This window comes from Vigna radiata, chromosome 5, assembly GCF_000741045.1.
Source record: "Vigna radiata var. radiata cultivar VC1973A chromosome 5, Vradiata_ver6, whole genome shotgun sequence".
NCBI lineage: Eukaryota > Viridiplantae > Streptophyta > Magnoliopsida > Fabales > Fabaceae > Vigna > Vigna radiata.
In genome coordinates this window covers 33,018,640-33,088,134 of record NC_028355.1, presented here as the reverse complement: position 1 = coordinate 33,088,134, position 69,495 = coordinate 33,018,640, and the positions used below count along the sequence as shown (strand labels likewise).

General features: G+C 32.5%; 8 protein-coding genes and 1 pseudogene across 17 annotated transcripts; 6 read left to right on the top strand and 3 right to left on the bottom strand.

The window, feature by feature from the left end:
• Positions 1-2,073: 2,073 nt before the first annotated feature.
• On the top strand, positions 2,074-10,720 carry LOC106760708 (E3 ubiquitin protein ligase RIN2). Of its 3 annotated transcripts, none has more exons than XM_014644115.2 (13): positions 2,074-2,222; positions 2,785-3,231; positions 3,780-3,857; positions 4,490-4,576; positions 4,688-4,809; positions 6,300-6,396; positions 6,491-6,593; positions 6,909-7,066; positions 7,170-7,307; positions 7,398-7,465; positions 7,551-7,781; positions 8,398-8,776; positions 10,248-10,720. In XM_014644115.2, exons 2-13 carry the CDS (start codon positions 2,992-2,994, stop codon positions 10,302-10,304), a joined length of 1,758 nt encoding a protein of 585 aa, XP_014499601.1. In that variant the 5' UTR covers positions 2,074-2,222; positions 2,785-2,991; the 3' UTR covers positions 10,305-10,720. The 3 variants fall into 3 exon arrangements, with proteins under 3 accessions (XP_014499601.1, XP_014499603.1, XP_014499602.1); XM_014644117.2 differs by having other exon boundaries at positions 2,084-2,167; XM_014644116.2 differs by having other exon boundaries at positions 2,088-2,217.
• LOC106760730 (probable cellulose synthase A catalytic subunit 5 [UDP-forming]) lies at positions 9,344-19,182 on the bottom strand. 8 transcript variants are annotated; one of them, XM_022781508.1, is made up of 15 exons: positions 18,865-19,182; positions 18,231-18,426; positions 18,013-18,125; positions 17,067-17,338; positions 16,570-16,836; positions 16,044-16,389; positions 15,823-15,960; positions 15,436-15,561; positions 15,107-15,310; positions 14,733-15,018; positions 14,298-14,494; positions 13,473-13,823; positions 12,139-12,514; positions 11,288-11,325; positions 9,345-9,482 (listed from the first exon to the last, which is right to left on the bottom strand). In XM_022781508.1, exons 1-14 carry the CDS (start codon positions 18,937-18,939, stop codon positions 11,297-11,299), a joined length of 2,976 nt encoding a protein of 991 aa, XP_022637229.1. In that variant the 5' UTR covers positions 18,940-19,182; the 3' UTR covers positions 9,345-9,482; positions 11,288-11,296. The 8 variants fall into 8 exon arrangements, with proteins under 8 accessions (XP_022637228.1, XP_022637229.1, XP_022637227.1 ...); XM_022781507.1 differs by lacking the exon at positions 11,288-11,325 and having other exon boundaries at positions 9,344-9,482; XM_022781509.1 differs by lacking the exons at positions 9,345-9,482; positions 11,288-11,325 and adding an exon at positions 13,068-13,169 and having other exon boundaries at positions 12,382-12,514.
• Positions 19,183-24,532: 5,350 nt separating this feature from the next.
• On the top strand, positions 24,533-30,181 carry LOC106760712 (8-amino-7-oxononanoate synthase). Its single transcript, XM_014644121.2, has 11 exons — positions 24,533-24,925; positions 25,741-25,883; positions 26,020-26,127; positions 26,346-26,584; positions 26,681-26,722; positions 27,523-27,610; positions 27,857-27,990; positions 28,108-28,196; positions 29,067-29,217; positions 29,450-29,518; positions 29,799-30,181. The coding sequence occupies exons 1-11, from the start codon at positions 24,682-24,684 to the stop codon at positions 29,923-29,925; spliced, it is 1,434 nt and encodes a 477-aa protein (XP_014499607.1). The 5' UTR covers positions 24,533-24,681; the 3' UTR covers positions 29,926-30,181.
• Positions 30,182-31,323: 1,142 nt separating this feature from the next.
• On the top strand, positions 31,324-37,658 carry LOC106760636 (protein GAMETE EXPRESSED 3). Its single transcript, XM_022780352.1, has 9 exons — positions 31,324-31,757; positions 32,264-32,593; positions 33,272-33,518; positions 34,523-34,807; positions 34,910-34,996; positions 35,367-35,402; positions 36,386-36,445; positions 36,524-36,666; positions 37,132-37,658. Exons 1-9 carry the CDS (start codon positions 31,521-31,523, stop codon positions 37,543-37,545), a joined length of 1,839 nt encoding a protein of 612 aa, XP_022636073.1. The 5' UTR covers positions 31,324-31,520; the 3' UTR covers positions 37,546-37,658.
• A 479-nt stretch (positions 37,659-38,137) lies between these two features.
• On the top strand, positions 38,138-44,577 carry LOC106760715 (histone acetyltransferase of the MYST family 1). Its single transcript, XM_014644125.2, has 9 exons — positions 38,138-38,462; positions 39,703-39,791; positions 40,213-40,275; positions 41,490-41,699; positions 42,307-42,375; positions 42,881-43,042; positions 43,615-43,708; positions 43,813-43,955; positions 44,031-44,577. Exons 1-9 carry the CDS (start codon positions 38,225-38,227, stop codon positions 44,232-44,234), a joined length of 1,272 nt encoding a protein of 423 aa, XP_014499611.1. The 5' UTR covers positions 38,138-38,224; the 3' UTR covers positions 44,235-44,577.
• Positions 44,578-45,624: 1,047 nt separating this feature from the next.
• On the top strand, positions 45,625-48,035 carry LOC106760726 (60S ribosomal protein L11). Its single transcript, XM_014644135.2, has 5 exons — positions 45,625-45,772; positions 45,872-45,979; positions 46,080-46,122; positions 46,621-46,816; positions 47,644-48,035. Exons 1-5 carry the CDS (start codon positions 45,770-45,772, stop codon positions 47,837-47,839), a joined length of 546 nt encoding a protein of 181 aa, XP_014499621.1. The 5' UTR covers positions 45,625-45,769; the 3' UTR covers positions 47,840-48,035.
• A 412-nt stretch (positions 48,036-48,447) lies between these two features.
• On the top strand, positions 48,448-50,820 carry LOC106760716 (inactive protein RESTRICTED TEV MOVEMENT 2). Its single transcript, XM_014644126.2, has 2 exons — positions 48,448-49,147; positions 49,646-50,820. The coding sequence occupies exons 1-2, from the start codon at positions 49,003-49,005 to the stop codon at positions 50,623-50,625; spliced, it is 1,125 nt and encodes a 374-aa protein (XP_014499612.1). The 5' UTR covers positions 48,448-49,002; the 3' UTR covers positions 50,626-50,820.
• A 1,665-nt stretch (positions 50,821-52,485) lies between these two features.
• LOC106760634 lies at positions 52,486-56,095 on the bottom strand (annotated as a pseudogene).
• Positions 56,096-60,532: 4,437 nt separating this feature from the next.
• LOC106760704 (phospholipid-transporting ATPase 1) lies at positions 60,533-66,051 on the bottom strand. Its single transcript, XM_014644109.2, has 7 exons — positions 64,049-66,051; positions 63,644-63,950; positions 62,511-63,213; positions 62,304-62,427; positions 61,952-62,171; positions 61,168-61,626; positions 60,533-61,008 (listed from the first exon to the last, which is right to left on the bottom strand). Exons 1-7 carry the CDS (start codon positions 65,658-65,660, stop codon positions 60,789-60,791), a joined length of 3,645 nt encoding a protein of 1,214 aa, XP_014499595.1. The 5' UTR covers positions 65,661-66,051; the 3' UTR covers positions 60,533-60,788.
• Positions 66,052-69,495: the final 3,444 nt, after the last annotated feature.

Here is a 69,495-nt window from a genome sequence, read left to right as displayed (position 1 = left end):
AATGATAATTTAGAAAAATACACTTTTTATGTTTTATATTTTAGAACGAGAGTCCAATATAATTTATAGAGACCTCACTCAAGGATACCTCAAAAAATCCATTATCGATTAATTAATTGTGATAATCAATTATCCACTTATGGTAATCGATTATGCATTTAATAATTGCACAACGGTAAAAAACTTGCTTAAAAATTCTCATGCTCATGATAATGAATGGCAAGTCATAATTAATTATTGATAATCGATTATTATAATTTAATAATCAATTAAAATTGAGTATAAAATGAGGTATTTTGATTTAAAAATTAATTTTAATGCAATCTAAGGCAAACAATACATAGAACCAAAGATAAACCACATCTATACATCAATCTACTAAATTAAAAAAGCTTTAATATAAAGTCTTCATGAAGATCTTCATGCAATAAGAACACCTGAGACTTGACTTTGAGACATCATCAAAATTTCTTCTCTTTAGCTTTATGCTAACATAAATTTTTTATAGAGTTATGAATTTCTTATGAGTGGAAATGTTTTAATCCTTTGATGATTGTTTGGTAATATATATATATATATATATATATATATATATATATATATATATATATATATATATTTTGAATACTATGATGGTTTATGCATGAGGTTCTATAAGTAATATTGAAGTATGACTTGAAAAAAGTTATTAAGGTGAAATTGGTGATGGATGTTTCAAATAGTGTATGTATTATTGTAGGAGCTTAGTATTAGGGATTATTCTAACACTACAATGGTCATTCATTCTCACATAAAGAAGGTTAAGACATGTGATGAGAACAACATAAGGTCCTAGTCATGAGGCTTCTTTTCTCTTATTTTTTCTAAAATCGCAATTCGTAGAAGGGTGGTGTCATCGCTGCCGCATTGTTGACGACATTGAAGAGAATGATGGAGATGAATAAAAGAGAAAAGTCTCACGGCCTGAAGATGCAAATAGCCACGTTTCAAATTAAATTTACCGTTGATTTTGGAAGACAAAAAATTATAATTTCTTTAAAAATAAAAATTAAAGTGTACCAAAACTTAAAAAAAAAAACTAAAACTAAGATTGTTGGATAGTTAAGAATATATTTAACTCTATTTTATACTTGCTATGGTTTTTTTTTTCTTACACTACTTTTAATGTGATTATGACCTTAGTGGTTTACATACAGGTTAAATCCATCTTTTTCACTTATAAATAATACCGTTTAAAAAAATATAATTCTAACAAAATTTAAAAATAAAAAGTTATATGTATTAGTTAGTTTAAGCAGAGGAATTAGATAGTCATAGTTAAAAAGAATAACCTTAGAGTTACTTATTTTATTAAATAAGTTTTATTTATTTTTAAAATTAAAATTATGTAAAGTTAGTTAAAAAGATATATTCTCTTTTATTAAACATAAAATTATTAAATAAAAAAAATGACAATAAGATATTATAAAAAATATTTAATGATAAGATTCGTACATTTTATTTATTTTTAAAGATAATTACTAAAACGTAAATTATGTGTTTATTTCTCTGTTAATATGATTTATCTTAAGATTTAATTCATATAAATTATTGGAAGGTATCATAACTATAAAAATCAAACGAGTAATCAATTAAACCTATTATTATTGTACAAGTCATTTATAGCAAATGGTTTTTTTTTTTTTTTTTTAAATTATATTTGATTAACTAATATTTTATTAGTAAGTCAATTTTATTATTTGACTTTTAAATTTAACCTTCTTTTAAATTTTAAAATTTAAAACAATCTCGGAACCGATCAATAAATACATATAATCTAATTTTTTATTTTGGGTTTTGTGTGTTTTTTTTTCAAACAAATTTCATCATTTTATAACTCTTTTTGTTCTATTGTTAGTTGAGTTATACAATTTTATTTAAGTGAATTTAATAATATAAATTTTAGAAAGAAATGTTCAACTACTTGAATGAATATTTTATTATTGTAGCAATTTTGCCTTTAATTTTAACAAGTAATTATTTTAAATATTTCTCCAAAATTATTGACACGATATCTTATATAGTTTTATTTATTTATTTTTTTTTCTTCTTCTTCTTTTTCTATCTTTTTCTCTTTCCACCTAAATTCTCTCTCTTTCCTGTCTTTGTCTTGATTCCGATGCGAATGGTAATTGCAGAAACCCCAACGCTCCTTTCCTCTCCATCCTCCTAGATCGAGTCAGGTTCTTTGCGTGTTTCATTTTCATTCCTTTTTTTTTTCTTCCATTTTTGATTTTGCAGTTATCCATTTTCAGATACAATAAAATTGTTTTCTTTATGAACTTTCCCATCAATTACCCGTTGAATTTTATGATTGATTTGGGTTTGTTGCAAATTCTCCAGCATCTGGGAACCGTGATTTTAGGGTTTTCAAGGATTATGAGCTTGATTAGCGAATTTGCCGTTGATCGGTGGGAGGATTTTGTGTTTGAGAGAAATGGGATTCTATTAATTTCGGTTCTACTTTGTTGGTGTTGAATTTGAATTGGAAAGGAAGTCGCTTTTGAAGTTTGGGTATTGATAACTCCCTAGGAAAAATTTGAAATTGGCACTTGCCTTGACTCTGCGTTCATTTAGTGCTTGCAGTTGGAAATTTGAATGTTACCTTTTTTCCTTTTGGCTGTGTAAATTCCCAAGTCGGGAGATGGGTTGTGGATTGCCTTCACTGGGTTCAGGGTTTTCTATTATGCATCCTTTTTTGTTTTTTTTTTTAGCTGACGACTTTGTTAATTCTTTTTCTTTTAGGGTATCCTATTTTATCCGGAGACCTGACATGGTAAAAGCTGTAGCAGAATGATGGTGTTCTTTTAAGCTGGTTTATTGACTTTGCCCTCTGGTTCCATTTGATTTTGAACCATTTTTATGATGGGCAAAGGATTCTCTATAATAATTACAGTCAGATGAAAATTCAGATAATTTTTGTGGGCAAAGAGGCTGAAGTTATTATTAGTAATGGCTTTGAGGGTTATAGCAGTTTCGGCGGTTTCTACATTTCTAAGCTTTGTGGGTCTTCAGTTTTGCACAGACTTGTCTTTGGATAAACTTAGATCAGATGGACTAATAGGCTGGAATTTAATTCACTTGGACGATGCCAGCCAAGACATTGAGTTGCCCTCGGGTTTGTACACCACCATAGGGCTACTGCTGAATTGCATGATCAATTTATTTGTCCTTCTTAATCTTTGTATCAAGGTGAGTTTGTTATATTGAGTATTGCTTACTAAGAATTCACGTATTATGCCAATGTATGATGTTGGATTGTGGTGGCCTGTATGTTCAGCCTGGGCTGAGGTTGTGTACAATAATATCGTTCAATATATCTGCGTGCTTAACTTTATGTCAAGAGTCTCACTTGCCTCGTTACAAACTAAGATAGAGGGAGAGATAAGTAGCTCTGGTGTAGAATGGCCAGGTGCATCGGTGTAATTTTCTTGTGGCGTTTTTCCTATTTTGCACTAGTGAGTTGATGCAAGAATAATCTTATATAGTTTCGGGAAAAATTGGCATGTTATCATTAATCTGTTCACTGCCAGAGATTTGGGACAGACTTTCTTCATTAGAGAAGGGTAGCAGTTTACACATTGTTTAGTTTTTCTACTTTTTCTTCCTTTTTTTACTTTCTTAGCAATCTTGCAGGGTAAGGTGCCCATGGTTTTTGTCCATGATAGTATAAATCTTGTTAATATTGTATATCAATTAATATACTTATTACTGTTAATCAGCCCTCTTATCACTTGCAGGCTGTGTTTTTCTCAGAGTTATATGCTTCTGAAACTCGTAAATTGATTGAGCGTCTAGTTAATTATGTCATTTACAAGGTTAGTGCTTTTTTGTTTGACTGGTTTATCAAACATGTCATTGTGACTTTATTCTGATTATTTTTGACAATTTATATTGCTAAATTATATGTTTTTTTTTTTTTTCAAATCATTTAATAGAGTATATAGTGTATAGATGTATAGATGGGACCTACGAGCCTCACTTTTCTCATGTCTCCCATTCTTCGGTTATGTTGAATACAGAACTTTTTGTTGATGTCTGGTCTGGTGTTGGAATTGCTCCTAAGATGTGTGTTTAAGCAGGATTTAATTACCTAATTTACATGATCAATTTCCAGTGTTTCTTATATATCTAAATTGTGGAGTCTCTGGATAAACAAATAATAATGTGACATGTCTAACCATAAGTGGCAGTGAATACATTCTATGATGTTTTTCTTTTACTAACCAGTTTGATTTGCTAGGATGCCAAGGGAAACATATTTATGATTTTCATCATCATTATTATTTGAATTATCCACTTTCATTTTTTTTATTTTACTTTTGAAAACATTCTGTAATTGAGAAGTTTATCGACATTAAGAACTCTGTCATTAACAAACTGTGTAATGTTTATCGGTAATGAATTGACACTACTTAGTTGTTATTTATATTCAATGATGAATGGACAGGGAACATTTCTACCGCTGATTGTGCCACCAACAATTTACCAAGCAGGTCTTTGGTCAACTTGGTTGACTGTGCTTTGCTCTCTGAAGGTAGATATTACTCTAAAATGAACAAATAGAGACAATTCTGTTTAGATTTGATATATAGAAACAAAGAAAGTGTTTAGCAACTTGTTCTGATATGCTCAACATATTGCATAGATGTTTCAAGCTTTAGCTAGAGATCGTTTGGAACGGCTGAATGCATCTCCATCTGCTACACCCTGGACATATCTTCGTGTATATTCGGCATTATTATTTGTTTTCATGGCTGATGTTCTCTGGTACTAAATTCTCTGTTTTTCTATAGCAATATTGTTGTTCATATTATTGCCATTGCAATTACCATTATTAAGATACTTGATATTCTTCTATTCTCTACTTGGGAGTGGCTTTTGTCCTGGACACAATGCTTCCAATGATATTCATATCCTGCTCTGTACATAAAATCTGCGAATATGCAGCTTAGTTTGATAATTAAGCCACTCAGTTATCAATAGTGCAGCTATTGTTCCATAATGGAGCATGGTGGCTGCTGGCCACTACAAGGAAACCTGTAGCATCACATTTTTCCTATGCACAAATAGCAGCCAGAACTGGAGTCGAATTGTGGAGGATAGTGCTGTGCTGCAATTCCCTGTTGCATTTTCTGGACAAACCTTGATAGTCTATACACATTTTGGCCAAGCTCACAAAATTTAATCCTGACCCATCCCTTTTCTTGCTAAGACTCCTTGTTCTGCACAATAGCTCCCTTTCCATCTTCCTGCCTTCTTTTTTCTGTTTCCTCTTTTACTGTTGTCTTATCTTTTATGTAACTATCTGCCTTTTAATTCTTTTTATGTCTTCGTATCCTTTTTGTTCTATGATCTATCTAGTAATATAAGTTCGAACCCAGCCAGCTTTTATTTTATATTTCTATTTTCTTAGTTTTTTTGTTGTTCAACATAAAACATTTAAGCAACCTATTGTTTGAAAAAGATATGCTATTATCTCTTTGTTTTTGGGAACTGACTTTATTTTCCCTTTACAACTGTAGACTCTCTTTTGCCATTAAAAGAACATATGAGTGATGACGAGCTGGAGTCTTTCTTAGTTTATGTTACCTAACTATGGCATATGTGTGACATGGTTGTATTTATCTGTGTTGTGTAGCGTATTCTTCACACTATATAGTACTAAAAATTTGCAACTTTTTCTGTTGCATCCCTGTTTTTTCTTTTTCTTCTTAGAAATTTGATTATCTTTATTTCAATTAACTTCATTCTTTAGAAAAGACTTTTGATCATTAATTATAGACCTAATGTTAATTTTGGATTTATTATAATTATTTATCTTGTATCCAATTCTCGTATAGCAGCTATCCCAGTCATGGTTAAGAGTTGGCTACTCTGTGATGCTATCTGGGATTAATAACCAAGTCCTATTGGTTAAATAGGCTCTTCTTTGTTTAACCTCATTTGATGAACTAGCTTCAGTTGATACTCTACCCATTTGGCATCTATCTGAAAGCGTTTTTTTTTTTTTGGTAAATCTAATTCACAATTTTAAACGTTGCTTGTAAATGAGTCATGACAATCACCAACTATAGTTTCTAAAGTGGTTTTTTGGGAGCTAAGGGTGTAGAATTTACGCTTTTCCTTTTTGAATTTATAGTATGAGCAATTTACATTGAATCTGATTATATTTAATTTCATGATAGCTAAAACAATTTTTGTTATTATTGTAATTTGATAGCTTTGGCATGCTTCTGACAACTTCTGTATGCTCGTAGGATAAGGCTTTGTCTGACAATATATAGAACACATGGGTCCTCCATGTATCTGCTATTATTCTTTGAGCCTTTCAGTATTGCTTTTGAGACCCTACAGGTATTTAGACTGCTGAGATACATTTTTATCACCTGTTATGGTTCCAGTGGGGAAGTGATGCCTGGTTTAATCTTTTCTGTGATATAAATTGTAGGCTATTTTGGTACATGGCTTTCAGTTGCTTGACATATGGCTGCATCATTCAGCTTGCAATAGGGATTTCCGATCACCTAAACTGCTTGACACATTAACTGCAGGTACTTTGGATAAAAGGCTGTTTTTTAAGCATTTAATAAGTCAATTATATGACTGGGTATTAAGAACAAATTTTTCCTCCGGATGTTCTCTTTACTTTGTTGGTTTCCAATTCTAATATTTTTTTATTTTTTTTTATTTATTTATTTTTTTTTTATCTTTTTGAAATATAAGTCTGTTGTTTGAAATAACAATCACTAATTTTCTTTGGTTTGTCTGCATGAATATGTGCAGCTTGGTTTCTTAAGACAAATATTTTCTCTTGTTGTTTGGAGGAACTTAATTCTAGCTTTCCTGATTGAGTGGTTTGACTGCAGGTTCATTGTTGGAATGGAAGGGAATTCTTATTCGTAACTTGGGGTTTTTCCTAGACATGGCTACATTTTTCATGGCACTTGGCCATTACTTGTATATATGGAGGCTTCATGGCATGGCTTTCCATCTTGTAGATGCAGTGCTATTTCTAAATATACGTGTAGTTACTTACATCTTAATTCTTTGTGAATTTTACTGTCCACAGAAATTTAACTGACATTTGTTTATTAAGTACTTGTAATCATTGGTGTTCTTTTGAGCAGGCATTACTTAGTGCAATAGTAAATCGCATAAAAGGCTTTATCAAGCTAAGGATAGCTCTAGGAACACTTCATGCAGCTCTTCCTGATGCAACAACTGAGGAGCTAAGAGCGTATGATGATGAATGTGCTATTTGTAGAGTATGCTAGATTTCTGAACTCTTTCTTTGTGATTGATCTTGGTATTATTAGATGTATTTTTGAGTAATATTATGGATATGTTTATGACAGGAACCAATGGCTAAGGCTAAAAAGCTAAACTGCAATCATCTCTTCCATCTTGCATGTTTAAGATCTTGGTATGATTGTTTTTATGGACATCTCTATCTTTTTCTCTTTGGGTTAATTTTTATGAGGTGCTATTGGTTGCTTTACTGATTTCAGGTTGGATCAAGGCCTGACTGAGATGTATACTTGTCCAACTTGTCGAAAGCCACTTTTTGAGGGAGTGCCTGAAAATGAAGCAAGCTCTGACACAGGGACTATGTCTAGTGATGAACAGCTTGCACGCCAAATTAGTGCTGGATTAGACCGGCCAAACAATGCTAGACATGCCATGCCTACCGGATTGTATCCAAATCAGACACTAAACACTCCTGAAGGTGTTACTTGGAGGTTTAATCTTTATACTCAATGCTACATGACCTTCTGTCTCTCTTTTGAATTTAAATTTTATTTATCTGTTAACTTTTTATTTTGAAAAGTTATTAAACACAACTGAGGTGATATAAAATCTACCAAGCACAAGTGCTTAACAAATAAGAAAAGGAAAGAAATCAACTCAACAGAATTCCCTAATCACTCAGTGGAATTCAATCAAGAAGCACCTGGAATCCTTGAGGAAGCCAATAAAACTGTTCTTTCAATAAAAGGAGCATGATAGGAATCTCCGATGGAGACCTATGATCTATGTTTTCTTTTAATGTATAGTAGCTTAAATTTTTTGTATTAAAAAACCGAATCCATCTATTTGAGAAACAAAATACGATCAAGAATCAAAACTAAAGGATACCGACTCTACAATAAATTATCTCAATAACTGATGTAAGGAAATATTACTTAACTTTCTCATATTTGATATATTATAAGAAAATAATGGTTGATTAGCCCTTTTATCTCTACGTTATATTGACGTACTTAGTAGTTATCTGCTGCAGTCAAAATATATAGATTTGTTATCTTCCATGGATTGATGCATTTTATTTTACTGATTTTACTTTTTCTTATCTAGGGGTGCAGGGCTGGACTCAGGTTGGTTGCATTCTTGGCCAAATCAAGGTGTTGATGGGGCCGGTCCGTCTACTGCTATGAGAACAGTTGGATTGGGAAGAGTTCAAATGATGATGAGGCATCTTGCATCTGTTGGAGAAACCTATGCTCAGACTGCCTTTGAAGATTCTTCTTGGAACCTTTGGCCCATTAATCCCTCTCAGGCTTCTGCGAGTGCTTCAACCATTCCTCCCCCTAATGGAAGATCATTAGGACGAACTGGTAGTTTACATTTAAGGACTGCTTCACAGCCTCCAAATGATAATGTGGCTAATATACTTGCCATGGCTGAGACTGTTCGAGAGGTTCTACCTCATATTCCAGATGACATGATATTCCAGGTGTGTTTGGGATTATTTGCAGCATGATATTTATAATTATTTCAGTTTGTTCAGACTAGTTTTTTCTTAGCATCTAATAATAAGTATGCGTGATGCTTGATGACCGACAAAGCAGTTTAGAATGTCTACTTTAATATGCTGTTATGGTAACAACTCAGATAGATGCCCCGTCTGCTTAGAAGTGAACTTAAAGTGGTCTGTTATTCTTGATTCTGCACTTCGTGTTTATTCAATGCCACCACAGTCTATGATATTTGAAAATGATAGATTTGACAAAGCAGTATTATCAGTAATACACTTTCATTTGCATTTTATGACTTGTGCAATACATGGATAACAATGTACTTATGGGTTAATCAAACTCTGAATGTGATATCATGTTATAAAATTGTAGATAGAATTTGTTTGGGCTAATTTTGTGACAGGAAAAATTTAAACAGAAGTGACTGTAGGTGTAAAGTCTGCAGCCCTTTAGCTGTAAGGCGCCAAAACCATATGGAATGACCTCCCTCCCGCCTTTCAATATTTTTCTGTATCTGAATTCACTCCTTCCTCTTCCCTTTTTCCCCTTCTGCCAGTCATGGCATATATAAACAAATCTTCCTTGAATCTTCCGTTCAACCTCGTCCTTCTAGCATAAGTGAGACATTAATCTACTGCCTTCTCTTTGTTTGTTCGCGCATTGGCTCTAGTAATAGGAGGATATCTGTATTGTCACAAATCCATGACATTTACTCAATTATGGCTATAGCAGGCAACTAAAGAAATTGTCTAGGTAGTATACCCTTAAACTTTCATTGTGAATGAAATAATGGCACTGGATGGACACGTGTGATTGCTTTTACGAGCAAACATGTTATCATCAGAATTCATTCTCAACTTGTCAAGTCAAGAGTAAAGTAAAAAATGATGTTGAAAATTTTCATCATCTTGGATTGCCACCTCTATTTTCTCTTGGATAGACATTGGATAAAGCGTTCGTTAGTGTAAATGTTATACTGTAATCAAGCCAAAACATTTTATTATGATTTTTAAGGTAGTTTTTTTTACAAAGTGGTTTAGTCTAATTTAATCCTATAAAATTGGCTTATAAGGTCAAAATTGTCCTCACCTATGTATTGTATTTTGATAGTTCCGGTTGATGAGACTTGAGCTTTTTACAGTTATTATTGAAGTCAACAAATTTACATATCGAGAATGCAAAATCTTACACCAAGTGCTCAATTATTTAATCAAAGTTTCAAGGGTTTATTTTTCAAATATCATAGTTGATGGGGATGTACTTGGATGCCAATATAAATTGTTTCTACAATATCACTGCATGTATTATCTACTTTTCTCTCTTTAAGGTTTTATTTTCCAGATATGACAGTTAAGGGGTTTTACTTGTTATTTTGGGTCCTTTATTTGATTATGTAGATTGGTTGCTCTATGTAACGTGTATTAAAATCCAAAGCATTTGATATTGCAGGACTTGCAAAGAACAAATTCTGTTATGGTTACTGTGAATAATCTTCTTCAAATGTGACTTACTAAGGTATTATTTTACACCTCAAGGAATATTATGAAGAATGAAGGATGTAGAGGCACTACATTTTATGTCCCTTGAAAAGGCATAGGCTTCATTTTATGTATATAGAGTCAGCACATTCAATCTGTTGTACTGAAGAAAGATAGCAGAAAATATATAGGCATTTTCTTTCTCTTTCTCTCTCTTCTACTTGAATCAGTAGTAAAATAAATGTGGGGTATGTTCCCAAAGCTGGGCAAGTTCCTATCTGTCATTGTTCCGTTTGAATTGTAATTTTGAATATGTTGCTACCTCCAAAATTATCTTGTAATTTTCTTTCCACTCCCCACTCCATTTTGTGGGGTTGGCAGAGAGAGAGACAGGGATAATATACATATCAATTATCTTAAACTCATTCAATATTGGTCAGCCAACATATCTAATTCCAATCTCTTTTAAACTATATTTAATTAAAGATTTTCGAATACATTTTCTGAAACTCCAATCAATAGTGGATAATATATATTGAATATTGCAAATTAAGGGACACTCATTATACAATATTCTCTCTGTTCAACTTTCATGGATGTTCTTGAAAATTTATTCTAAATTAGTTTTTTATTCTCAAGGCTAATAGTGCATTCAATGTTATATTTTATATGATTATTTAAAAAATTACTTTGTGCGTTACAGTTAGTAGGAGTAACATGAATGAATAACTTTATTCATTTATTTATTTCATTTTTAAGTGTTTATGTTGTCCAAACAGATGTTAAATTTAATACATATATATTTCAGTATTTTTGGAAGACTCGTTTTACGTCATTATTATCGATTAAAAAATCTCGTGAAATAGTAGCCATGAATAATATGGAAAATAATTTATTTTAAGAGAATTGTGAAGTAGAAAAAAGAAATGCATGCAACCCAGAAACGAAGTATGCTAAACATCTTATATTTGATTGGCTATTGTAATATTTACATAATTCTCGTGGATTTACCTTTGCACTTCAGGCTAAAAATATTGTAAAATTCACAACTACAAAATAAAACAAGGAGAAGTACATAAGAAAATTGTTTTAAGAAGATAAAATATATGTTAATAGAATTTAATTTGTCAATTACATATATATTGTTTGTAAATTCTATCCTGTAATAAGATTAATAAAAAAATCTTTAATTCTCATATCAATATCTATTATTAACATTATAAAAGAAAAACTCTTAGAAAGATAAATAAATTATACTTCACCATGATCTAGAAATGATACAAAATGAAATTGTCTATAAAAGAATGTAATAGTTCGTTAAAAGTAAAGAATAATTAACTTATTTAATGTATACACACATATATAAAATTGGTACATATAATTGTGTTATGCATAAGTGTTTCATAAGCATAAAATTAGAGTACAATATTACAATCATGCTGCTGTCTTCTGTTGTTAACAGGCAAAGAATCAGGTAAACACTTACTTGTATCCCAAAAATTCTTTCAAATAGTTATGTCCCCCAAGATTTGAATAAAACATACAAATGATACAAGTTAAAAGTGGCAAAATGTCAAACAGTTTCTACTTTGCACTGGAAAAATCATCATCCATGAATCATGCATGGTAGCATTTTGGTTGGCAAAATTGTAGCTAATTGCAATCCAATCCACATTCCTCTAGAACTGGTCCACTTGACTTGGGTAAAAATGGATCAATTTTCACCCACAAGACAGAAAAGAAAGTGGCAAGAAGGATTGCCCAAACAATGACAATGGTAGGAGTCCTGTTATGCCTACCTACCATGCCTTTTAGGAATGGATACAAATGAAGAATCACCCAAAAAGAAAACAAGAGTTTACCAAGTAGAGGTCCCCATGCCTCAAACCCAATGTTTATTGCATTTGAGACTCCAGCAACCACAGCAATTATGTTCAGTATCAGCAACGTTGTTGGTATGATCAGTAAAGTGGTCCAATTCAAAGCAAACATGTCAGAATGCTCCTTCTCATCATCTTCCCTTGATGTCACTATGAAGTTTGTATTTACACCTGCCAACACCTTAAACATCCCCAGGAACACTGCAACAAAATGTGCTGACACACCTCCAATCACCCAAAATTGCTCATTTCTCCACCACTCATCAATTGTGACACCACTCCATCTCATCTCTAACAGACTTGTGGTGAAAATGCAGAAGAAAAGAGACACAAACCACATGCCAGCTGTGTTGCTGAGCTGCAATGGCAACAAGAATATTGATAATAAGATATGGCAGATTTTATTTTGCAATATTATGGCAATAAAAGAGGTAGTGATAAGAAGTGGACTCTAACTCAACCCTATAAAACTGATTTGTATGCTGAAGTTTGCATCCACTTATATAATATAATTTGTCTTGTCTTTAATTAATGTTGGATCTCCAACACGCCTCTTATCTCAAGCATGGAACTAAGTATTAATGGATGGTCTAATAGCGGTTTAACTATAGGTCCAACAAACAACAAATTTTGTTAAAATAAACTTTAATTCAGGACTTTGATATCATGTTAAGAAGTGATTAACTCAACCCTACAAAACTGGTTTGTAAGATAAGGTTTGCACACACTTATATACTGTAAACTTATCTTATCTCTAGTCATTGTGGATCTCCAAGAAGTAGAAACCAAGTCATCTTTCCCCATTTATTGCCCTTCTCTTTTCCACCTCAATTTATAAGTATTTCTTTCCCTTTCCCCCTAGTGAAAAAGCCATACATGAACCAAATAACTAAAAACCAAGGGAGTATTACCTTCTAGCCATGTTTCTCTTTCTAATTGAAGGGATTTAGGAGGAATAGGAAATGGTATATTATGTGATTTTTAAGGATCAGAGTTTGACTTTCTGGTAGAACCTGAAGAATATGCACAAGCTTCAGAGTTTGAGACTGAGTATTAGGCTAATTCTAATTTCAGGATTTAGTCACACATAAAATTGTGTCTCTCTTCAAGGATGAATTATGTGGGAATCCAACTCAGATTCTCTCTCACAAACTCATGTCAACTAAATTACACATGATGTTGAGAAGGTAACATTTGGATTGATTAAAATATTATCAAATAGATTACACACGTTCCTATTTCATGTCCTTTATTTTCAATCATAACATGAAATCAGAAAATTGAACAGCTCTTTTGGCTAAAAGTAAGCTTCATACCTCAGGAATGATAAATTTGCCAGTGAGCAAGCAAACAGCAGGTAGGGTACAATACACCACCAAAGGTATTGATGTCCATGGATATACTATTGCATTTATGTAAGAAATTCGTTGTAACCACTTTAATCCTCCTCCATATCCATACCAAAGAGGGCAATGTTTACTCATGAATATTTCCATTGATCCAAGTGCCCATTGAAAGACTTGTTGCAAACCACTAGAAAGGTTTCTTGGAGATGATACTTTAAATCCAGGTCTTTGAGGAATACTATATATAGATCTCCATCCATGACAATGCATTTTAAAACCTGTTAATATGTCTTCTGTAACTGAACCATATATCCACCCAACCTGAGAAATTGAAACAATGGCTACAAGTTGCAACTTGAATAAGAAATTTTTGAACTGTTTAGACAATTTTTTTATCAGAAAGAAAAATAAGAAGAAAAAGTAAGCTTAACTTCTCCATAAGTTAAAATTATTGTTAAGAATCCAAGTTATTCTAAGTCTCATATTGAATAGAAATGAGAATGTTAAGCATCATTTAAGGAATAAAACCCATAAACTTGTTGTCTTAAGGTTTTTTTGTTAGAAATAGTGTCAATCTTTTATATAGTTTGTATTCAAGTCACATTTATATAATCTCTTCTAATGAATTCTCGAATAAAAAAATGTATCAATGTAAAACGACTAACTCTCAATTTTGTTCCATAGAGAAGTCCTTTTTTTTTCTTTTTTTCTTATTTTCTTTTCAAAAGTGCTAATGTAGAAGTTGGACCAAGCACAACACCTTAGAATATCACAGTAATGAAATGGTTTTGTTACCTCTTTTCCCCATTCTGTTTTCTCTTCATAGCCACAACTAATGACATGTATTGCTTCTGTAAGTTGAGAAGCAAGATTTCCATGTTTGAGTGTCTCACCATCCAACAGTTGAGTAGATGCAACAAAGATAGGAGATTGTCCAAATTTCTTGGCAAACTTTGGATTTGAAATCTGAGCTAATTTTTCATCTTCTGTGCCTACATTCAAGGTTTTACTTTCTTATATCAGACAATGATTTATAAAATCATTAGGTTCCTATTTCATAAGCTCCTTCACTGAACCTTATATTTTCTTCCAAAGAACAATTGAAAAGTAAAGTGTTCCTAAATTGGATTTGCATTTCAGAATAATCATTGATATGCATGACAAGGCTTAAGAGAATTAAATATAATATGCTGCCAAATACTAAGTGTGCAATGCTATTATCTTCATTACCATTTTCAATATAATTCAGAACACCTTCAACTGCAGATGATTCAGAATGTACTTTACTATGGCTGTTTTCCATTATCTCAAACTTCTGTTTCTTTAACTTCTTCTTCTTCTTGTTCCCCATAAAACAACATCCACAACAACACCACTTTGGCCAACAATTGCATGTCTTGGTTGGAGGCTTCTTTTTTCTTGGAGAATCAAAACCATAAAGTGCTTGCCTTCTAAAGACACATTGTGTTCCAACATATGTAGGTCCTTGTATACCATCCAAGCCTTTCATGTTAATCTAACAGAGAAGAGAAATAGTTTATTACAAGTCCATTTACAAGTGAAATTAAGAGAAATAATTCAGTTTTTCTTAAGAGCATTCATACATCAAAGAATCCATTTGTTTGATTGGCATGTTGTTCAATACCATCAAATCTCTGTGAGAACTGCACATAGGAGACCCTTTTTCCTACTACTGGATCCATCATGAAACACATTGCATCTCTTACAACCTTGCTATTGTTGATGTAATGATCATAGTCCAAGTTCAACACAAAAGGGGCATTGGAAAGTACTGCAGACACTCTAGCCTGTTTGATAGAATCATCAATGCAGAATTATATCAGATTTGCATTGATGTCAACTGAATAATTGCTTAACATTTTAGAGCTTTATCAAGGTTCTTTTATCCTTCATTATTTTTTAGGTTGCTTACCAATGCATTTAATGCCCCTGCTTTTTTGTGGTGATTGAAATTTGGTTTTTTTTCTCTAGAAACATATACCAAGCGTGGCAGTTCCTTGCCATCCATGTCATATCCCCCAGTTTCTCCAAGAAAAACCTGAGAAAGAATTAGCATTGAAAATCACAAAGTTAATCATACAAAATGAAAATGTATATCATCTTTGGAAGGAAAATATAACACCAATGTGACACGAGTCCAATCCACATAAGGATTCACACCATTTCCAACTCAAAATCTTAATTTTGAAATAGTTATTCTGAAAATCAACTACTTACTATGAAAACAGTAATTAAATGACAGTGGCAAAATCCTTTACAAGATCAATACAGATTCTATTTACTCTTGATTTGTACTAACCTGTATCATTCCTGGATGATCACGAACATTATTTCCAGGCCATGGTGTTCCATCTTGCATTGTCCACCCTTCTTCTGGGACCTTCCTAGACTTTGCAACTAGAGAGTTAATTCGAACTCTAAACTCTTCATATTCTCTCTGTAATATAATGAAAATAACCAGTTATTATATAACATGAAGATTCATTGGATAAAGTATCCAAGTCATGCTGACATTTCTACCTTCATTGCTCTTCTCTCTTTCACAAATGATGGATGCACCTTGTCATTTAGGTAGCTTATCTTCTCAGCAAAGTACCATTCAGGAGCTCTTGGCTCAATGCTAAACTTCTTACAAAAAGGAACCCATTTCTTTGCAAATTCACAAGTCTCAGATAAAGCCTCAAATGTTAGCATTGCTGCCCCATCATCAGATACATAACATGACACCTTTTCAGCAGGGTAATCCATGGCTAGAATGGAAAGAACTGAGTTTGCAGTCACAAGAGGAGGCTCTTTTAATGGATCCACTGTGATCACAAATATATCAATTGGAGAAAGTTGAGAAGCTTTCCCTTCCTTTTCATACCTACATGTACAAGTACATTAAATTCTGTTAATAAACATGCAATGAAACATCACATAAAATTATATACCAATGATTAATCATTCAGTAAAAGCTACAAACATTAGATATGTGTGTGTATATATCTATATGTATATATATATATATATATATATATGGAAAAATATTTTGTAGATTACTTGCCTCAAGGAAAGCCTGTCCAGATAAGTTTCTCTCATGACTGGAAGCAACTTAGGAAACTGGTCTAGAATCCATGAAAGAGTGAACCAAAGTTCACATATTACTGACACCAGCCACAAAGCATAGGCATGTTCTACAGGGTTCACAACTCGGTAATGGAAGAAGAATCCAAGAACAACTAGCCTCATTAGTATTACCATTCGGTAAGGGTTAATTTGACTTGATGGAACAGACATCTTTCTTGATAATGGCTGTCTTCCTTCATCCATTCTGACCAACAAAAGAAACACATAATCTGATCATAAAGTAATCCTGTATATGTGTATATAATATATCATTTTGTATGCGTATGTGTGTATCTTCGGTAGAAAGTTAAATACTATTAAACTTAGAGACAATAAATCATCAAAATGCATAGAATTTCTCAATTATGAACTAATAATGTTGTTTGAATCTACAAGGTTGTTTCAATGATGAAGGAACTCTGGAAGAACACTTACATAAGGAATTCAGTGTCGTCATCATCATCATCTACAAGGTTGTTTGAATCTTCCTTGTTGTCCTTTTCTTTTCTCACATTACCAAGTTTCATTTGTCTTTGCTTCCATGTCTCCATTCTTTCCTTCCATGCAACACTTCCATAGCCATAAGCAGCAAGGTCCTTGGAAGGATCCATGGATCTTGTTTGCAATGGAACCATCTCTTTGCTCAATGTGGTTGAGCTTGAAGGAACCAAAGCTTGATTTTCTTCAGAAAATTCTTCCTCCTGTTCCTTAAAATGCACGTTGCATGCATGCAAAAGATGTAAAAGTAAAAATTTAGAATAAGTAATCTCTGCTTATATGTTTTGTTATGACAAAGATTGAAATTATTAGTATTACTTTTATGTAAGTATTTGTATGGCTAAGGTATACACATTAACAATAAAATATTTGGTGAATTTTGTTAATAACAAAATTATTTGTGAATAAATTATCTGAAAATTATATCGATAATGTAAACGTACATTGTCAGCATATTTTCACTGAATATACATAAAATTAATATCATATACAGTATATCCTATATTATTAATATAATTACATGTACTATCATTTTAAGTTTTGTTAAAAAATTATACGTAATTATCACAGTCTTCACTATGAATTTGTTAAATGTGATTATATCTTGGTATACTTAATAATATTAGTTTGTAAAAAAATACAGATTCCATAAACTATTACAATTTTTTTCCATTTTAAAAAATTAGTCTTAGACATATAATTATTTGGATGATTATTATGAAAAATCTCAAAGAAAACTCAGTGTAATGAAACAAAAGAGTAGGCAATATAAAGAAATTAAATAGGAGAGAGACTATATAACATAATTTGATGTTACTTGTTTCTATATTACATTACATATATGAAACATGGCTATGGGAATATTTGGAACAAAACTATATACCTCATGAGACATGGTCGTTTTCAAATCTTGTTCATTTCCTCCATCAAAATCATGTTCATTCTCCAAGTCATCAACATCATCCTCTTCTTCATCCCCCTCAACTCTTTGACACCCTGCAACACTCAACCAGTAGAGAACATTGTTTAAATTTGGATTCTTTTTATCTTTGGAACCTTCAAAATGCACTGATATTTTTGTAAATGATTGTTGTTATATACCTTTGAGACGCTTGAATCTTGTTTTGCATTGAGGGCATACTTGGTTTCCCTCCCTACGTTCATACTCATAACAGCTCTTACAAACAGGAAAAGCACACTCATTGCAGGCCACAAATAGCTCACCATCTGCATTAATCCCTATATCATCTCCACATAGTTCACATCTTTTGCCATCTAACTCTTTCAACCTTCTTTCCTGCACCACACCACAATTAAGTCCATATGCATAATCATATGTTATACAACCAACTTTATCGACGAGGAGGTTCACTGGATAGACACAGACATCAATGAGATATATGAGTCCAACCACGTAAAGTGTTGGAAGTCTATAGAGATAAAGTTAAATTATAATATATAAGTGAGAGGTGCAAACTTTACCTTACAAACTGGTTTTATGGAATTGAGTTAGGTTTAAACCCACTTTCTAATATGGTATCAGAACCGTGATTAGAAACTATCTTAACAAGTTCTAAGTGAACATTCTATTTCCACCCGTTCTAAGACTGCTATTGTACCACTCAATTTTTAGTATATGTTAACTCGGCGTGAAGGAAGTGTGTTGGAAGTCTCATTGGATTCCGAACAACTTGATCATACTGTATAATATTGTATAAGAAATTAACTAACTTACCACTCCATCTTGACGTATGATGATGAGTTCATTGCTGTTGTGGGAGCCTGCAACCAACCCGAAACTGATTTCCATTTACAGACAGTGGTCACAGTATAGAACAGTGCATGTTTCTTCTGATATATATGTTGAGATTAATATCCATTGCCTTTCAACTCAAGGAAGACACAAAATCCACTTTACTTGATTAAGAGAGAAAGCACCCTTTAGTTATTCCTTTTCAGCCAAAACAGACAAAAAAACTTACAAATATATTATTCTTTTCTTCTCTTTTGTTTCAACTTGATCATCTTAATCTCTTTTTCTCCGCCATCATCCTTCTTATCCTTTCTTTTTTCATCTATCATTCCGCCATCAAAACAAAAACAAAATCAAAATCAAAGACTCTTTCCACACGTCTCCTTCAATAGCTTGCCACCTTCATCAACGTGTCATTTTCTCTGTGTAATGGTTAACTAAGTACAACAGTTATAATACATTGAGAAAAACAACAGAACTAACAGTACAGTCACATACATTACAAAAATAAAATAACCACACAAAAAAGTAAATATTTAATTTAAAAAAAATAAAGTAAAAACTTTAAAAAAACAATATTAAATAAATGTACAAATTCTTTTGTGTGTCCAAATATCGTTTCTAAAAAAATGTTCATTCAAGAGTGTTATTGGTGTTGTTGATTTTGTTGATACTTCCATAAATTTATTTTCTGATTTGCGATTGTAAATATAAAAATTGTCTTTTATGTTTATATGTATAATCCGAGAAAGCTTTTAGATTGTTTAATTCAGGACTAAAAGAGTAATTTAATTAATTTGAAAGTAAAATAATTTCCAAATTATACTATTCAAAGACAAAAAGATGGCTTTTGAATGACATTTGAAAATTACTATTTGTAGAAAAAAAATATTTTCCCGTTATATAATTCAAAAGTCAGTTCACTTTTAAATTTGTGCAATTTGAAATTTATTTCTTACGGAAAGAAAATATTTTCAAATATTCTATAGTAGTTGCTTTTGATTTTTAGATTATATAATTCGAAAGTTAAAAAATGATTTCTAGATATTAAAAAACACAAAATGCAAAAAGAAATTATAAATGGCAGAAAGATATAAGGTGCACGAAGAAATTAAATTTCCTTTTTTTTTATCACAAGTCAAATTGGAGTTTTATTTTTATAATATACGCAACATATATAAAACAGTGCATTAAAATGTTATATTATATTTGAATTTGGTTTATGTTTTTATACATAATATATATATCATTCAAACAACTTTGGCCACATATCATATTTATTCATTGATCATTAATTGCCTTATCGATTTATTTGTCTAATATTTGATTCAGATTCGAAATTATATTGTCAAAACATAAATTATATAATACCAAGTGTTATTATTTTACTCAATAAACATATTCAATAACACCGTCTAATAATTTTCTTTAAGCCTTCTCATTGTAAAACATTCCAACATATATATTTATATAGGAAAATAACATTTTGACACCATTTTGACATTGCATACGTGTCAAAATGTGATTGGACGATTTCAAATTAGAAAAAGAAACTTTGGTTTTTTCTTCCAAATATGCCCCTATTTCAGTTTTTTTAATTTGAAACTGTCCAACCACATTTTGACACGTGTGCAGTGTCAAGATAATGTCAAAAATTGGTGTCAAAATATCATCTTCCATTTATATATTATAATCTGTTATCTTAAATTATTATTTATAATTTTATTACTATTTATTATATTATTCAAGTAAGTATTATTTTAAGAATTAAATATATTTTTATTCATTAAATTATTACACGATTTTAGTTTTCGTCTTTTTCTAAAACTTTGTTCCATTTTCATTTTTTTTTCTTTTAAAAGGTTTCAGATGTAGTTATTCATGACCAATGATGTTAGTTTTTTTCTTAGATGGTTAATGGTATGTCATGTTACCTTTTTCTTTTTTAAAACATGTCACTCCTCCCTATTTTATTCACACACGAGGTTTCTCTCCCTTCCTCATTCACAGGTGAGCCACCCACCCAAATGGTCGTCCTTTACCAAGCCACCCACCCACCTCCTATTGAGGCCTTATCATTAGCATTCTTACCCACGATAACCTCGTTAAACATGAAAAAGAAGCAGATGAGTAAGAAACTCTTGCACGTGAACAAGGAAAAAAACAAAAGAAGGATTTCGAGATGGAGAAGGGTGGCATCCGTGGTAGACGGAGATCCCGTTCAGGCATTGATGGTGTCGGTAGAGTCTTCGACTTAATTTCCGACAAAACGGTGGGGTACAACAATGTTGCTCCCAAAACAGTTGATGGCATACTCCTAACTATGACTTAGCACATTCATGAAGAGTTGAAATCATCTATGGAAGATGGGCCTAAACTATTTTTCTTGGGCCATCTTAAGCCATCATGAAGATCTTAAAGTAAGAATAATTTTTGGACCTTGTATTTTGGGTCAAGTAGTCTATATTTTATTTTAGCTTTGTATTAGGGCCAAAGTAGTCTAGATTTTATTTGGGTTTTGTATTATGGACCTAGTAGTGTAGGATTTCAATTTGGGCCTTGTATTTTGAGCCAAGTAAAGTAGGGTTTTGACCATCTAAGTCAACATTGAGCCTTAAGCCCAACATTGACCAAGGTGGACGTCTAAATGGGTGTGTTGACCAAGGGGTCAACATTTTTTGCCAAGCTTAGAGAACAAGGGAGCATTTTGTCCTAGACATGTGGAGGCACCCTATTGGAGAGTTTTTCCTCTTAGTTAGAGGTCATGTGTCACTCTAGGAATAGAGAGTTTTTCCATAGGTAGTGACCACATTTCACCCTCTCATTTAAGAGGATTTTTGCCAGTTATCTCCCTCCTATTGGAGAGACTTTCTCCTTGCTCACCAAGCCAATCAAGGTGACTCTTTTAGGTTATAGTTTCTATCTATTTTGAGACACCTTAGCCTACCTTAGCCTATAAATAGAGGCGTCTCTCCATCATGTAATCACCTTTGAAATAAAGTAATGTTATGCTGCCATTTTGTGCACTCATACTCTTAGTAAGGTCACCTTAGGCTAGAGCAACCCAAGTGACCTTCTTTAGCTACCTTCCTTTAAGAGTTGGTACAATCTCTCTTAAAGAAGCCACAAACACATCATCCAACACCATACAATCATTTATCTTCCCCACCATTAAATTTCGCTTATTGCTTCCATGAACATCATGGCTTGGTTGCTTCTAGATTTGATTTATCCTAGTTAGAGCATTGCCATCAACAATGGTAGAAAGGAACTAGGTTTCTATTGAAGAAAAAAGAAGTCATGCCTTTGTTGAACAAAACAAAAAGCTCTCCAGTTCCAAAAACACAAAACAAATAATCCTCATACATAAAAATAAATAAAAACACTTTGTTTCATTTGATTTAAATCATCCTATATTTCATTCCACAATGTCGGTGTGTATGGTGACGTGAACTTATTAACTAGAAAAAATAGACACTAGTTGGTTAGGAATTTATTAAGATAATAGTTAGATTGAAGTTGAGATAATCGAAAACCTTTTTCTTAATCAAACCAACAAACCTTTATACATGTAGATTTGAGAGGATAAAAGAATATCACACAATAAAATTTATAAATATGATAATTGGTTGAATTAAATGTTTAGTTGACAAAGCTCCTCTGTAATTTTCGGAGGACGTGCCTTCTAAAGATAATGATATTTTTGTGACATTTTCATCACGCAGTTTTTCAATATTATTACCAAACCATAAATAACATATGCCAATTTCTAAAATGGCCAAAACACATATGTAAGGCATGTCATCCTCTTCACTATTAATGCACATGCTATCAAGAAATATAGTAGAATCAACACCCTACAAATTGAATATCCATCAAAACCATGATTATTGGTTGAGTTAAACCTATTTAAAACACCCTAAGTTAAATGTTTTGTATAAGTTGGCTGATTTGAAAATTTTACTTCGCAAATAGATAAAAAAAACATAAGAAAAAGAACATTATAATTTTAGTGTAGATAGTGAGTCAAATTTTTCTCCCCTTACTCCTAACATCTTAATTGATTTCATTCACTATCATTTCTCTTTGCTACAATTTTACCATTGCTTTGATTAAAAATGATCTGCTACAATTTTATTTGAACTAGTCCTTATGTGTGTGTATTACATTGGAGTCACAAACACAAGTAGGATAAGGGAACAAGTGTGTCTAGTGGAAATCCAAACCCTAAGAGCATTATTGTTTATGAATCTTAAAAGATTTTAGTAAATTTCAATTAAATTAGGTTTAATGATTCGATAGGTCTTATTTTTAGATCAAAATTTCAAATAAGACACCCTTACTTATTTGTTTTCTCAATTTGTTATTTATTTTTGAAAAATTGAAACAAACAGAGTCACGCCCTTAAAACGTCGTTTAAGTGACGTATACGTGACATATTGATTTTATTTTATTTTTAATGATGTGACATAATTTATGTGGTAATAAGCATAATGTGATGTGAAATTTTTTAATTAAAAATTGAATTAAAAATTGGAGGAACTTTAATTAAATTTTTTTCTTCGAATTGACATTTGCAAAAAAATAAAAATAAAAATTCATTGAACTCTTAATTGATTGCAAAAGTTAATTAATGATTTAACATATTTTAAAATCTGTTGAACTTTTAACGAACTCAAAATTTAATTAAGAGTTCAAAAGATTTCAAAATTTAAATTTGTTTCATCTTTATTAAATTTTAAAATCTAATGAATATCTCGTCATTTTTCAATAAATATAATTACCAACAAATTTATTGATAGATTTTAAAAACACCGACAAATTTTATCACATGATGAAAGCTAAAATGAAGATTTTGACATTCATTCTACTGATTTCATCAATAAAAATAAAAATTTCAAAAGAAATTTTGAAATTTTGTAAGGTCATAAAACTTTTTCTTTTATTTAATTTATTCTCAGTTAAAGAAAAATAATTATAAAATTATTTTAAAAGTGTTATATTTACTGTTGGTTGTAAACAGTGTAATTCAGTGGAAGGTACTCAAGTTTGAATAAAATTGTGTAGCAACTTGTGAAGCTATGTGGTCCACGACATGTCTCCTTTGACCTTGTCATGGCAGCTTCAGCAGTGGTTGTTAAGGGCTACCATCATAACGATAAAATGAAATAATAAGGATTAATTTGAAAAGTATAAAAAATTTAAATATTTAATATAAATAAATTCATTTGAAAATACCAAAAATTACAAAAAAGAAAAACTAAATCTGTATTTATACTTTACACGTATTCCAAACGTTAAAAGTTCATAAATCTAATTTTTCTTTTTTAATTTTACACTATGATGATGGTATTTTAACAATTGGAAATATATTATTATTTTATTGATTTATTTAAACTTATATTTAAAAAAATATTTAAAATGAATTCATCACAAACCATCGTATTATAAAAAAATTATTAAAAGAATTTTTTCCTTACACTATATATATATTTAATATTCTTGGATGTTTTTAATTACTAAAATAACTTTACTATGTTAAACTATTATTGTTTAATGAGTAGGTAATGCGAAAAGTGAGATTTTGGGAAAATTAAGAAAAAAGAACAGTGAAGCTTGAAAGTTATATTGGAAGTTAGCGTAATATGATGAGCCGAACAGCACACGTGACTCAGCTCACATCAGAATCAGCAGCCTCAAACCGAACCAACCAACCAAAGAACTTTTCTGCATTCTTTTCATCTCACATTTTCTCGTTTCTCATTTCTCATTTCTGCGTTCGTTTCTCTTCTTTCTATAATGGCGGAGAATCCGAGTGATTGGTGGGACTCGTGGGTGGAAGAGGCTCTCACTACCCTTCACTCCCTCAAAGTTCTCCGATCTCTCAGACCCATTTGCCTCCGCAGCTGCTCTCTCCAGTTTGGCCTCCGTGACGCCGCATTCCAGGTGTTCGATGAAATGCAGCACTGGGACCGCTCCTCTGTTGAAGTGGAAATTGCGGAGTCCACATTCAGTAGATGGATGCATGACACCCCAAGTGCTGGTACCCTTCGATCTTCGCCCATTTTCTAAAAAAATAAAAGATTTATTTTTAATACTTCAACCTTTTGTGAAACTTGGTTTTAATCCTTCCATTTCCTTATCAACGAACTACTTCTCCCTTTTTGAAACTTGATGTCCAAAACCGACCATATCCACATACTTTCTAGAGTTTGCGAATTAATTCATGGATTTAAAAGCTTACTACCAAAACGAAGTTTGTCTGCACTAACAAAAAACACATTTTGCTAATCTTTTTTCCTTTTTTTTTTATGGTTTCACTCGTTCGTGAAGGTAGAGTTGAAGTTACACCCTCAATTTATTTCTTAAAAATTAATTAAGTTAAATTTTTAAGCTACTGAGATTGTTAAACATCCGCTGTCGTTTTACTCTTCAAATGGCGAAAATAAAGACTAAACTATTTTTTTTTTGTTATTTTAGAAGCTAAATTGATCGGCACTCCCTCAATTGCTATATGTCACGTTATTCGTATTTTTATTTTTTAATTTAAACATTTATAATTAAAATGAAACATAGGATGTACCAATTTCCCGGGAAACAGAAAGAAAGTAGAGTAAATATTGTGTGCATTGACAGAATAAATAGTTTTTAAATTATCATTGCATAACAGAACATTCGTGTACTTTTATAATAACTATTCTAAAAATCCTGTCAACTACGGTTCCTATTGTTTGACCACTATATTTTACATCGATAAATTCATAGAATGCATGAATGCGGTTTCGGTGATGTTTCGAGTATATTGAGCATGTGTTTAGTTTCGATTGCTGACAGTACTACTGAAATTCTTTTGGGTAGGTGATGAGATTGTTTGTAGTGCGATTGGTGCTGATGACGAAGCAGGGGCATCTTATGAGAAGTTTAAAAAATTAATTTTGTTTTCTGGAAATGATTATCTAGGCCTAAGTTCCCATCCGACTATTGGAGAGGCTGTTGCAAAGGTGTGCTTGTGAATTTCGTATGAGTTTTAGTGGTCTTCTTTCTTCTTTCTGAGTTATGGTCTATGAGTCTTTGTTTCCTCTGTTTTCTTAGCCTTAGCTTGAATTCGTTGCCATAGTGTTCCTTCTTGTGAATCAGGCAGCCCAGGAACATGGTATGGGACCAAGGGGTTCTGCTCTTATTTGTGGTTATACCAATTATCACAGGCTACTTGAGTCGAGCCTGGCAGACTTGAAGAAGAAAGAGGTAATGACTGCCTTGCAAGAACTGCATAAACTATTCTGGTTTTGTTACTAGCCCTGTTTTATATCATGAAGAACAGTTAATGATTGCTATGATAAAATTTTCCGGCCTCTCAGACCCACATATTGTCTAATGAATTGAAGAAAGGACCCAAATGATGATAATAAGTCTGGATTTTATGAAAATTCTGACTCAGTTTTGGTTTAAAATCCATGCTATAGGATTGCCTTCTTTGTCCCACAGGGTTTGCTGCCAATATGGCCGTGATGACGGCAATAGGAAGTATTGGTACTCTCCTAGCTGGGAATAGCGTACCTTCAGAGGATGAAAAGATCGCTGTCTTTTCTGATGCATTAAATCATGCATCAATAATTGATGGCATTCGTCTTGTTGAGCGACAAAAAAGTGTAAAGGTTTATATATATAGACATTGTGACATGTCCCACCTGAATATGCTATTGTAGGTTTTACCTTTCCTGAAATTTGCATATTCATCTCTTTTTCCCCTTCTGGTAGTCACTCAATGTGCTGATATTGTCCTCGATGATTTCAACAGATCTAATTGCAGAATGAGGAAGAAAGTTGTGGTGACTGACAGGTTAGTCATTGTGCTACTTGGAAAATAGAAAAATTTCAAGGTTAAACATCCACATTGTTATATTCATATATTTCCTCAAACAGCCTAAACAGTATTTGAATGTCGTGGAATTGACTGATGAATAAATTTGTCCTTCTTATGCAGTCTTTGATGTTGGCAAATTTATAAAAGCATATTTAATGAATAATTTGTTTATGGTTTATACACTTGAATTTTCACCAAATTTGCTTTATATGCTTGTTGTTGACAGCAGTAAGTTGATAATTATAAAAGCTGATGATTTTTCTTGAAAGTTTCCTTGATTAGGAGGGTCTCTTTCTTGAAACTATCCTTAGATTTTCATAAGAATTTGTTTAAGTAGTCGTTTGGGGTTGATCCCTAGTAATTCTTCAGGGTAACTTTCAAATTGATCGAGTAAAGCATGGGATAATTACTTTGTTCGTCCCTCTCTGTCTAAGATGCAAACACACGTAGTTCATAATGCTATATTTATTTCTACCTAAACGATGTAATAAAGCAATGATTCAAGTGCTTTACTGGAAAATTCTAATGTCGTTGTGATAAAAGAATGCGTATTTGTTTTTTCTTGAGTATTTCAGCCGTCTCCATAGCTTACATCTGCCTTGTTAAAGAGAGGCATAATTGGTCATTTTTGAAATTTCAATCTCTAGATCTAAGAATTACTTGTGGACGTTGGTTGATATCCTATTTCTATTTTTCTTTTTATATTTCTGATGACAATGAACTTTGGCAATACTCTGAGAATAATTTTCCATATTAATTCATCCAATTTTTTACAGCTTGTTTAGCATGGATGGCGACTTTGCACCTATGGTTGAGCTTGCTGGCCTTCGCAAGAAACATGGCTTTTTGTTAGTCATTGATGATGTAAAACCTCTTGATATGTTTCAGAAAATGTCTTTTTCTTTATCAAGACTATTTATTACAAGCTACTGGTTCTGAATTTTATCTTTGGATTAAGACTTATAGGGACCTTATAATAATACTCACAATACATTATAATATTACATTAATTGTTGTAAAAAGCAATCACCCGCAAGAAACATGGCTTCTACTTGCTACAAAAAAAATCTTTACTATGAATTATTAAAATGAAAATATGTGTATGTCCAGGCTCATGGAACATTTGTTTGTGGGAAAAATGGTGGCGGTGTTGCCGAGGAGTTCAACTGTGAGAAGGATGTGGACATATGCATTGGTACACTAAGTAAAGCTGCTGGTTGTCATGGAGGATTTATAGCTTGCAGGTAACTAGTTGAGTTCAGTTGCTCCTGAAATTAGTTTCTGCACATCATTGGCACAAAACATATTATGTTTTGCAAATAGTTTACCAACGACATTTACTATTCTATGAATTCTTATAGCAAAAAGTTGAAACTGTTAATACAGTCAAGGGGTCGTTCATTTATATTTTCAACTTCTGCACCAGTTCCCATTGCTGCCGCTGCTCATGGTAAGCTCCATTGTTCTACTGAAATTGATTTACTCCGATTGCACTTTATGCTTTTGTTATTCCTATTTCTGTGTGTACTACTTGCTCTCTCATTCTTATTTATCATGTTGATAAGTGCTGGCAACATATTTTGTGAGACAACTTTTTAATATGCTCTTTATTTGTTCATTGAAAGCGTTTGAAAACTATAGAATCATCGGTAAAAATTAATTAAATATGGAATGAGACTCTAATTCTCAATGATTTATAAATTTAAAAAAGTTTCCACATGTCAAACCAGTATTTAGCCATGTATCAGAATCAATGTTTTATTTTTAATTTGCTCCATTTTAAAAAATATTAAGACTAAATTGAATATAAAACATTGATTCTGATACTGCTTAGACATATGGGCATTGTTTTATAAAATTAAAAAAAAAATCACGAATCTATACGTGACAAACATTATTCACTATTGGTTAATTATTTAAACAATATTGGCAAAATAAACTAAATTGAATAAAATTTATGAAAATTAGGATCAAATTAAACAAAAAAAATTATTAAGACTAAATTGAATAAACTTAATGAAAATAGGAACCAAGTTAGTATTTAAGTCTAAATTCTAATAAAAAATGTTAAATTAGGACAACTTTGGATGAAGCAACCAATACAGTTGGGTATATTTGTGAACACGGGTGATTTAAACGAGACTTTGTAATTTCAATCTGGTACTCACGAAGAATTGTTTGATATACCCATGGTTAAATTGATCTTCTACCTTTCTTGGACTATTTGTTTAGAGATCAAAAATATTTTGTCACTTTTGCTATTGCTCTCCATGTCTTGCGGAAGTTATTTATTTGTTAAAAGCATGATGCAAATTTCCAGCTGCGGTTGAAGTGGCAAAACTTGAGACATGGCGTAGAGAAGCTATTTGGAGCCGGGTGAAAGACTTTCATTTACTTACAGGAATCCCTGTTACAAGTCACATTATATCCCTGATAGTAGGCAGTGAAGACAAGGCACTCCAAGCAAGCCGGTAGATTTCTCTCCATTAATAAACCCTTGAACTTTATTCTTTCTATGTACTCAGACTATTCATAATTCATTCTTGTATCAGTCAACCTCTTCCAGCATGTTTGGGAAAGATTAATTATGAGAAAATCATATTCTTTCTGTTTTGTGATAGTTGATGAGTTATTCTTTTTCAGCTTCACAAGCTGATCATGAAGGCATTGTAATACTAAGCATTTTCAGTGTTTCTGGAGCAGGTATTTATTGCAATCTGGCTTCCACGTAACTGCAATCAGACCACCTACCGTGCCTCCAAATTCATGCAGGTTTGTATCTTTTCAAATGATTATGAGTAAACCTCCACATTTGTGATCCAAAATTTTAAAAATCTTCGCTTAGCCCCTAACTTTACAAAACAGTCCTTTACTTTAGTCATTTTCTTTACCTTAGTATCATTTTGCACTGAGAATTATTGAAAGTGTTTGGTAAAGTTTTAAAATCTGAAGGACGAGATTATTTCAAGGATTAATTTGGAGATATTGCTATAGCTATGGTATATTTACATTAATTACAATAACAAAAACTGATTATGTTGTTTATTTTTAGGCTGCGAGTGGCTCTAAGTGCAGTTCACACAAGGCAAGATGTGGAAAACCTCGCAGCTGCACTCTCACGTTGCATCAATTTTCAAGACACTCGAATATATGGATGCAATGGCTATGCAAGACTATAGCCAGCTCTTGGTTCTTTCAGGATGAATTGCATCATTATTGATTGTGACTACATTAGAAACAAGCACACCCTTGGTGCCTCCCTTAGCAGTTCAATTCAATGACTTTTCTTTTTGGAGTGGTGGTTCATCTCCTCATGTCATGACAAAATGACAAGCTATTTTTATCAACATCTAGTTGATAGTGTTAAGTAACGCTGATGTTTGGATGTAATTAATTTTGATCAACGTTTAGTATAGGAGCTCTCTTTTTAATATATTCATTAGTCATGCATAATTACATCATTATTAAATGACTTTATCACGAGTAATTTGGTATTCGAAGAGTATTTTTTTATTGCATGATTCCAGGATAGTCTCAATAACTATACAACACTAGCCTGTTTGGGGGAGTTTTCCAGTTCTTGAAAAGAGGATTTGGATTCTCTCCACCCATTTCTTTCTTTAGCTCTTTCTTACCATTTTTCAACCCTTGTATTTGAATTTGGTCTAAAAATTATATTACTAACAAATGAAAATTGAATGAGACATCATAAACGATCAGCCTAATATGTTTTTTTTCCTGTTCTTTGTTGCAAGAGCTTCTATTAGAATTGGAAGTGTCTACCCTGTTGCAAGTCCTAAAACCTATTGAATAGTTCAACTGGAAGAGAGTTTGTTCAACCACAGCAACGATTACATATATCTGTGTTTTGTAATTTCCACCCATATAAATCTATACAATCTAAAAAGGATATACCTTTGGATAAATATATATTTTTTTGTTATTTTTTAACTAAACAATTTTATCTTTTAATAAATAAAAAAACATTTTTATTCAATAAAATAAATCATTGAGTAATCCCTCTTCTACACAATAACTACATAACTTCTTTTTCTTAAAAATAACCACCGTATATTATTTTAATGTAACGTTTACAAAATTATGTATATTTCTAATCTCTATTATTTTATTTTTTAATTCTTACAAAACTATATATTTTTAAAAGAGTATTATACTTACAAAATGCAGATATCTTTTAATTATATTTTTTATTTTTTATTCTAACAGAAAAGGATGTATTTTCACTCAGCAATACAAAATGTAGGCCATCACTGAGAATATAAATATCTAAAGAAATCAATTTTTAAGTCTCAATGTTTGACAGATTAAACAACTTGCCCATGCAAATCAAAGATGTTGTGCAGTTTCTTCCCCTTTTGTTGACCACCAATCACTTCCTTTTTCTGTGCGCCTTAATCACTTGTACACAAACATGATGTGGTTTCCTGTAGACTCAAAAGGGCATTGATTCATGTGCATGGAAATCTCTCTCACCACTTTCAACTTCGTCAACCACTGCTAATGTTTTTTTGAAGTTTTAAGTTTTGGTTATAGCAGTAGTCATTGCAACTTTCATTCATCATTACACTCATATGGTTGCATGGGCAGAAGGATTGGAAGTTGCCATTTTGTTTCCCTGCCTTAGTGCTTATAGCATGGCTTATATCTCCACACCAACTGGAATCAACTAACACTTCCATTTTGAGTTTAAAATGGTAACTGTCATGAAGAAATAACTGTGACAACCACAACTTGCCTGGTTCTTCAATGTGCAATGACCCTTTTGCTTTTCTTCCTCGTATTGGTTTTGGTTGCTACGTTCTCTTCTTTTTCTGTCTCTTCATATCGCTGGCTTTCCAAACCTCTTCTTGGAGATGATGATGGAAGGATCTATGCTTGTTCTCATAGCAACTTTTTTGCATTTGAAAGCAACGGAACCATTGCATGGACCTTGCATTTGGACTACAAATGCAACCTTGGTAATGCTCCAGTTCGTGGAGGTCATGGCAAGGTCATCTAAATTCATCAGTTTCATTAATTATTTCATGTTACATTGCTTTGAATTTACGTTTATCCTTCTTTTCACGTATAAATGTCTATAGGAAAATTGAGAATTCTCTTGTTTTCTGCACTACTGGGGTCTATATTACAATTTGTGAGTGAATAAAAGTGAAGTAATAAAATCTTTTACTCAAATAAAAATGATGAAAAACTGATAAGTATCCAATCAAAGCCATTATCGAATAACTGATACCATTTTAGTTCTCGGGTTTTGGAAGAATTCTCACTGTATTGAAACTGAGAAAAGCGTATTACAGAAAGAGAAAAAACATAACTTATATAAAACTCTGTAAAACAGAAAAAAACTGATACAAAAACTAACGCGTAACTGCTATAACAACAGTATAAAGGACATTATTGATCCATATAAGCCTTCACGCTTGATGGGAGAAAGGGAAAGCTTTTTTGTTTGTGGTGGGGTGATGGTGATTGCTGATTTTTGCAAGGCAAATGCAGGTATATTTGATAGCTGATAACAGAATATTGGTGATTAAGTATGGAAGCATTGGAGGTTCTGAGCCAGAAGCAGAAGTTTTCTTTGGACCAAGACCAGGTCAACCAGCCGAGGCTGAAATTATTGGTCTCTCAGTGAGCACATCAGGCTCAACTGTTTACATCAATGTCAAGAATAGAGGACTCTTTGCATATCACTCACATGGAAGTTTGCTTTGGAGTGTGGGTCCTGTGCTTTACCAATTTGGCTACCGTCAAGGATGCAGGAAAAACATTTCAGATTGTTACTTTGATTCATCTCCTGTGCTTGATCAATGTGAGGCTAGTATATATGTAAGGTTTACTCATCCTTGGTTCTTTGTTAATGCATGCTTACTCTCTACTTTGAGTTTAGCAGTGACATTGGATTGAGTCAAATGTAGATCCATTTTTCACATTGAAACCGAAGCTAATTTGAGTAGCTTCTGCTTTTACATCTGAACTTTGAATCTAAGACTCCAACAGTCAAACAAAAACAATACTTTTTGCCACAGTTATGATGTTGATAGCTCTAAAACTTCTGTATGTTATGGTTATATGTGGGCTCAGAGAATGTGGAAAGGGTAGAAGTTATTGTTCCTTGATAATAATTATTGAAAACTATTGTATAAAACAGTTTTCATAAACTAATTTTTAGACAGTCAGAGTGAGAGAAGAAAATTGAAAAGGAAGAATTTGAATAACAGAAAATTGGAAGTAGAATGCCAAACCAACTTAGAAGGTGTCTATTTTTCATTTTCTTTTAAAAATTGAAAAACAGGTGCTACTTTTGACAACTGTTTTTGAAAACTCCTTATAACAAACTACTTTTTTTCATTTCTAAAAACTGAAATCAGTTTCCAAAAGTTGAAACGAACAAGCCCTTTAGTGCTGTCACTGTGTGTGATGTATACTTTTGTCTTGCTGAGAGATGTTCATTTCCCAGGATTAATATGACTTCTTTGAAACTACATGCGTTTCTTGCACTTGCAGATCTCAAACACAGAAGGTGAACTCTATTGTTTGTCGATTCGAAGCCGTTACTTTAGATGGATTCAGGATTTTAGTTCACTAGACAAAAATTTCACCATCACTCCTGGAAACAATGGTCATCTGTATGTAACAGTTCCAACCAAGGCTCTGGTTCTGGCTCTAGATGTCTTTTCTGGCAATGTTTTGTGGCAGAGAAGTATAGGGCCATTAAGCAAAGTTGATTCTGCTCCTATAGTGGACTCTAATGGTAAGTCCTTTGCTGTTGGATTATTTGAAGCCTTACCCTAGAAAATCAAACTTGATTAATTTAAACCTGTATATGAGGTCTCCCAATTAGTAAATGCATGATCAATGTTATAATCTATGTATTGCAATTAAACTGTTAGTAATTTAGAACTCAATATTTCTGTGTGAGAAAAATGGTTATGCATTGAGAGTGTAAAACAGTTTAGGTTTTGAAGTTAACAAATACAGTGGTTTTGATATTGAATGACATTATAAAACTGTTTTATGCTGTCACTGCATAACCATTAAACTCTTTCTTTCTATGAATGACATTAAACTCTTTCTTATGATTTATTTTTCTTCTTTCCCAGTTACCTTTTGTTTCCTAATTCTCTTTTTACAATAGCCCTTCTTGTGAGGTAATATGTGCAATGGAACTGCATGAAGGATCTACCCTTATCACCTTTTCATGCAAAAATTGATATCTAACTTGGAATTTTTAATATATTCATACTGGCTTATGCTTTTTCTTTTTTCCCAGTTACCTTTTGTTTCCTAGTTCTCACTCTTTTTACAATAGTTCTTTCTGTGAACAATATATGTGCAATGGAACTGCATGAGGGATCTACCTTTATCACCTTTACATGGAAAAAATTTATATCCAAGTTAGAATATTATACATATCCATACTGCTTCATACTTGCCCCCATTATTTAAATTGTGTATCATATATAAACCTCTGCACTAATCTGAGAAATCAGTACAACCAAGAGAAATGCTATCAACAGATTCAGAAACATACTCTTTTGAATACATTATATATCATTGGTTGGAATTTATTGAAAACCACTCCAATTGTGGGTCCACTTCATATTTAATGAGTCTCATCTCACTCCTAATTTTGGTAATAAAGAAAAATCAATAATAGAGAGTTTTGCTAGTATTCCTTATTAGTACTTCTTACTAGTACAACCATTTGTTTGTGGTATATAGACTTACTGTACTGGAGCACACTTGATGTAACAGGATGGATATCTATTGGTTCATTGGATGGATTCCTATACTCATTTTCTCCAAATGGGGTTCTTAAGAAATTCTCAAGAATGAATGCAGAGAACTCTATGATTCAAGTTGGACCTTTTCTTGATTGCTCTGGATTTGCAGTGTACAGTTCACAGATAGAGATGGAAGGAAAAGTTAGCCACACAACTGGTGAATACACTCTTGTTTCAGCAATTCGACCAAAAGGGGCATTATTCACTATGTTGGTTCCTGCAACAGGATCAATCTATTGGTCTGAAAGATATCCTGGTACATATTTTTCACTTCTCATTCCTCATAACACTTAGCATTAAAAATGAAGTTTCCATAGCAGCAAAAAACAAACTATTTTTCTGTGGTTAATTCAATCAGGTCATGTTTCTACCTTATTTTCTGAGAGTGATCTAAGTCGTTTTGTCATGAATGAGGAAACTCTTCTTGCTTTCCTTGCTGCCTCAAGTAAGAGTTCTCTCTCTTATCAAATCATTATTTATTTATTTTTTTACTTTTTTGAAAGTATTGAATAAAGAAATTATAGCCAATGTAAAACTCATCAATATAGTGAACATGGATCAATCCTGACAAATTTCTTAATGCTATTGATGGGATTGAAGAAGGGTACCAAATAACTTTATCCACTTCATCAAGGTTGCTCCTATAACATCAACAGATGAGAAATTGAACACTTTCTGCAGAACGTTGATCATTCATTTGAGTACAAATTGGATAGCCAAAACTTCCATGGAGTATTTACCTTAGGGAATTATATTTTTCATTTGAAGTAGTTTGTTTGAATGAACTACTAATGGATTAATCCTAATGTTCACAGCAGAGATTGGCACTCCACTGCAATGCCGAACTATAGGTACTGATCTTCCTTATCAGTTCTTCACCTACCTTCAGATAAATATCCAATTTTCTTGATGAGTAAATGGTCAATTAAATTCCGATTTGCTATCACTTTATTCTTTAGATTGAACAAAATACAGAAAAAAAGTCTTTAAACATGTTAATATTATCATTTAAATCACATTAACAAATATTACTTTGGATTAATGTGATGAGTAACAGACTTCATTTTTTGTATTTCAGAGGACTAAAGTAACAATAAATCATAATTTCAGAAACTAAATTGTTCATATGCCTTTTTATCCATTGCAATGCTTGTGAATCTGCCATACAATTGTTACATCACATTATCAATCATTTAAGTGACATCTATTACTGATGAGAAGTCCTTGTAGCTTGTACACATTTTAAAAATGTTATATCTTGACCAGTCAACAGAACAATAATGTTAAGCAGTTTCTTTTTTCTGTATGTAAGTATTCCCTGGCTGTCATCATTTGAGTGCCACACAATTGTTTTTCTAAAATAAATGTTGGAGGGCTAGTAATAAACCACAACATTGATTTTCACAAAATAAAAATCAATTTCTTTTCTCAATGTTCAATGAAAATAAAAAACAGCACACAAAGCTGAATGTTGTTGCTGTTTTCTCAACATTGCTTCTGTATGTGAAAAACTAAGGATTTGTTGCCCTAGTTGAATTTTGGAAAAATGAGACATGAATCCTCAAATGCTGATTTAATGTAAAACATGAGCTTTTCTGATATATCTGGAAGACAGAACAACAAGGAAATTTAATAGAACAAGTTAGTTCTGTTTTTGCATACGGATAGGGCATAGTATCAACTTTTCAAGTTGTTACATAAAGAGTGTTTCTAAAAATGCAAAACTACAGTATCTTGTTTTCAGATTAGAGTGTAATAAAGTACAACTTCAAATTTCTTTCTGTAAAAGGTGGTGACAATTTCTGTTCATGTAATTTCTCTCATCACTTCACAGGTCAGAAGCTTGCATCAAGCTGCTCTCAAGAAAGAACCAAGCTTGTCAGCATATACACAGGTAATTTGCAACTTTGTAAACTAAGAGAATGTGGCATCATTTCAAGAATTGAGCTTAGTTTTAAGTTTTCTTTTGCAGGCAACGAAAGGACCATAGTATTGTTTCTGTTCTTTGAGTCTTCTCTCATGTTGGTACTAATTGGACTTGTAAGATTCTGCTGCACATTTTGGGCAAAAAAGAAGCTCAAAAATCAAGGCCTTGGAAGCTTCCTTGACAAGAGAGTTAGTCTGAATTTGTTTTTCTTCCTTTTCCCCTTGTTGTTTGAACTAGTACTATTACTTTTTCTAATAAACCATATAATTTAGTCATTAATTTTGTGTACATTGATTTTTTTTATAGTTTGTATTATTTTATTACTTAAGATATAAACTTAAATGCTTCTTATTCAACCATGGTTCAACAAGTTAAACCAGTAAACAGTGAACTAGTACTTTTCTTATTATAAGTCTAGTTTTACCCTTTGTTTTGTTTGGTTGGTATAGAGGATGGAAAAAAAAATCAGATAGAAACAAACAACTTCAATTTTCTCCTTATTTCTCTTCTTTCCACTCTACTTATTTTTTATCTTACTTATTTCTCTTCTCTCTACCAAACATGTTCTTAAGGACATTCATATTAGTTTCACCAAAGAAGAATGGTTCCTTCTATCATAGTTCACTCATTGGTATACTTTGTGTATCTTTTAGTGCTCTCTTCAGCTGAAAAAGAAAGCTTTGGATAGGACAATCACAGAGCTTGAGCAAAAAGCTGCAGAGGAAACAGCAATGAACAGTGAAGTTTTTGAAAAGTTGGGTGACACAGTAAGAGAAAGGGAGCATATAGAGAGGAAGCTCTCAAGCAGCTATAGTTTGGGAAGGGACAGGACTGGTTCACAACCAAAACCTATGCTTCCTGTACATCAAATGGGAAGAAGGAAAAGCTACTCATTTGAAGATGCAAAGCAAAAAATGGTGACAGAATTGCACACTTTAAGTGATACATCTTCTGGTGAAAGCAGCACTGAAGAAGAGGCTTGCATGGTTGAAGACATGGAGTCATCATCCACTGAGGCCACAGCACAAACACCTGTGGTGCATTTGGATTCTCCAAGCAGTGAATAGTTTCATCGGAAAAGGAACACTGGCACTTGTCTTCTGTAGTAGTAATATCTGTGATTGTTAAACCATGATCAAAATCACAAGTAGAGTTTTAATGTAAAACATGATCCAATGATGAGTTTTATATAAAACATGAGCCAATTTTAATATGTAATAGATTTAGTTTTTTACACATGATATCCTTAAACTACTTAACGTTAATATAATGAAAATGACACATTAAACTTTTTTTTTTCAAAATAGACTTAATTGAGTCTTTAAAAGAAAATGATTTAATTAAGTTAAAAAAATATAAAGATGAAAAAAATAAAAAATTTAAATATAAGAATTAAATTTAAAATTTACGATTAGATGTTTTATTAAAATCTATAACAACAATAATAATAACATATTAATTTATTATAAACAAATTCTTCCTACAAAGTTGAAAAGCATAGGACACCGAAATATATTTTTTTAAATCACTTTTTTTTTTTCTATTTTATTGTTAAATCTATACTTTACTCTTTTTTGAATAAGATATATTGTGACAATAATATAGGTTTGTAATAGTTATTTATTTTAATTTAAATTATATTAGCATCATTTATGAGACAGCAAAAAACAATTCTATATTCCTGCAGTTTTTTCAGTTCATCTTTCAGCACCTCTTCCTGCGGTTTTCAGCTCATCTTTCTCTTCCATGGGTTCGATCGATATCCCAACCGCCAACGGCAACGGAAAATCGCCGCCCTTCGACGGCGCAGAGACGGCGCTGGAGTCCAACACGTCGAAGCGGCGGAGATCTTCGGTGCTCCCTCTAGAGGTCGGCACGCGCGTCATGTGCCGGTGGAGGGACGGCAAGTACCATCCCGTGAAGGTCATCGAACGGCGGAAGGTTCACAACGCCGATTATGAGTATTACGTCCATTACACCGAGTGTAAGACCTCTAGTCCTTCGTTCTGTTTCTCGATTTTAATGAATAGAGTGAAAGGTTAGGGTTTCGGTTTCTAGGATTGGTTGGTTGGTTGGGATGTGTGTTGATTTTGGGTTTGTTTGGTTGTAATTTGAATTAGTTTCGTATGGCCTTTTGTTTCGGGTTAACGGGGAGTATTGCGTCGGTGGCTTTTAGTGTAATTGGTGTCTTATTCGAATAAGGTTCACTGCGAAAATGGGGTGAATACCAGTGAAGCTTTGCCAGAACTTCGATTGTTGAGAATTATTTTTTATGAATTTGTTAGTATCGAGAGTGAGGATTATTTTTTATTTTAGGTTTTGTTTTACGGAACGAGAAGTTGCATGTTGAAGAGAAAGGAATCGTCTGTGTTTGTGTGGCACTATTTTCGCACTTAGGGCTGGGCAGGGAAGCCATCGTTGGAGGAAAAAAAATGAAAGTTAAACAAAGTAGAATAGAAAGGAGAAAAGTAGAATACTTTCGTTACTGAAGAAGCTGAGTATTAGTTACAAATATTCTATTTATAGAGTAATTGGGTGCACACTAACCAACAAACTCTTACTTGAATTAATTACAACAATCATAACTGGTTTTCTGGATACCAAGAAGTGTAATAAAATTAGGGTTTTAATGGCACTTTTACAGCAGCACAGTGTTGTGGAGCGTCCCCACCTACTATAGGGGTTCCGTTAGTGGAGAAGTTTAATGTAGTTGCTGTAGTACACTAAATAGCGGCTGAATAGTAGCAGAAGGGGGCACTGTGTGTTGATTCCTAAAGCATGCCATGAACAGAGAGGTGTTAGGACATTTTGGTTCATAATATTGGGATCTTAGTTATACAAATGAAATCTACAACTGATAGTGGAGAAAATGGTAAAGGAGAAAGCTTGAATTTAGAAGATGATAGTTGGTAATTGAGGGTCCCTTTTTAAGAAACTTGGATTTGACTTTGGTTGGTATTTACCTGTATGTTTTGTTTAGGAAACCTTTAACATTTTATTGTTAATTATGAATGTCATTAATTTTGGTAGATTTTTATCATTCTTTAGAACGAAGCTATCTGCTATATACAAATTTCAAAATAGTGGCTATCCTAATATAGTGCTTTTGGGGTTGGCTGCTACATGTCGTGAACTGGGATTTAAAACACTGCCTGGCAGGGATGATGATAATATGCTCACTGCTTAGCCTTATTGTAATTCTTTTAACTTGTTCTCTTTGGCAGTCAATAGAAGGCTTGATGAGTGGGTTAAGCTTGAACAGCTCGATCTTGATTCAGTGGAGGCTGTTGTGGATGAGAAAGTGGAGGACAAGGTAATGAATATATACTCCAAATTGTATATTGCCGCATTTGTTTTGACCTCATCTATTTAATTTTTGAAGATTATGGGAATTTCCCAAGGAAAAAGTGATAATGTAGTCCAGACATGTCTTTGTTGCTTTACAAACACAACTTTATCTTTTTCCACTAGATAGGACTGGTTTTACGGAACAAATGATGCCATTGAGTTATATTTAAAGCCCTGGTTTTATAATATTTAAAACAGACATATTTTCTTTTAATGGTGTCTCCTTTTGGTGGGACCTTTTGTAGTCACTTGTACTGGCCGTTCTTCAATTTAATATCTTGAATGGTGTTTATTTTCATGGTTATGTTATGTCTGCCTCTTTTTTCAAAATTTGGTTTCTCTTTGTGAATGGACTCGTTTAGAAAATTGCAATTATGGTTTTTTAGGGTGCGACTGGCTTGAAGATGACACGCCATCAAAAGAGGAAGATTGATGAGACTCATGTAGAGGTAGAGTTATTACTTTTTCAGTTAGAGTTTCAAAGTATGCTGTTGGACACAAATACACACCACAGAACGTATGCTATACTTTTACTTCTCTTATGCATATGCTTCAACAGTGTGTAGGTGCTACTTTGGCATAAAATAAATTGAATGCTATAAACTTTTAATTTTGCACTTGTACAACTTTTTGTCTGTACTGTTCTATTTGAATATCTTATCAATATTGGAGTATAATTCAAATTGATGCCTAACAATGTGTTTGAATTGACTGTCAAAAAATAGAGTGTGTATATAATTTATTATTGTTATTGATTATATAAAAGAAGTTTTTCTAGGATGGTGAGGTGAACAATAATTTTAATATCTATTTTGTTCGTCTCAAGTTCAGGAATAAACTATATATACTTTTTATATACAGGAACTCAATGACAATCTTAGAAAATGAGGGAAACTTATTCTAGGGGACTGTTGCAGTAATTTATTTATTATTATTTCTTTTGCATGTATCCAATTTTAGGGTTAGGGTCAAAGGTAAGTGCCTTGCCTCTTTTTGTATATACATCAATCAATAAGGAGCACAAGTTGAATACACGGTGTTTTCTCCATCTTATCTATTCAAGTGGAACAAACTAGGAGATTGATTATTATTTCGTCAAGAAGAAGCTGTTGTTCTAGGAACTTTGTACTGGATTTATTAGCTCTAATGATCACCTTGTAAACATTCTCACTAAGTCCTTGAGAGGTCTAGAAATCAGTTTATGTGTTCCAAGCTTGGTGCATAAAGTTTAAATGTTCTAACTTAAGGGGATGTTAAAATTATGATTGTTATTGTATTGTGCAACTTTCATAAAGCTAAATTTCTAACAATTGTCAAAGATGTATCAAATGTGGTTATTGGATAATGGATCTAAGTTATTACAGTTTTTGTCATGAAAAGAGCTGTTCAAAAAAATTTAGTGCTCCCAATTGCTAACACACTAAGACGCCTTATGCATAGTGCTTCCAAAACACTAACAATGTTTGGGTGAGTATCTTTAATGGTAAGATTGAAGTTGTATGAAGCATGTAAATGTGATTATGATATTATTTTGTTGGAGCTGGATAGTGATCATTGCTTTCTTGTGCATGAAAGTTGAAAACTGGTGGTCCGATTATTCCTGCTTCAACTCTCATATTTGTTCGTTGTATTTTAAATTTGTATATGTATTATTAAATTATAGGGACATGAGGAGCTTGATGCTGCCAGTTTGCGAGAACATGAGGAATTTACAAAAGTGAAAAATATAGCTACTATTGAGCTTGGAAGATATGAGATTGAGACATGGTACTTCTCCCCCTTCCCTCCAGAATACAATGACTGTTTGAAGCTGTTCTTTTGTGAGTTTTGCCTCAATTTCATGAAGCGCAAAGAACAGCTTCAGAGGCATATGGTGAGCTATGACTGAAAAAGTCCTTTCACTTTATATTTCTTTGTTTTGTGTTTTCCATCTTTTTGTTTTTTTGAGAGAAGAATAAATACTAGCTGTTAGCTTTCTATAAACAATCTAAGGCACTGAAACTATGGGGAAAGCTTGTTCTTCAAAGAAATTCCTATTACCGACTTTACTACGATGGTCCTTCTTATTGCAGTAATTATACAAAAACGGCGTAGTTTTTAGTGATCATAATATGCTTATTCTTCATTGAAGTTCTGTGTGTTGTAGGTTTCTATGGGATTCCAAACAATATGTGGTTTATTGTTTGCCATTTGAAATTTACTCATACTCAGGATTTCACTTTTAATCATTTAGTCGTCTTTAAAATTTATTTCTTCTTTCCACTTATTTGAAATTGAACCTTTTTTTATTGAAATGAATGTTTTTAGTTTCTTTACCGCTTGAAAATTGATAAAAGAAAATAGTCTATAAAAATCATCTGCTACTATTTGGTCTCCCTTCGGCCCCCACAAACTTGAAGAAAGAGGCCAGTTTTGTATACCCAATGCCAGATCACTTAAGCACCATTTTCAGTGCTAACGTTGGCTTCCTGTTCATGCAGAAGAAATGCGATCTGAAGCATCCCCCTGGTGATGAGATTTACAGAAGTGGTACACTGTCAATGTTTGAGGTACATTTTTGACACTGTCCTCAATATCACAAATTCCTCCTTCTTTCTTATCAGTACCCATTCCATTATCTTCAATTTTAGTTCAAAATGAGTTTTTTTTTCTTCTTTTTGCCACTTATCTTTAAAGCTTTGTACAATGAATATTCACAATTTGTTTATAAAAATTCTTTATCCTCCTTTGATTTTGGTAGAGTTCGTTTTTTAAAGACATTGATGGTTGCCCAAGTTTCTGCGGCTCCCTAACTTGACGAGCACCAGCTCTCCAATAATTTTTTTAAAAGAAATCAGGTGATTTTGTTTTGAAATAGTTAAATGATATGTAGTGCTCGTTAAAAATTCTCAAATATTTGAAATTATTTCGATTTAGAAAATGGCAGTTGTTTTGTTGTGCTGGCAGTTACAAGTTGCAATAGTTGTCGGCACAATTTTTATTATTAGCCCTTGATTATTGTGGAAGTTTGAATTTTTTATTATTATTTTTATTCATTATTATTTCTGGAAACAGGTTGATGGAAAGAAGAATAAGGTTTATGGGCAGAATCTTTGTTATTTGGCGAAGTTATTTCTTGATCACAAGACCCTCTATTATGATGTAGATCTGTTTCTGTTCTATGTTTTGTGTGAATGTGATGATCGAGGTTGTCACATGGTTGGCTATTTCTCCAAGGTAAAAAATATTACAATGCTGTCAATGTTTTGCTTTCAATAAGACGTTTCAGAATTTTATATTTTACTTCTAAGATGCCCACTTAAATTGTCTCTTTTCTAAAGCGTATACCTAAACACCCTTTAAAGTTGTGGGACCAATCAATTTTCAGGCAGTTCTATGGGTTAAATTCGTTTTTATTCTTGCAAATAGAGTAATGTTTGCTTTTTTAGTCAGTGTTTTAAAACTTGGACCATTGATTATCTCAGTTAGGGCATTGGTTCATTGGTCGGACTAGTGTTTATATTTATACATGTACATATGTTTTTCAAATTTGCTTGCGGTGCAGTGATTCATCCTTGTCATTTTCTTGATGTTTCGTGTTCAATCTTTTTTATGTTACCTTTTAATTTTTTTTTTTTTTATGTTCGTTTAAAGTTCCTTCAATACAGCAGTAGTCTCTTTGAAACTGATAAAGGTTTTCATTGCTGCTATATGAGAAAAGAACTTGGTTCTAATTATACATATTTGTTTATTATTTTCTTCACGTTATGGTTAATCTTGTTGATTTTGTTTACTTTTTTATTGTGAAGGAAAAACATTCCGAGGAATCTTACAATTTGGCATGTATCCTCACCCTTCCACCTTACCAAAGGAAAGGCTATGGCAAATTTCTAATTGCTTTTTGTAAGCTCTCTTTTTCTATAAAAAAGGGTCTCTTATTTACCAGTGCGTAGAGTGTACGTGATAAAGTGTGACTGAAATTGGTTGAAATTTGAATGATTGAAAAGCATATGAGCTGTCGAAGAAGGAGGGCAAAGTTGGGACACCTGAAAGACCCCTATCAGATCTTGGACTGCTAAGCTACAGAGGATATTGGACCAGGGTTCTCTTGGACATTCTGAAGAAGCACAAGGGGAACATTTCTATCAAGGTACCTTGTTGTGAATGTTTGGAAGGCAATGAGAGTGGTTTTTATTGAATGAATGTATGATTTGGTTTTGAACAGGAACTGAGTGATATGACTGCCATTAAAGCTGAAGATATATTAACAACCCTGCAGAGTCTAGAATTGATTCAATACAGGAAAGGTCAACATGTGATCTGTGCTGATCCCAAAGTGTTGGATCGTCATCTTAAAGCTGCTGGAAGGGGGGGCCTGGATGTTGATGTTAGCAAATTGATCTGGACTCCTTATAAAGAACAGAGTTGATCCCCCAAAAACAAATATCATATAGTAACTTGTACCTTTGTTTATATATAGTGAGAATGAGGATAGGAACATTACTGATTGTATAGTGCTGAACCCTAGTTGTAGTTATAGATGTAACTGTAGCGTAGGTGACAAGTATTGCTCTGTTATCTCTTTCCTCCTATCTTCAAATGATGAATGACAGAAGCAAAATTTTATTTTATCTTAGGTGATTGCATGATGTTTGGTGTCAGATCAGACACTAGTACAGAATCCTTTGCTTGCTATCACTGCAGCTCAGTGGTAATTCAATGTCAGACATGCCTATAGGTCAATCAAATCTTATTCAATTAAGTTGGATGAAGTTCGATTCTCTGTTTATTTTTCATGCTACTCACAATACACCTATACACGTTAGATTTGAAATTTATATCCAAGTTGTGTTTAGTGCAAAAAAATTTAAGAATTTGCATTTCTCTGAATTTGAATTATTTTGAGTTAACTTTCTATTATATTAAAAACTTATGTTTTGATTAATCAATTAAAGTTTATTAAAAAGTATAATCTTAATATAACTATAAAATAAGTATCAGTCACTTTTTAAATATTTAATCATTCAGAATATTCAATATTAAGGTAAAGTGAACTTATTTAAATGACATTGAGACTCCTTTTAATATAAACATACGCTTCTTTTCTTATATCTCAAGAAAATGTTATCAACTCCCTTCAAAAATATAAAATGTAAAATATAAGTTTGTTCTTATCTCTTCTAAACTTGTAATAAATAACATACTAGTACCTTATGGTGAAGGTGGGAATTTTGTACAGAATTTTACCATGTAAAAATTTCTTATATGTTATTGATGAAATAATAATATAATCAACAAATAAATTTAATTAAGTCTTTTTTGGCTATTTATTTATTACATGTGAAAAGAATCTCTTGGACATTACATGTATAGACAATTTATTTTTCAGTGTAACTTTTATTATATATTTAATATAATAATTAAACCATTCAAATCCTTTTATCTTTACTTTTTTTATTTAAAACAATTTTTAATTTTTACAATGTTTTATAAACAAGTTTTAGTTAACATCAATTTTAAATAAAATAAGAAAGGTCACTTTATTAAAATAGAAGAAGATAAACTATTATTAAAAACATAAAGCAAAGGAATGTTCATTCAAAAATTAGTTTTATTAAAATAAAAGAAATTAGTATCTATTTTAAATATATAGAGAGCTGTTCATAATGATCTGAAGGAAAATAAGCGTATTTTTTGCTTTATATTATAAATATTTAATAATTTTAAAAAGGACACCTTACATGAGAAAAAGAAAATACTAGTATTTTACGGGCTTAATTGTGCTAGATCCGACACGCCCTTGTGGGCCTTTGGGCCATCACTGCAATCGGGCCCAATGGAGTCCATGAAAGAAAAAACCCTAGTCTCCTTCTTCCCATTAGTTCGCATATTAGTCTCCTTCCTTCACTCTGCCGCTGCAAAAACACTACTCTCTGCGCGGGATTCCACACCATTCCTTCACAAATGGTAAATTCAAAATCTTACTCTTTTCTTCCGTTGCAGTTCTTTCTTTCTATCTTCTCAAACGAATTCAACTACTCTCTCATGTGATTATCGTTTTCGCAGGCCTCCGAGAAGAAACTGTCCAATCCCATGCGAGAAATCAAAGTGCAGAAACTCGTCCTCAACATCTCCGTCGGTGAGAGCGGTGATCGTCTCACTCGCGCTGCCAAGGCACTGATTTTTTTTATTTTTTTATTTTTAATTTTTGAGATAATTTTACCATGTTTTTCATCTTCTCTTATGCTCTCTTGTCTTTGCTCTCTCTACATAGGTGCTCGAACAACTCAGTGGCCAAACTCCTGTTTTCTCCAAAGGTATTATCATTTTGCGATTATTGAATCTCTAGTTTTGGATTTTGATGCAATTGTTGAGATCAAACAATAATTTAAGTAATGCAGATAAAATATACTTTTAATTTTCTTTATTTAGAATAGCTTTGTTTTTGTCCTTAAATTTTAAAACTCATCTTCGTGACTTAAGGTTTAGTCTCTTTGTTCAAACTCCTTCATGTCACTGAATAAGTGCTTTGGAACAAAAACGAACTTGGGGGTGAGGTGTTTGATGATAATAATAATAATATAAAATCAAGGTGTGTAAACAATTTGTAATTAATTTATTTCATGTAATATTGTTTGTAATGCAAGTGAATTCTTATAAAGGACTTGAAAGAAAGGTAATCCCTAATTTAAAAAATTTATACCATATTTTTTTGACAAAGAAACTTTGATCTAGCATTATTGTTATTATGATTCTTTGGCAATTGTGGAAGCCGTGCTTTTAGACTTTGATGAATTGATTATTGGGTATTGCAGCAAGGTACACTGTGCGTTCCTTTGGGATTAGAAGAAACGAGAAGATCGCATGCTATGTGACCGTGAGGGGTGACAAGGCGATGCAGCTTTTGGAAAGTGGTTTGAAGGTCAAGGAGTACGAGCTCCTGAGGAAAAACTTCAGCGACACTGGCTGCTTCGGCTTCGGCATTCAGGAGCACATTGATTTGGGAATCAAGTAATTTTCTCATTATGAATGACATAACTGCTTGTTCATAATATTTACATACCAATTTCATTTTCTGAGTTTATATAGTATTTTCTTACAGTTCAAATGATTGATTTTTTTTTTCTTATAGACGCTTGTCGTATGTAGAACTGAAATAGGGAGTGGAAGAAAACTACAATTTTTAAGAAATTGGAATTATGGAATAAAAGAAATAGAATAGTTGGTCTGTTTAGATGGATGACAATAGCAATTAGGAAGAACCGAAGAAAGAAGTGGGGAAATTTCTGGTTTTTTATTTGAAAGAGGGAAAAGAGTGTCGAACAGAAGAAATCAAAGAATTAAGTGTACTAGTTAAAAAATTAAGTCTATTACAATGAGTTTTTTTTATAAAGTTATATTATTTTTCCGTTAATTAGAATGCAAGTACTGTAAAACACCATTCAAGTAGACATTGTTATATATGGCTAATTTTATTTTTTGGTTAATTGTCAGCATAAAAGTCGTACTTAGAAGACGTTTTTTGGTTAATTGTCAGCATGAAAATCTTTACCATTACTTTTTACTATTCTTTTGGGATGGATTTCATGATGAGTAACATAATTTGAACTTGTCTTACCGTGCTGAATGTCTTTGATTCATGATGTATTTGACTTCAGAATGTATTATTTCCCTTTAATTGAAAACCTGACATTTCTAGCTTATTTCCATTTTTCCTTTCTACTTTTCTGTAACACAACTTATGTAACATTATCTTCCATTGAAAATTTGTTATTTTTATCTTCTCTCTATTGCTTTAGAAACAATCAATGTTAATAAGATTTGTGTGCATGAATTAGGTATGATCCTTCTACTGGTATTTATGGAATGGATTTCTTTGTTGTTCTGGAGCGCCCTGGATATCGTGTGGGACGTCGTCGTCGTTGCAAGTCACGTGTTGGAATCCAGCACCGAGTGACAAAGGAGGATGCCATGAAGTGGTTCCAAGTTAAATATGAAGGTGTCATCCTAAACAAGTCCCAAAACATTGTTTAGTTTTAGTCAGGCCCCTCTGTTCTTCCTTACCCTTTTTTGTTCCTTTTTTCAATTATCAGTACCGGATGTTATTTTTAAAAGTCACTAGCTGTTTGACAATTTTTTTTTTAATATCATTAAATTTTGACATGCATATTTATTATAACATGTATTTTTGTCATTTATCTGCTTACCATCCGGATGAAATTGAATTGCTTATGTAATATCTTAATATTTTAGCTTCATTTGATCTTGCAATTGTAGTTGACAGAATATGTCACTTAGCTGATATTCTTCCCAGGGACCACACTTTAGAATGGAAGATTAGGACTACCGTTTTTTTCTTTCTTTCATGTTTGTTATAATCTTTCTAATTTCCAAATATGATTTTTGTTCTTTTAATTACTATATCGGTTAAACATTATTTTATATAATCTATTATTTTATCTTAAACATAGTGTTCTGTACAAATTAAAACAATAGTTACAATCATATAATCACATACAGTATGCGCTAATTTATTGAATCTTGTAATATATACCTTAAATGATGTGATTTTTGGAAGTTGAAAATTAAAGATAATTATTTGAAAGGAATTAAAAGTTCAAATTTAAATACTTTTAGGACTTCGAAACCAATTCTTAATTTTATACAAAATTAATAAAAGAATGAGGATGAGTATAAAAAGGGACAAAAAAAAAATGAGGATGAGTATAAAAAGCTTGGTTGGAGTCCTTTGAAGGTATAGTTTAGGTAGAAAACTTGACATGAAAGAAAGAAAAGGAAGCATGAAGATGAATAAGAAAGATAAAAGACGAAAGTGTTTTCTTCATGTGAACAGCCATAGAAGTTGGTAGAATTGGGTTAAAAAACCCAAAATTATAAGCAAAACTCTTATCATTTTTTCACATTCTGACATTGTTCTGTAAGTGTAGAAGAAAAACAAAGAACAATTGCTTTATTTGAGAAAGAAGTTATGCCTCAACTTCCGTAGGCAGGGAAGGGAAAATCCAACCCTAATACATTAACCAACCAAAGTACAGAAAAGGAATAGTCTCTTCAACAAGAAAACCAAGAGCCACATGCATATAAATTCAATTCTATAACCTACATATGTAGAACCCTATCTATCTCAAAACATTTTAGTTTATTATTTGTGAGATTCAAACCACAAGTGCCAAATCATGGCTTCTGGAGCAAGAACACCAAAATCAAGATCAAGATCAACAAGAACACAATCTTCCATTCGTCCTTTGTATGAAACCTTTGAGCCCAAGTCAGAGATGAAGGAAAATGAAAATGCATATCTTCTTCATGTTTATCTTCCTGGTCAGTGCTTTTCATTCTGTCACTTTTTTCTTTATCATTGTTAATTATAGAAAAATGATATTTTTTTACACAATTTTTTTTACATTTATTTGATATTATTTTTCTTTATTTTTTACTTTCTTTTTTTTTTGAAAAATTACAAAATTTTATTTATTAAAAATTATTTTATCCTGTCAAAATGAATGTAAACTTATGTGATGTTACTCTTAATTATAATGATTGGTGTCTTTCTTGAAACATACTTTTTATTCTTCTATTTCTATTCATCAATAAAATCACATGAGTGTAAATAATTATGACAGGAATTAAATATTAGGGACAATATAAATCTTTTCAATCACTTTGCATATTCTATCTATATTAGAATAAATAAAATTTTAACATGTGAAATTTTCTAAACCACATTATCACCAATTTAGTAAGAGAGATCATATCAACTTTATTTAACTTTAGTTAAAGTTAAAATTAATCTATCAGTGTATCTTCGACATTATGCAGGTTTTGTAAAGGAGAAGATAAAGATAAATTTTTTGAGAACTTCTCGGTTGGTGAGGGTGACAGGAGAACGACCATTGGGAGGAAACAGAATAAGCAATTTCGAGCAAACATATTCTGTTCCAGAAGATTGCGAGGTGGAAAAACTCCATGGTAAGTATGAACTTGGAACTCTCACTGTTACAATGCCAAAGAAATCCATTAATGCTTCTCAAGTTTCACCCAAAGCACAAGAAGAAACACCACAAAAAACACCTCCAACTCCATCACTCAGTTCCTCAGAAAAACCAGTGCTTGATCAGCCAAAGCCTAAAGAAGTAGCCATGCCTCCAAAATCTCCAACCCCAAGAATGGAACAAGGAGAAAAGTCTATCAGAGATAGGTCACCAAGGCCAAAACCTGTTCAAGAGGAAACCATGTTGAAATCCTCACCACTTTTTGCTTCAACCCCAGTAAAGGAAACAGGTAAATCTCAAAAGGGTCAAGAGGAAATTGAGCCAAAACTCACATCAGTGGGTGATGACAGAAAAATAGACCAGGAGAAGGAGGAAAATAAGCAAAATGACATTGCAACATATATAGAAAAAGTGAAGAAGAGAATGCATGAAAAGGAAGATAAAGTTGATTGGAGTAGTCTTGAAGAGAGAATGAAGTCAGGTCAGAGATACATTAATCATGATGAGGTTTGGAAAGGAGCAGAAATAATGAAGACAAGAGCAAAAGAAGCTGCAGAGAAGGGAAAAGAAAGCAGTGAGAGTAACATTGAGAAAAGAAAGAGAGAAGAGGATGATGAGATGTATAGAATAGGGAAAGGAATAAAAGAAGTGGTTGCTTCAGCTAAAGAGGTAGTAACCAAAATTGGAGAAGGAAAGTTGAATGAAGAAGAAAAGCCTTTGGTTGCAAACATGGGTGCTGCAGTTCTTGTGATTATGGCCTTGGGAGCTTATGTGACTTACAAGTTCACATCTTCTAGCAAAGCATGAAATGAAACTGCTTTTATATTCATTTGCAACATTTTCTTTGGAATCTTGGAGAGTGTAATACAAGTGATTATAATGGTGAATGTGTATGTATGAGAATGATGAGATTTCACACCTTTTAAGTTTCCTTGTTCTACAAAAGAATTACTAGATTTGGATATTGGCAAAATGAATATAGAAAGTAATTTTTAATGTTAAAAGGTTTGAATTCTTCAAAAGGGATTGCATAGATATCATTTTAAGAAAAGGATCTTTACAATTGAGTTATATAAGAAAAGTATCCTTAATTAAGGTAATATAATTAATCAATATATGTGACCTAACAAATGGAAAAATAACTTTTTTCATAATTATATAGGCCGTTTGTATCAAACTTTGTTTTTTGTTGAGCATAGTGTGTTCAATTTCTTTAATATCTTCCTTTTTGCTTAAAAAAAAGAACTTAAAATGTATGAGAAGAAACCTACTTAATTTTCTATTAGGCGGGGAAACTTATTAGAACATACCACCTGAATCTTCTGTTATATATTAAGTATTTTCTAAATAATGTTTTGGAGTATCAAATTATAGTTGTTAGAGATTATATATTGATTCAAATTTTACAAGTGGATATTGATAAAGCAAATATATACTAATTATGTGTTTACATTAACTATGTTTATACTTAGAGACATTGAGTTGGTTATCCAAGGTAGAGAACTATAGCTTTATATATTATTAAAGCTTTGTACATGATAGTTATGCAAGCATGCAAGGAAGCTACTAAATTCAAAGAACAATGAAGAAACTCAGGCAATTGTATAGAAGATTGAGTTGTGGCGATCAAAGTGTCTTATACAAGAATTTTTTTTTTTATTTCATTTTAGGACAAAACACATAAGTGTATGATACCAATTTGTTGGAGAAGTAGTAGAAAGAAATGTCGATTTGTAAAAGATTTATACCACTAGAAGTTTATGTGACATCAATTTTACTTTAGTCTATCACAAATGTTTCGGTTATGGAGTCAAGATTATAAGTCTTTCAAGTTATTTATATCCAACAGTTTGTTTGTCATTTACTTGCTTTCGTACTAAAAAATTATCTGTAGAAGGTACTCTTATGTCTATAGATTTGACAAGCTTAACAATAAATGCATAATCAATTTAACCAATCTATTTCAAACTTATATTTATAGATTTTGGAATGAGTTTCAAATTAGTATAGACCTAATTACGACTCAGCTGGTAATAATCGTTTTTGTTTTAAATTAATCATCATCAATCTTAATTTTTGTTTAAGGTTGATTCCTCGATCCACATTATTCGGTATACTAATATCTGGATGATCTATCGGATATTCTTAACTATGTGGGCTGTACGATCCTAAACTAGCCATACGGTACAATAAACATAAGCAAACATGAATATCAAAGAATAAATCATACCATTAAGACTAAATCATGACCTTTTAAATTTTCTTAAAAGCCCGTATTTTTCCTGGTTTTCATTAAAAATGAGTTTTAAATACATATTACATTGAAGTAATTTTACTACAACTAGTTTCTACTTTTGAATTTTTTCTTATCCACTTGGTGTAGACATTATGTAAATATGCAAATAACAATACTACATTATTTCTGAAAATGAATTGAATCTTTATATTGTCATAAGTAGTCAAACCAATAACTCACTTAAAAAAATGACATAATTATAAACACATTACCAAACTCAACCAAAATCATTAGTCTATTACATGAAAGTCTAATGACTTAGCTATCACAAGCATTCTGTTATCCTTAATGTAAGACTTATAAAATCATTAGAATAAGAGTGAAACATAGATTGGTATTAGATTGATATGTAGTTGTAAGAAATAAAAACATTATCTAGCATCCACTAGTGAAATAGACACCTCGTTAACTGAAAAAGATGTTTGTTTTTCAGTAGAAGATTCAACTTCATTAGGAACCACTCTTTCAATCAAGAAACCAGGCTCCTTTGGCTGAGCTAAAATAGTTTCATTGGTCAACATAACAACCACTGATGCCATGTTTGGTCTGTCATTCGGATGATGTTGTACACATAAAAGACCAACTTGAATGCAACGTAAGGCTTCTGATACAACGTATGAGTCTTCTAAATACATATCAACCAATTTCGTTGCTTCATTATCTTTCCACAATTTCCAAGCCTGTCACAATTTAAAACCAATTGTTATATACATTTCATTAAATTTTATGTGTATAATATATACCTGATTTTGTTACTTACATGTCCAATGAGATTACTAGTATCACTTGTATATGTAACTCCTGTATTTTTCTTTCCACTCACAATCTCCAACAATAGTATGCCAAAGGTGAATACATCTGATTTTATGGAGAATAAACCATCAATGGCATATTCTGGTGCCATATAACCACTGAAAAAAATATCATAAAAATTAATTTGATATTAAATTTTTGTAAATATAGGTAGTAAAGTATTCTAGAAATAAAGTTAAATTTAGATGTTATAAGATAATTATTATGAGTAACCGTGATTATTGCATTAGGAGAGTAAGAGAGTCAATTAGTATGTTATGTTTTTTCTTATTTATGGTCATTATATTGTTGTAATAATTGGAAACATTATGACTTGAAAATAAAAGATCAGATGTTTGTCTTTAAATTGTAAAGTTTATGGAATGAAAAGGACTATGATATTTTAACAACTTTTTGATAATAGATCATGTGTTACTATTTTATTGGTTCGTATATTTAAAACGGACCAATCATAAATTGTTACATAAGCGATTGTAAAAAGATTGTCAAAAAAAATTGTTAAAGATACATTTTCCTTATGGAAAATGAAAATACATTAGAAGCATATTCAAAAATATCAAATATAAAATTTTCTAACAAATATACTTACTATGTTAGTTAGAAAATCTAAAATTTTTGGTTTCCCTTCAATTTGATCATCACCACAAAGTCGTGCTAAGCCAAAATCTAAAATTTTTGGATTCATATCATCATCAAGCAAAATATTACTTGCTTTCAGATCTCTATGTATGATCCTTAGTCTAGAATCTTGATGTAGGTAAAGAAGTCCATGAGCAATTGCAGATATGATGTTGAAGCGTTTCGACCAATCTAAAAGTTTACTTTGAGTTGAATCTGTTGAAGATATTCATTTTTGTTGATCAGTATTTTCTTTTCAAAATGAAATACAAAATAAATCAAATAATTAACAAAATTTATAGCGATACCAACCGAAAATAAATGAATCTAAGCTTTTGTTGGGCATGTATTCATATATTAACATTTTCTCTTCTTCTTGAATACAACAACCAAGAACCTTAACAAGATTTCGATGTTGAAGTTTTTCACACAATATAACTTCATTCTTGAATTCTTTAATTCCATGAGATGAGCTCGTTGAGAGTCTTTTGATGGCAATATCTCTTCCATTAGGGAGTGTACCCTAAATTTTTATAGTTAGTATATAATTTGTTGATTAATAAATGAATTAGGGTTTGTCTTAATAACCAGCATTTCATACCTTATATACTGGTCCAAAACCACCTTCTCCAAGCTTGTTATCTTCTGAGAAACCATTGGTGGCAACATATATTAAAGCGAGATCAAACAAAGGAAGCTCAACATCTTGGTTTTTTTCATCATCTTTGGTTGATACTGTTGAATAAAATAAAGTTCTATATAAAAAAAATAAGAGATGGACATAAATTTATATATACATAAGATACCTCCATTGATAAAAGGCTTTTTTAGAATGATATCAAAAACAAATCCGTACAAAATCTTTAAAAATAAAAATCCAAAGCTTTGACTAAGGAAACATGCAAGAAACTTACCTTTATGCTTTCTTTTTCTTATGTAAATACATAAGAAGACAACAAGTAGCAAAATAGTGATCGACACAATTGGAATCGTGATTACTAAAACCCTTTTTCTTGTATCTTCATCTGAACCTGCATTTTTCAAATTTCATGTGTATGATGAAGAAGCAGACACAACAATTCTAATATTTCGAACAAGAAAACATGCAACATAGTTACCCTTCGAATGTATATGTCTTGTCGGCTTGCTTGAACCAATTTCAAATCAATAAGATCACCAAACCAAATGGCACAACCGCTGCCACCTTCCCTTATGTCCAAGTTTGAATAAGCCATGCAAGAACAATTTTTCAAGCATTCGATCCTACAATCTTCAAGTGACATGTTTCCGTAAGTCGAAGAACTTCTCGTATCAGGAACTTTCATCGAAGCAAATCTTCGAAAACCATCTTGATTTTTCACCCCACAACTCCAAGGTTGACTACGCACACATCCTTGTGACCAGTCAAGGGAGTTCCAATTCTGGGGAGATTTTGGTTCAAAGCCTTCCAAACACTGGCAAATTGGTGTCTCGTTAACCTTGCAATTTCCATTTGGACCACATGTGTTCTAAGGATCACAATCATCTCTAGGAACAGACTCATAAACCCTCCAAGTTTTGTTTTCAGGAATCCATGTTATGCGATGGCGATGAAGAAGGGTTTGGTTCAAGTAAGTTATTGAGATCACAAACTTGTTCCTGAGAGAGTATGAGTAGTAAATCTCATTTGAATCATTCACAAATTTTGTGTCAACAATTGGAGTGATTCTCAACACAGGTTGGCCACTGAACCCTGCTCCATTCCAAGGTCCACTTCTTTGATACTCAACTGAACCTTTCTTCAAAACCAATTCAGGGTAACTACTAAGGACCATACCCCAACTTAAGTTCCCTGAAGATGGATCATCCCAGCTCTTCCATGCCCTTAACTTCCTATCAATACCCCTTTTAAGGTCCCATCCAAGCTTCATTCCTGGCAAGAGAGTATCACAAGGGTAGTCAAAGCTTTGCCACAAAAACCTTTCTTCTTTCTCATTGTTGCTGTTGTTACTGCTATTCCCTTCTTTAACTACCAAGTTTGCAGTGTCTAAGAGCTGCACCATGGGATTCAACAGAGGTTGAGTTGTGAGTGATGTGATGTTTGTTGACCAGACAGTTTCATTGTTGTTGTCAAGAAGCACCATGTTGCCTTCATTTGTGATGATTAACATGTTGTCGCTGTTGTTGTTGCCTTTGATTGGACTGTCACGGTTGACAACCCAGACAATGGTTTTGACTGGGATGATTCTGTACCATATTCCTATGTAGCGGTTTGTGGAACTACCGGGACTGAAGAACCCTAACTCAAAGGTTCCACCATTGGAAACTAAGGTACTTCCATCATCATGAAGTGGCTGAGATTGAGTGATGGTGTCTGATGCTGTGGAAGATTGAGAGAAGAAGATTATTACTAGCTTGAAAATGGTGATAGAAAGAATGAATGGATGAGTTGCCATTTTTTGTGTGTGCATGCAACAAGCACAAACGATGAAATATGTGTGAAAGGTGAGTTGACTAGAGATGTGTTGGTCAATGGAAAGTTTCCATCCATGGCGGTCAATCGACGGCAACGGAGTGATATAGTAAATTATTTGTCAGTGACGTTGATGAAACAAAAGGGTTATCTAGAGAAAATTCCCAGTTGATCACATACAATATTGCTGGGTCAAATGACAGAACATGTTCACTTGTTCTTCAAACATTGTTGTACAACTATGATTCGTTGGCTAATATTACATGTTAGAAGAAAATTCAATAATAACGATTGATTTTGTGATTTGTTTTTTTGTTTCTCGTGTGTTTCATATTACTTATTTAAACATTAAAGACTCACATTTCTCGGATTCAAACTTTAGTTTATGATATTTGATATTCCATTGAACCAATTCTAGTTTAATTTTTTTTCAAACTTTGGTGGCGTTTTGCTGGAATTTATTGCATTGATTTGACTAGTGGTGCATTCTTCTCGTTTTGAACAGAAAATGAGAAACACATTCATTTTAATAAAGTCGCATTTAAGTCGTTTTCAGTAACAAATTATTTAACATAAAAAATTAGTCACATCGACTATAGGAAGAGTTTGTGATTAACATTAACAATTAATTAATAATTTGAAAATTTTATAATGTAAATTTTGAAGGAAATGAATTTGTATTTGAATGTTTATATGTGTTTAAGCAGAAAGGAGATTGACGTTATTTAAGCTTAAATATATTTTAACCTAAAAAAATACTAAAGTGATAGAATGGGAATTTTTCATCCTAGTACAAAAATATGATTTAACTTCGTTTAATAAGTTTCAATTTAAAAAAAAAAATCTTTCGAAATACAATGACCCTTTTGAAATTATTTGTATAATTCAAAATTTATAATTGTCTAAATAATTTTATAAATTTAATGTTACTGTACTTTTGAAAGATTTTATACTATATGTGAAACTATAGACTTCGGCTATAGATTAAGTCGAAGCTTATACTCTAGTTGCATGAGTATATGGACTTGGTATTTTTATAAATGTTTATATCCATTTACATAGGATAAATTTGTGAAAGGTCATTATTGCATACCGTTAGTGCATATTCTCTTCCTTTGTTGTTGCAATTTAGCTGTTTCCTCCATTATAGCTTTTATTGGGATTCAACTTTGTCTTCATTATCATTCTTCTTGTTTCTTGTTTATCTTTTTTTTTTCTTGTTTTTCTTTTCTTTCTCTAAATGTTGTTTTTCTTTTCGTTTTGGTGTTATTGTTGCATTTTGGTGGTCATTGTTATTTTTTCGCATTGGAGCGTCACAACATTGTAGATTTGTGTTGGTCTTGATTTGTTATGTTTGGGACATCACAACATTGATGTTGTCTTTGTTGTTGGTTTGTGTTTGAGTGGTGTGTCTTGGTCTCTCTCAATCTTGTTCTTGCTTGTTTGACCAAAACTTATTGTTTTAATTTTTTATTTTATTTTTAATCATTTTATGCTTTAGTTATCTTACCAATTGAAGTTTATTCGAGAGGTATACGCTTTGGTTAGGAACCAAAGCTCAAACTCTCCTTCTTCTTTACTTTGTCTAGATATGCTTCAATTGTAGAATCGAAATATAATGGTGAAAACAATTGGTGTTAAAGCTCTTCGTTGCACTAGTGCTTGTAAATAACCCAATTAATTTCTTGCAATTAGGTTAGGGATTATTCTCCTATAATTAAGCTAATCAATTTCCTCTCATTACGTTATTAGTTTTCAATAATTGGTATCAAAGTCACGTGTTAGATTCGTTCATAGCAAAATTTGTTCTTTGTCAGATCAATTGTTCTATTAGTTACCAGGTTGCTATTAGACTACCCATTAATGTCTAATCCTACGTTCAAAATGTATGTATCTTGATGTGAGGGAGGTTTGTTGGAGATCCCACATAGACTAAAGATAAGACCAATTCAAAGTATATAAGTGGGTGCAAATGAAAATCTCACCTTATAAGATAGTTTTATGGGGTTGAGTTAAACTTAAAGTTTACTTCTTAACACGGTATCAGAGCATGTCCCTTGCACTAAGCACATGCTAGGATAGAAATGCATTCTACGTTAGGATACCTTATAGTATGGTTTGCACCTATATTCAACCTTTATTGAGAAACTTATTTATTATATTGATGTTGATTGGGGTGGATATCCTAACACCAGACACTCCACATCTATTTATTATGTGTTTCATGCATTTTGCTTGTTGCTTCTTAGATGAACACTTATTTGTGTTGAATCCATCTTAGCCCAATGTTACTTTACATCTTTATAAGCCTTAGTTAATGCTTCTGCACTCCACTTGAATACACATCGTTGTTCTTAATTATTGGTTCCATAGGTTTAGTTGGTCATTGACTTGATTGGACTCGAGTGAGTCCTACTTGACTTAGTATGAGATACATTTTACTCACCTCGACCTACACCCAACTAGACTCAACCCTATGTGGGTTCAATTCAACTTGACCTTTTGTGGCTTAACTCGACTATAATGTAAGCTTGAATCAACATAATAGGACTCTATTAACCTTGGTTTGACTTGAGACCAACTCATATAAACCCAGCCTATGGGGATTTTGTTGTTATTTTGACCCCTTGGAGTTTTTTTTTTTTTTGTGGGCATTTTATCCTTGTGGTGTTTTTAACTCTAATCCATGTAGGTAAGGATCAAACCCTCTAGGTTGGGACAAATTAATAAGTCTAATTATAAGGTTGGAGTCTAACCCAACCTACCTAAGCGTAGCTAGATCCATCCTAATTTGGTCTCAACAACCTATCTTTCATGACTTAGGCCTAACTTAACCTAACCTTTCCTAACTTAGACCCAACCTAACTTGGGCCTAACCTAACTTAGCCTAACCTACATTAGAGCCAACTCAGACTGATTTAGTTTGGCTAAACTTAAGCTTACCAAACTTGACTAACTTTAACCTAAGTTCAATCTGGTCTGAGTTATCCTAACCTAGGCTAGGCTCAACCCAACTTGACATGAGTTCTTCCTAGCCCAACCTAAACTGATATGGGCTCGACCTGACTCAGTCTCAGCTTGAGCTAGGTCATACTTAACCCAATAGATTTAGGTCTAACCTAATCTTGCGTAACTTCCTAACCTGACCTAAGTCCGTTCTAACCTAATCTCGCGTAACTTCCTAACTTGAACTAGTCTAACTTGGGTTTAACCCACCAAGCCAACCTGACCTAAGTCCGTTCTAACCTATCTTGCCTAAGCCTAACTTGAACTAGTCTAACTTGGGTTTGATCCACCAAGCCAACCTAACCTAGGTATAGCCTGACTCATCTTGATATATCCCTAAGCCAACTCCTCTTGGCATAAATTTAACTTTAATTAACCTAACTAGGCCTTACCCAACATGAACCAAACCTAACTTGGCCAAACATGGACTCGACCTTTCTTAATCTAATTTGAGTCCAACTTGACTCAGCCTTATTGAACCCCAACCCGACTTGACCTTACCTAGGCCAAACTCATTTATGGACTCACTCTAACTTGGTTTGATGTGGTCTGACCTGTCTTAGCTCAACTTGGGTTGATCAAGTCTCAATCCAACCAAATGTAGGCTAGTCTTTGTCCAACCTAAGCCATGTTTGTCTTAGTCTAACCTAAGTTAGGCTCGTCTCAACATGATCTAAGTTAGATACATCTCAGCTTGACTTGGATTGAGCTCATCTAAGTCCAACCTAATTTGGCCCAATCCAGGCCTTGCTAAACTAACTTGATATGGTCTTAGCCCAACTTAACTTGACATAGCTAGACTCAACCTGATCCTGCTCATCTTAATCTCTCAGTTTGACTCTATTTGATATTGTTTTATCCAAATTTAGTGTAGTCTAACATTATCTAACTTAAACCAACTCAAACTTATCTTGATTTTGAATTTTTTAAAAATTATCCATAACTAATCAAATGATAATTCAATTAATTGGAATATACTTGAAGTATGAATTTGTATATCAATTAGTATTTTTTTTTCATGTGTATAAAGATACTTTAAAGAATTTTTTTCATTCTCATTTTTAAAAGATTGAACCAATTAATATTTTTTACTTTAAAATTGTTTCATGAATTAACCCGATTCATGCAAATTTTGTGAGCAATAACCATCAATCTTTTTTCTTTTTTATTGAGTTTTTTTTCTGTGAACTTTTTTTAGTCTGACTGATGTTGGTAAGGACCAAGTCTATGAAATTGAGCAATGCCACCAGTCTAATAACCCAACTCCAAAACACACCTCTTTGTAGTCCTAAATTTAGCTATGGAATAGCACACTTTAAGATAAAATAACAAAGTTACACCCCTTTAACAATCCAATCTTAGATCTCCCTACCAATATTACATTTAACAAACAATGCACTGCATGATCCAAAGTTTAATTCTCTATCAATACTCTGTTTACTCTTTGTGATTCTTCAGAGAAAATAAATTACTAAATTTAAACAGTATAAATTCAACATCATCAAGGAGATAAGGAATTCAACCCTTTCATGTAAATAATAATAATAAATAAGAATAACAATAAGTAACAAGTAAACTATTTGCTTTTGTGCTTTAATCAATGCTAATTTACAACATGCTACATTTTATGATACAAAAGAATGAAGATTCAACAAACCTCTGAATAACAAAACCTCTATCCTTCGGATAGCAACCAATGAAATCCGGCAACAGATAGAAAAACTTTAAAGTAGACTAAAGAATATGCAACTTTACAAAAAAGAAAACAACAGAATATCACTTCTCTTATCTTGGTGGAATGTTTGAGATAGGAAGCATCTCTATTGCTGCACTTTCAACAACTCTCTCATACTCAATCTTCTCAGCTTCTCTACAAATCTGAATATCATTGGGAAAATAATATTCATAAACATATTTTACAACCAAACGTGGAAGCAATGCTGCTATTATGATTCCAAGCAACAATAACCAGAACAATCCAGTTCCTGCAGCATTAAAGAAGGCCCTGCATAGTCAAGGAGATACAAAGGTTAGTCTTTACATAAGTGAGTCTAAGTCCTACATTGGATAGAAATGAAAAAGTGTCTGTAAATTCATTGTCTTAATGCTAGAAGATTAGATTTATGGTATAAAATTAAGAAAGAAAGCAAAAGATAATGCATACCAGTAGCCAGGAAGATTGGGAAAAGCCTCAATGATCATGACACTAATGAAAGTTGCAACAATAGAACCCCAAATGGCAACATGGGTCACCCAATACCACCTTACAACGTCCATGGCCAGGTGCAAATTCACCAAAATAACAACCCCAAAAGTCCATAGGTCTCCAATGCTTGACACATCGACTGTGCTGCTCCAATATGCAAAGAGGGGTGCCCAGAAAATGACCATGCTTTGCCACAAAGTATCTAACATTGTCAAGGCAAACAGTTTCTTGTTGTAGGCCTCATGTCTCTGACCTGCCCCATAAAGTTGAGGGTACTTTAGGAGTGTCCTTTTACCGAGATCCTTGTCTAGAATAGCAACAACTATAGTTGGTAATGAGCTGTAGATTATTGAGTACAACGTCGTGCTCCATTCATTTATGGCAGTTGTCAAAGTGAAAGCAGTGTAGAGCACATACCTAAAAACACATACACATAACAAATTTACCAACATGTTAAGATCTGGAGGAATACTTCTACCAGCAAAAAAGACAAAAATACAATTGTTATCATACTTTTTAGCAGAAAATTGAACAAGTGAAAAGTCAATATAAAGGCCTTGTTCTTCTTTCTTTTTCAATCACAGTGTTGGTTTATGTTTGAATGAAAAACAGGTTTCAAAGCACTGTCACCCAATAACAGAAACTTTTGAAGGTGAAATTGGTGGGATAATGTGAAGTTGTACGAGTATAACCAAACCAGTTACAGACACATTTATACAGATTATTGGATTAAATAACTTACCAAAATAAGACTAGAACAAGGACAGCGTTTCTGTAAAAATTGTATAGAATCATGTAACCAAGTCGTTGGTAATTCCAGTGTCCATGTATCAGTAAGAGAGGAACCAAAAACCTAAACTGCCCCATTGCAAAATCAGATGCCATTACTGCTTGCCGACCCTCTTGTCCACTGATGCCAACTCCAACATCAGCCATTTGGATCATTGAGACATCATTGGCACCTGTAATGTAACACAAGCATAATGAATCAATAACACAACTCAACATAAATCAAACTGATAAAATACTACTAAATTTTCAAACGTTGTCCAAACTTTAAAATGGTGAATGACAAGTTTTAACAAATCTATTACCGTCTCCAATGGCTAGAGTCATGTCTGATGTCCTATTCTTCACAAGGGCAACAATGCCAGCCTTTTGCAGTGGAGCAACTCGGCAACATAGAACAACAGAACATCTACTTGCAAGTTGAAATAGCTGAATAAACAGAAGTAGCCAAAATCAACAAGAAGTAAAGTAGATTGTAAACATCATCCAAGATTGAATAGGACTAAACTAACCTCTTCTTCAAGTTCACTGTCAAGAATATGCACAAGACTGGTACCATCAATGATCAAGGCTATTGGATTTGCCTCTGAACCTCCTCCAGAATTGTTGGCAACGCTAGATGTGGACATGAGCTTTTTAGACATGACAAGGGCATCTTGCAAACTTTTTCTGCATGCTGCTCTGTTGTTGCTGTTGATTATAATCTGATTCATTTTGCTTGTAAGGAGCTTTGAGGAGTAGCCAATGGATATGGCAGTTTCTTGTTTGTCCCCAGTCAGAACCCACACTTTAATCCCTGCAATCCTTAGAGACTCAATGGATTCAGGCACACCTTGTTGCAGTTTATCTTCAATGGCAGATGCTCCTAATATACTGAGACTGTTCTCTACAATGCTAGAAACCTTGCGGAGCATAGCAGCCCTGCCAAAAACAGCAGTGCTTGCAGCCTCGAAGGATGCATGCCATTGCTCAAATTCTGAAGTATTCAAGTCTCTCATTCCAATAACAAGTGTCCTCAGACCAATGGAAGAATAAGAGTGAAGATGTGCTTCCGTGGCTCTTACTAAGTGCATGCTAAATGACTTGTCTATCACATTAAGCATGGATGTGTCTGCTCCTTTGACAAACACTTTCACAGAATTGTCAGGGTACCCCAATATGACTGACATCCTCTTCCTGTCACTGTCAAACTCATGCAAACCCAAGACATTGAACCTGCAATGCTCATATTAGGAAGATTCATTAGAAAAAGAAAAAGGGTAATAACCATTGAAGAGAGTTTCATCTCATGTTTATTACCTAACCATCAAGAGAGGTAAACTTAAAGTCACCAAAAAAAGAAGATAAGTAAAAATTTTATGTGTTTTCCTGTATCATAACATAAATACTGCACTGCCAGGGAACAAAGAAAACATAAACTGCATACAGCATATTCTCCAATTAAGACTTCTTAACAACTAAAACAGACATGAAAATCCAACAACAAAGATATCTAGACATGATTTCCTATCTGCTTAAACAACACTAGAATAGGACTATGAACTGCAAATTGGTTCATCATTTCCATTGTAAAAAATATGAAGTTTGTCAGTAACATTTGTGGAGAAAGAGAGAGAAAAACTAGTAAAAGAAAATTTCAACTTACTTTTGTCTTTTTCCATGAATATCGATGACTATATGGCCCGACGTTCGTTCTATTAGCATAAAACCGTAGGCTGCAGCAGCATAAGCTAATGCTTGTTCATCTGGTGATTCTCCTTGGTAATCTATCAGTTTGACATCAGGGTCAGGCGAGTCAACAACAATAGGCACAATAGTGTTGCAGGTTGCCAGTGCTAGAAAGAAATCATGAATCCGTTTTCCCTCCAAATTGAGAAATCCACTTCTTGCTAGCTGCAAAAGTTCTGGATTAACTTTCACCTTCATCTTTGGTCTGAAGACCTTTCCATCCACTGAGCACATAATAACAAAAAAATTCATTTTGTATTACTATTTCACCAATAAGCATAAAAAGGTGTGTACTATAATAAATGAGTAAAATAAATCTCACCTTCCACAGAATGTTCAACTTGATCACCCTCCATGCCGTTCTCTGTAGAACTGTAATCAACCCCCCAGATGCTTGCACATTGAAACTCCATCTTGTTCTGAGTTAGTGTGCCAGTTTTATCCGAGAAAACATACTTAATCTGCCCCAAATCTTCATTAATGTTCAAAGCTCTGCACTGAAACCTTGACTTTGTTTCCTCATCATACATTCTGTTGTCTCGGATCATGAAGAAGGCCTGACCAACCCTCACAAGCTCCATGGAAATGTACAAGGAAATGGGAATCATGACCTGGAACACTATAACTGACATGAGGAATGTGAAGAGAACTTCCAACCCCCATCCATAGTACTCGTAGCTTTCCACTTCCCCCTCTTCTGAAAAGTCTAGTTTCCTATAATATGGCAACAGATTCAACTCATCCTTGTGCCGCTTCAACCACACAGCAGCACAAACTGAGGTGATTGTACACAATGCCACGAGGAAGACAGAGAGCCAAATGATCTCAAAATTCATTCGTGTCTCCAATCTGCTCCTCTTAGAAGGAGCTCCTGAGCTGTTCAACATAGCCTTGGTCTCACTCCCACAATATGCAGCAACACCAATGGCCCAACTAGTATTCTTGAGCTCACATCCACGAAGCACAATGTTGGAGGATCCAAGTGATAACTTCTTGCCATCAACTTCCATGTTAGCCAGAAATCCATATATGTTCCTATTGGGTTTCTCACACTTGATCACCCCACCAAACCCCTCCTTACCATGCGTCTCTTGCTTTGCATACCTTGTCTTCAAATTTGACTCCCCATCTAGATTAATAGTCTGCACGTATGCAACCCCAGTTGGATCACTGGTTGAGAGCAACACAATATCACAGGGGATGGGTTCATTTGCCTTGATCTTTATCACCTCACCAACTCTAATATCCCTCCAACTCTTCTCCAAAAAGTTTCCATCAACCAAAACCGATGCCAACCTATTGTTCTCAACTTTATCACTCCTGTGCCTTCTCCAATCCTCATACGCATCCTTCACAGCTGTGACAAACAGCACAAAGGACAGTGGCAAGATCGAAACAGCTCTTCCAAAAACTGCTAGCTGAGGAAGCTGATTGAGAATGGCAATTATGAGAAAGTACACGTAAGCAATTCTGTGGAACTGTTCAAAAAGGTTCCTGGGAATGAAACTGAGGAGGGAGTATTTGCTCGTGCGGATAGAGTTTCCAGCAAACAAAAAGGTCTCATTCGTTTTCAAAGGGTCGTTTATGTACACTAACCTCGCATCCTCATCTCTGAGTTCCCTCTGAGACACGCTTAGTCCTTCAGAATCTGCACCCTTTGAGCCATACCTAACGGGAATGGATTTAGATGCCGAGCCGCTCAAACTCACTTCATGGATGGAGTTGTTGCTCTTGCTCCCAGAAGAGCGATTGGACATGGAACTTCTGCGTGATGACGAGCTAACAAGAGAGTTCTCAAACGGGTTGAAGACGTTGCCAAAACTTGAATTTGATGTTGGTTGTTCAGGAATATTAACAGAGAAAGGGTCTAGTTGGTAGTTATCAGGAGCTGCTGTCGACGGTGTCATGATCACATGTGGTCTCTTGGAACCCATGATTCATGAGTCTGTTGCAATGAAAACATGTGAAGGCTTGGAGAAACAACAAAAGCTGCAGCGTTGGAAAATTTAAGGAACTAACTAACTAACGTTGTGGTTGTGCAACAACTATGTATATATTATATAAAATATATGTAGCAGTTTAACCTGAACACTTTGAGAAGGGTAGTTGAAAACAGAGAAAAGGGTATATATGAAAGAGGTGTGAGATTGTTGAGGAAGAATAAGAAAAAGCGTGTTGGGGAGGAAGAAGTTTAAGGTCAAAGGCAATGTAGAGGGAAGATGAAGAACAAGTATAAGAAAGTTTGAATCTTTGAAAGAAAATAACAACTTTGAAGAACAAGTCGTAATGGGTGGCCACAGCATGTTTCTCTAGAAACTCATAATAACAATAATAATAATAACTTATTGATGTAGATTAGACTTAATTAAGATAATTAATTAATTTATTTGCATTAATTAATCAACCATATCATCCATTAATAAATCTATTATGTCTCCTTTTTAACTCAAATTAGAAAGTTTTTTGCTTAATAAATAATGTTGTTTCAAAGATTTAAAGAACACATAATTGAAAAGTAATTCTCTAGAAAGAGAGAAAAAGATTGAAGATAATAAACGTTCTTTGGTATCTTTGACTTGTAGTAATTAAAAAATAAAAATTAAAAATAATAATAATAATAGCATAATGTATTGTGTTTATCTATGGAAATGGAAGAAAAGTCTTTCTTGAGAGAGAAAAATGAAGACATGTATGCATAAGGGTCAATAACCAATTTAAATATATTCAATTTTGGCAAAAATATTATTAGTTTTTTAGTGAATTAATTTTAGCATAGAAGGATGATGTTCTAGAAAGTCAGCTAAGAGGGTTTATTATTATTAATATTAATATTAAAATATTAATATTCATTGTTTAGGGTTGTCAGAATTTGACTCAAAAAGAGCTATGACATTCATTTGACGTAACATTTTTTTATATATTGATGAGGAATCGTATCCCTATAAAAATTTGTTACAATCATGTTAAATAATTAATTAAAAAATCAACTATTAATAAAATAAAAATAGATCCAAAAGGTACGGATTAAGAACTTTTTTTACACAACAAAAATAGCATACGTATTATATATGGAAATAATTTACTAAAATAATCATATTTATAAAAAAAAATATAGATAATAATCATTGACAAATAGGAGGAGACACATAGCAACATTGATGATGATGATAATAACAAAAATTATTATTTTATTTGCAGCAGCCTGCTTGTGCAGTTTCTTTGTCATAATCAATTTAGATTTTTTAGTTAATTTTTTAGTAATTTGGATTTATTGTATATTAGATCAGTCTTTGAGAAACGACAATAACAAGGCTGCCTTATGGCATTCCCCTCCTAATTAATTAATTTGAATTAAATAATTAACTTTACTTTTTTAAGGACTGCAGATTTTCAATAATGAAGGACCCTTTTGCAAGTTTGTTTCGTGTTACTTTTATTTAAATAATACATTACTAAATTCGACAAATGCTTATTTCCATATTTACAAGAATATGTTTTTAGTTGATTTTGCTTTTAGTTTATTTTCAAATTATGGTATAATTTAGTTTTTCAATTTTAGAAAATTCTGGTTTTAGTCGTTTTACCAAAAATTTTTAACTTTATTTGTTGTTTCAAACATGTTTCATTATAACATTTGGATGGTTTACACTCTTTTACACATTTTTGCTTCAATGTTAACTGAGAAACGTGTTTGAAACAACAAATAATGTTAAAAAAAATTGGTAAAAAAAACTAAAACCAAAATTTTCTAAAGTTGAAATAGTTTGAGAATGAACTAAAACCAAGATCGCTTCAAACTATAAAGACTAAAAACATATTTAACCCTATTTATAATGATTCAATATTTTATTTTTATTTGTTTTTAATTCAACGTAGTTTCTATATTTGAAAAAAAAAATTTCTTCTCTTAAATAACATTAAATTCGTATAGAGGACGATGAACAAATAATATCTTGTCAATACAATCACTTACTTTTTTTTTACATATTTATTGTTCAATTTTAGAAGCAAAATAAGAAAGATGACACTAATATTAATAAAACATGAGAGATCAGATAAATGTTTTATAGAAAATATAGAAACATCATTGAGTTAAAAATAAATAGAGAAAAAACATTGAATTATTACTGAAAATGGAGAGAAAAAGGTTATTTAAAATGTAAGTGGTAATAAATATTATTCTAGGAAACTTTTTTGTTTTTGTCAACTTTCACTCGTTTTATTTTCTGAGCTGTTTACTTATTTCTTTCTAATAACTTAAATCTTTTTAAGTAGAACTAAATATCCTTAATTAGTCTAAAATAATAAGAAAAATATTAAATATGTTTAGTTTTGGGATAAAATAGATATGGTAAGTTTATGACGTAAGTTGTATTAAGTTATAAATATTTTTAAATTTAATTTAATTTTTTTAATGGAAATGAAGTGGACCACTATGGCCTTTTTCTTTCGAGCATTTCTTCCTGCACTTCTCTCTTTTTTTTCCTACACCCCTTCAGTTTTGAAATCTCACATTTACCCATGAACACGATGAAACAAAGTTTCCACAAATTCTCTTCTTCCTTGCACGAGGAGCCATTCTACCTCTGGTGATCACTCCATTACATACGTGTGGTATCGTAATGACTTCTATGTTAATATTTTGAACAAAAGTCATGATCAATAGTAGTGATTTCCAGTTTAACTAACATTGTGAGGAGCAATAACAACTTCAGTTGTGCATTATGTAAAAATGAAGTCATGCTCCATGATAACTTCTTCCAATTGTGTTATCTTCTTTTTTTTATAAAGAAACAAATTTTGTTACAACAATGAAGTCTAGGAGTTTAAAACTTACTAGTGTGTATGATTTGAGTACAACATGAAACTTATTAGTTTAAGTGATTTGAGTACAAGATGAATTTGAAAAAGGTGTGGGAAACATGCTGGAGATTCTGAATTGGAAGATGAAGGTTATGGAAAAATTGAGTGAGCAAGTAAACAACTCAAATAGCTAAGTAGAGTATGTTAATAGTTCAAATAATCTTGATAATTCAATAGCGTGAGTTGACAACTCAAAAGGAGTTCGGTAAGTTGGTGTAAAGTGGGTATTGTTCGTAATTTCAAGATGAAAAAGATATATTGATAAGGGCTCAAATAGGAGAAGCTTAAAAATCGAAAATATTAGCAACTTCATTTTTAATATAATAATGAAGTATAATTGTTGGAATTCCCTTTGTGTTTTGGTAGACAATGAAATTTGAATTGGTATACCAATATATATTGCTTATGGATATACATCAATTTATTTTTACCTTTAACATATTATAAACACAATGTTTTAACAAGTATTAAAATTATTTTATTAATTTAAAAATATTACATTAACAATTTCAACTTTTTACAACACATCATGGGATTTTCAACAAAAATGATATTACAATTATATTTATTACAGAGACAACAAACATTATCTTTATTAACATTTTCAACCATTTTTTCAACATAAAAACAATTATCTCTAAATTCTTTCATCCTTTCACCATCCATTTCTTTCATTTTCACTACAGTGGTACTTTTTTCTTTATTCTTCGAACTTTCTTTAATTCCTGATTCACTCTACCACTACAAATAATTATAGTTAACCAATTTTTTACACCTATCGTATTTAACAAAACAATAAAAACTCACTCCAAAACAACAACCGTCTTTCTTTTTAATAACAAAAAAAAATAATCAATTTTGCTTCCATGAATCTTACCTTAAACTTAGGATAACCCTTGAATTGTT

What these genes read in the sequence shown, in the direction of transcription:
- LOC106760708 (XM_014644115.2), top strand. Translation starts at nt 2,992, where the DNA reads ATGGCTTTGAGGGTTATAGCAGTTTCGGCGGTTTCTACATTTCTAAGC. An exon ending in TTGCTTTTGAGACCCTACAG is followed by an intron (nt 6,397 to 6,490) that starts GTATTTAGACTG and finishes TATAAATTGTAG; the next exon opens with GCTATTTTGGTACATGGCTT. An exon ending in TGCTATTTCTAAATATACGT is followed by an intron (nt 7,067 to 7,169) that starts GTAGTTACTTAC and finishes TCTTTTGAGCAG; the next exon opens with GCATTACTTAGTGCAATAGT.
- LOC106760716 (XM_014644126.2), top strand. Translation starts at nt 49,003, where the DNA reads ATGGCTTCTGGAGCAAGAACACCAAAATCAAGATCAAGATCAACAAGA. An exon ending in TCTTCATGTTTATCTTCCTG is followed by an intron (nt 49,148 to 49,645) that starts GTCAGTGCTTTT and finishes GACATTATGCAG; the next exon opens with GTTTTGTAAAGGAGAAGATA.
- LOC106760704 (XM_014644109.2), bottom strand. Translation starts at nt 65,660, where the DNA reads ATGGGTTCCAAGAGACCACATGTGATCATGACACCGTCGACAGCAGCT. An exon ending in ACAGTGAACTTGAAGAAGAG is followed by an intron (nt 62,428 to 62,510) that starts GTTAGTTTAGTC and finishes CTGTTTATTCAG; the next exon opens with CTATTTCAACTTGCAAGTAG. An exon ending in CCCAATCTTCCTGGCTACTG is followed by an intron (nt 61,009 to 61,167) that starts GTATGCATTATC and finishes TTGACTATGCAG; the next exon opens with GGCCTTCTTTAATGCTGCAG.
- LOC106760636 (XM_022780352.1), top strand. Translation starts at nt 31,521, where the DNA reads ATGACCCTTTTGCTTTTCTTCCTCGTATTGGTTTTGGTTGCTACGTTC. An exon ending in TGCTTTCCTTGCTGCCTCAA is followed by an intron (nt 34,997 to 35,366) that starts GTAAGAGTTCTC and finishes TAATGTTCACAG; the next exon opens with CAGAGATTGGCACTCCACTG. An exon ending in GAAGCTTCCTTGACAAGAGA is followed by an intron (nt 36,667 to 37,131) that starts GTTAGTCTGAAT and finishes TGTATCTTTTAG; the next exon opens with TGCTCTCTTCAGCTGAAAAA.
- LOC106760715 (XM_014644125.2), top strand. Translation starts at nt 38,225, where the DNA reads ATGGGTTCGATCGATATCCCAACCGCCAACGGCAACGGAAAATCGCCG. An exon ending in AACAGCTTCAGAGGCATATG is followed by an intron (nt 41,700 to 42,306) that starts GTGAGCTATGAC and finishes CTGTTCATGCAG; the next exon opens with AAGAAATGCGATCTGAAGCA. An exon ending in GTACACTGTCAATGTTTGAG is followed by an intron (nt 42,376 to 42,880) that starts GTACATTTTTGA and finishes TTCTGGAAACAG; the next exon opens with GTTGATGGAAAGAAGAATAA.
- LOC106760730 (XM_022781506.1), bottom strand. Translation starts at nt 18,939, where the DNA reads ATGGAAATCAGTTTCGGGTTGGTTGCAGGCTCCCACAACAGCAATGAA. An exon ending in TCATACGTCAAGATGGAGTG is followed by an intron (nt 18,427 to 18,864) that starts GTAAGTTAGTTA and finishes GGTGTGGTGCAG; the next exon opens with GAAAGAAGGTTGAAAGAGTT. An exon ending in TCTGAATTATATTGAAAATG is followed by an intron (nt 14,495 to 14,732) that starts GTAATGAAGATA and finishes CCTTGAATGTAG; the next exon opens with GCACAGAAGATGAAAAATTA.
- LOC106760726 (XM_014644135.2), top strand. An exon ending in GTCTCACTCGCGCTGCCAAG is followed by an intron (nt 45,980 to 46,079) that starts GCACTGATTTTT and finishes CTCTCTACATAG; the next exon opens with GTGCTCGAACAACTCAGTGG. An exon ending in AACTCCTGTTTTCTCCAAAG is followed by an intron (nt 46,123 to 46,620) that starts GTATTATCATTT and finishes TGGGTATTGCAG; the next exon opens with CAAGGTACACTGTGCGTTCC.
- LOC106760712 (XM_014644121.2), top strand. Translation starts at nt 24,682, where the DNA reads ATGGCGGAGAATCCGAGTGATTGGTGGGACTCGTGGGTGGAAGAGGCT. An exon ending in GCATGACACCCCAAGTGCTG is followed by an intron (nt 24,926 to 25,740) that starts GTACCCTTCGAT and finishes TCTTTTGGGTAG; the next exon opens with GTGATGAGATTGTTTGTAGT. An exon ending in AAGGCACTCCAAGCAAGCCG is followed by an intron (nt 29,218 to 29,449) that starts GTAGATTTCTCT and finishes TTTCTGGAGCAG; the next exon opens with GTATTTATTGCAATCTGGCT.